This window comes from Saccopteryx bilineata, chromosome 2 (genome assembly GCF_036850765.1).
Source record: "Saccopteryx bilineata isolate mSacBil1 chromosome 2, mSacBil1_pri_phased_curated, whole genome shotgun sequence".
Taxonomy (NCBI): Eukaryota; Metazoa; Chordata; class Mammalia; order Chiroptera; family Emballonuridae; genus Saccopteryx; species Saccopteryx bilineata.
Genome location: NC_089491.1, coordinates 95,538,412 through 95,610,500, shown reverse-complemented (window position 1 = coordinate 95,610,500; position 72,089 = coordinate 95,538,412). Strand labels below are relative to the sequence as shown.

Below are 72,089 nucleotides of genomic sequence, written 5' to 3'. Positions count from 1 at the left end.
GCCTGCCTCACAGTGCTATTGTGTGGCTTAAATGATTCCCCGAGTCACTCCAAGAGTATTTATACACTGCTCCCTAAAGTCATTTAGGAGGGCTGCTCCCAGGGTGTACAGTTCCTCTGCACTTCTTGTGGGTCATAGGCAGGCTGTGGGGTTTGCTGTAGTTGGGGGGGGGGGGGCATTGGCAGGAAATGACACAGGTTCAGACACTGGTAGTTGGAAGTTGGCAAAAATGTACTGTTTCCAGAAAAACGGGCATGACCAGGAAAGCATGTAGCACACAGGATACTAGCAAATTCATGCAACTGGCACCCAGCCTGCAAAGAAACTGCTGAATGCTTCTTGAGGACAGGGATTAGATCTTTTTTTCACCTTTGACCTTGCCAAATGGTCCAGACAGGCATTCTTTTCACCTTGCTCACCACAGGGAGGAAAGAAGGAAGGAAGGGAGGGAGCAAAGGAGGGTAGAAGGAGAGGAAGGGAGAGGGAGTAAGGAAAAGGGAGGAAGCAAAACCACCAGAAACCTCCTACCAATAGAGGCCTGTTGCTTGCTTTCCAGTTCTATGAGCGAAAGCCTTTCCTTTCTTTTTGGGAATTTGTGGCAGTGTCCTAAAAGTAAAGGAAACAGAAGCCGAACCATTTCACTAGACTGCAAGTCACCCGTACACATATTTTTCTGATATGGATTTCAGACAATATTCTCAAGTCAGGTGTTGGACTTTAGAAAAAACTCCAATCACAGCATTAACAAACATTCAGCTCAAGAAAAAATTGTCAACTAACATTTTTTAAAACCACTTTTCTGGCCCTGGCCGGTTGGCTCAGCGGTAGAGCATCGGCCTAGCGTGTGGAGGACCCGGGTTCGATCCCGGCCAGGGCACATAGGAGAAGCGCCCATTTGCTTCTCCACCCCTCCGCCGCGCTTTCCTCTCTGTCTCTCTCTTCCCCTCCCGCAGCCAAGGCTCCATTGGAGCAAAGATGGCCCGGGCGCTGGGCATGGCTCTGTGGCCTCTGTCTCAGGCGCTAGAGTGGCTCTGGTCGCAATATGGCGACACCCAGGATGGGCAGAGCATCGCCCCCTGGGGGGCAGAGCACCGCCCCTGGTGGGCGTGCCGGGTGGATCCCGGTCGGGCGCATGCGGGAGTCTGTCTGACTGTCTCTCCCTGTTTCCAGCTTCAGAAAAATGAAAAAAAAAAAAAAAACCACTTTTCTCAACCTTTCTAATGAACAAAGAAAGGAAAGGACAAAGGGGAGAAAATGGTGTTGAAACCAAGTGGTAAGAAAGTCAGAGAGGACAGAGAGGACCTGGGCAGAGCCCGCCTCCTCCCGGGTCCCTGAGGGAGCCCTGAGGCCCAGCGCAGAGGACTGAGGGAAGCACCCTTAGTGTGAGCTATTGTTTAGTAACTTGAGGACTTCACAGCTTTGTCATAAGAAGAATTTTTTTTTTTTACAAGCAAAGTTTCTCTCAAGGTTTCCTAATGAAGTGAGTGAGCTCAGTTCACTGTTTCTCCCCAGAGTTAAGCTCTGTTCTGAGATGCTTTGCCATCATCTTTCACATAGAGGAGAAGGGGGGGTGGAGGTTCACTCGAGGACAATTTTAACGAGAGGGGGGAGGGAGAGAGATTAGAATTACATTTAAAGCCCAGAATCTTCTGTAAGCTTGGTCTTCCCAAGACTCAGACCTTGGAAACACAGGCCAATCTAAGTGCTCCACACAGTATGTGACAGACTCGTTAGCTTTTTCATATCTCTTGTTGTGGGAGCTATTCTTTTTCCTCTTATTTAAGTTCTTTTGGGGAAATGATTTGGAAAACCTTTAGTGTTGCCCTCAGAATTTAAGGAACCCGACTCTTTATATCAGGAAATTGAGGTCACTGTCATGGCACCAAACAAAAAAATTAGGCTCAAGGAAGCTTTGCTAAGTCAGGATGTAACTGTTTTAAAAATGACGAATCCCTCTGACTTGGTGCTTCCCTGAGATTCTGAATGGGAGAGTCTATTAACACTCAGCTCCGTTGAAAATCTCTAAGGAACAAATTATTGTGTTTCTTCTATCATTGTCTGGCTCGGTGTAGCAGCCACAGTTTTGGTCTTGGGTCCTATATGGTCAATAGCAGCCCACTCACTCCTGTCTAAGCCTCGAGTTCCTAGCCCCATCTCAATAGTCTATGAAAATAGATAGGAGGAAATTTTTTTAAATATTTTATATAAAATATTAATTATTTATATTATTTTATATTAATTTTAATTTATTGTGTTAACATAGATTCAAGTGTCCCACGCAATATAACACCCTCACCCTCATGTCCCCCATTACATCCCCTGGGGCCCCCTCCCCCTAACTCCCGCCCCCTTTCCCTCTGGAATTGCTGTCCTGTTGTCTGTATCTCTGTGTTATGTATATATAGTTTCACTAATTCCTTCACCTTCTCTGATCCCATTCCCTCATCCCCCTTCCCTCTGACAGCTTTCCCGCTGGTCCCAGTGACCCCGTCTCTGCCTCTATTTCGTTCCTCAGTTCATTTTGTTCATTAGATTCCACATATAAGTGAGATCATATGATATTTTTCTTTCTTCACCTGGCTTATTTCACTTAGCATAATGAACTCCAGGTCCATCCATGCCGTCACAGGAGGAAAACTCTTAATAAAACTCCTTGCCTAATGAAGAATGACAGCTACTCATTCTGTCATGGTTTGCAAGCTCTAAGCCAAAGGATGTCTAGTGAGAGATGGCCCCGTGAGGCTGATCCTTTCCAATCTTACTTTTGGTCGCCACATCTGTACAGTTGTTGAGGGCTCCCCTGCATACACAGACCACCATGACAGTACTGTGAGAAGTGCAAAGGAGTAAAGACAGCAAGTTGTGAAGTCAATGTTTGTGGGTCAATGCCACCACTGCCCCATGCAGTGTCTCTTTCACCCACGTGTGTGGGAAACCTTGTCCCACTGTTACCTGCTTACCATTCTCATGGCCCCTGCTCACCTCTGCCTCTCTCCACCCCACTCCATAGTGCTCCTTTATATTATGGTATAAATGACTGATAGCAGTTGAAATTCCCCTGGGAGGTGTAAAATTTCCCAGCGGTCAAGGCCTTTAGTGAATGAGGCTGCTAAAGTGGGATTTCAGCCATCACAGTCCAATGCAAGAGACATCTCGAGGGCTGGAAACTCCATTCAACACCCATAAGTCACATTACCAAAGGCTCTACTCAGGTCAATGCTGTTCAACAGAAATACAATGAGAATCACAGATGTATTTTTAAATTCACAAATAGCCACATTTAAAAAAGAGAAACAGACGGTGCTGGCTGAATAGCTCAGTTGGTTAGAGTACCATCCCATATGCCAAGGTTGAGGTTTGATCCCCTGTCAGGGCACATATAAGAATCAACTGATGAATGCATAAATAAGTGGAACAACAAATTGGTATTTCTCTCTCTTTCTAAAATAAACAAGCAAATAAAATAAAGTGAAAAGAGCAATGAAATGGAGCATTAAAAAAGAGAAACAGGGCCTTGGCCAGTTGCTCAGTGGATAGAGCATCAGCCCAGCATATGGATGTCCTGGGTTCAATTCCCAGTCAGGGCACACAGGAGAAGTGGCCATCTGCTTTTCCTCCACTTCCTCTCCCCCTATTCTTTTCCTCCCCCTCTGCAGCCAGTGGCTCAGTTGGTTCAAGCATGGCCAAGGGAGCTAAGGATAGCTCAGTTAGTTGGTCCAAACGCATCAGCCTCAGGTGCTAAAAATAGCTCAGCACTCGAGTGTCAGTCCCAGATGGGGTTGCCGGGTGGATCCTGGTTGCGATGCATGAGGGAGTCTGCCTCACTATCTCCCCTCTTCTCACCATAAAGAGAGGGAAACAAGCAAAATTCATTTTAATAATATATTTTATTAAACCAAATAGATCCAAAATATTACTTCAACATGTAATTAATATAAAAGGAAATATTAATAATATATTGTCCATTTCTTTTTTTATACTAAGACTTTGAAACTCACTGTGTTTTGAATTTGCAGCTCATGTCAGTTTGCACCTGCCACGTTTCAAGTGCGCAGTAGCTTTGTAGCCAGTGGCGATGGCATTAGACAGCAGCAGTCTATTGAATGACAGCACCCACCCTGACTAACTGTATAGCGAGTAGCCAAAATTGCTTGTTTCCCCTTTTTCCTCTGCATTCACCTGCCCTGTTGCTCTTCATAACAGCTTCCAGTCAGTGAGCACCCACAGTTTACAGAGCAGCGCATTTAAGCCTCATAACAACCCTACATGCTAGGTTCAGTTGTGGGAAAGAGACACAGGAAGAGAAAAACTCGCTAGCCATTCCCTCGCTGGGAAGTGGGGAGGCTGTATGAAGCACTAAGAAATGATCACACAGATGGGAGCCAAAAAGAAGACAAGTGCAGTGAGTAGACTGAGACACTGGAGCCATCTGAAATCAGGAATGTCACACAAACACCTGGGTCCCTTGATTGGCAGAGAGGGACTTGGAAGTGTAGCATCACAAAGCCTGTCTTTCCAACCACCAATCTGTTCTCTTCTCCCAAACAAAGTCACACAAAGGGGGATCCCAAGTCACACTGCCCTGTGTGGTTACATGCTTGCAGCAGCCCTTTTACCTATTTAGAAATACATATCGGTATGTACCACACAGAATACAGAGGAATGTAACAGACAAGCCTCCCTTCCAGAAGCTTATAATCTAGTTGGGTAGATAATGAATAAACCCCATATACCTCAGCCCGGGACATGAGTTGGGGGTGAAATTAGCAGCTGAGTGAGCTTGGACAAGCAGGTCTATCTCCTTTTGTCTGGACCTCACCTGGTGGTTATAAAAATCACATGAGACCATGAACACGCAGCCCTCACCCCGAGGTCATTATCAATACCATTAGCTATTTTCCTGGTGCTGTTAACACAAACATTTTTTTAGATGATATGTTTCAGGAGAATGTGCTTTGCATTGGTAGGATGTAGGGGAGTGTTTGCTTGTGTGTTCCTCTTTTTCTTTTTTAAATCAGAGCCCTGCTTTGAAAGAACGGGGAAGAATGACAAAGAAAACTCCGCAGACTGTTTTTGTGGCTAGACCTCCTTGAGTCTTCCCCCTTCAAAGACAGCCTCTCCTTGTCTCTTAGAAAGGCGTGGCCAATGGAGACAAAACTCAGACAATGTGCTGGTTAGCTGAGGGCTTAGGGATGCCACTCAGGGACAGACCGTGGTGGCCGCCCACGCAGGCCCCTGAGGGCGGCGGCCCAGACCTGCACTCCACTCGGTTCTGCTTGTGATCACCCTGCTGGTCAAGGGCTCTCCCTGTGTGGTCCCAGCTGCGGGTTGCAGGAGCTGCCTGCGGCCTACAACGTCTTCGTGCAAGAGAAGGGCTGTCAAGATGGCCAATTTGCCTTAAATACTAACCTGTCTTCCAAGTAAGGCATATGTTTGCTCCGAAGTTCCAACCTTGGCTTTGCTCCCCTTTTTTCTTTTTAAATTATACTCTGTCAATCTCCACAACCCTCATCTAAGATGGTTGAAAATATCCAGTGGCACCAACCAGGAAATTTTGGGCTTCCCAACATGACATGGAAATCTGGGAAACCGGACGTGGCGACCACACTCTGATTTTATGACCCCAACTTTATTGCCAGCACGGAGGCAATGAAGAGAAATGATAAACGAAACAGCATGCGCTCGGGAGACTGCAGCCAGCCGGACCAGCCCCGGCGCCCAAACTCTCTGTGCAGCAGCTTCCTCTGTGCAGGGAAGGGGAGGGCCGCGTGCCCACCTACGCAGCTTAGAGTTGACTTCAAAAAAAGAAATGTCAGTGCCGTGTCCCCGGTGAGACAGGGGACAAGTAAGCGGCATCCTGGCCAAACACGAGCAGTGGATAGACAAATGGAAACAGACAGGCTAAGTTCTCAATGCCTGACTCAGTGAACCAAATATTAAAACACATGAAATTCATGGCCAGTTATTCGGCCTATGTGTTAATGCACAGTACAACTGATCTCGGCAAACTGGATTGTCAAAAACTCAGATACTAGTATATTTAATTTAAGAATTTGTTTTCACTAAATTTTTACAGAAAAAAAGAAAAGATCTGTTAGTCTCCTCATACAAAATCCTTTGAAAAGACCATTTTGTAATTTAGATGCCCATCTCCAGTTTTCACTGGAATTATATGAATCAAAAATGATTAAACCTGACCCTGGTCAGTTGGCTCAGTGATAGAGCAACAGCCCAGCATGTGAATGTCCTGGGTTCAATTCCCAGTAAGGGCACACAGGAGACACACCCATCTGCTTCTCCATTCCTCCACCTCTTCCTTCTCTTCTCTCTCTCTCTTTTCCCCCTCTTGCAGCCATGGCTCAATTGGAGCGAGTTAGCCCCTGGTGCTGAGTATGGCTCCATGGCCTCTACCTCAGGTACTAAGAAGACCTTGGTTGCTGAGCAACAGAGCAACACTCCAGATGGGCAGAGCATTGCCCCCTAGAGGGCTTGCTGGATGGATCCCTGTTTGGGCACATGCAGGAGGCTGTCTCTGCCTCCCTTCTTCTCACTGAATAAATAAATAAATAGGAAACCCATGTTATGGTTTCACGGGGTTTTTTTATTATTTTATTTAGAAAATTAACTTTAATAGGGTGATATTGTTCAATAAGAGTACATAGGTTTCAGGTGAATATTTCTATAGCATTTGAACTGCTGATTATGTTGTATAGCCATCACCCAACATCAAATCATTTTCCATCACTTTTATTAGTCTTTCTTTAGACCCTTCCCCACACACGCTCCCCTCTACCCCCTCCCCATTCACTCAAGTCCCCATCCTTTTCCCCAACATCCCCTTCCTCCTGGTAACCACTTCACTTTTATCTATGTCCATAAGTCTGTTTTATATCCCACCTATGTGTGAAATCATACAGTTCTTAGCTTTTTCTGATTTACTTGTTTCACGCAGTATAATATTCTCAAGTATAATGCTGTCAAAAATGTCACTATATCATCATTTCTTATGGCTGAGTAGTATTTCATTGTATATATGTACCACATCTTCTTTATTCAATCCTCTATCAAGGGACACTTTGGTTGTTTCTATGTCTTGGCCACTGTGAATAATGCTGCGATGAACATGTTGGTGCATGTGTCTTTGTGTACCAATGTTTTCAAGTTTTTTGGGCTAGATACTTAATAGAAGGATTGCCCTGTTTTCTTTTCTTTTTCTCTTTCTTTCTTTCTTTCTTTCTTTCTTTCTTTCTTTCTTTATTCATTATTAAGTGAGAGGCAGGGAGGCAAAACAGACCCTTGCATGCACCCTGACTGGGATCCAACCTGCAATCCCCCTACCAGGTGATGCTATGCCTGTCTGGGATGCTCAGTTGCTTGGCAACCAAGCTATTTTAGCACCTGAGGCGAGGCCCTTAGCCATCCTCAGCATCTGGGGCCAACTTTGCTTGAACCATTCAAGCCAAGGCTGCAAGAGAAGAAGAGAGAGAGATAAAGTGACGAGAGAGGGGTGGAGAAGCAGACAGTTGCTTTTCCTGTGTGCCCTGCCTGGGAATCAAAGCCGGGTCTTCCATACCCAGGCCAGTACTCTACCGCTGAGCCTACTTGCCAGGGCCACCCTGTGCCTACATCACAGATTCACCACGTCAGACTTCTCTCCCTGCCCCAGGGCCCTGCCTTGCCCACCTGCCCCCTTTCTGCCAGCCAGCCCCTTCTCTACTTACCCATATTGCACTTGACCACTGGGCTCACGAAGGCAGTACTGTAACTGATGTCTGAACACAGGGTCAGTGCAAGATCAGAGGGAGAGGAAGTTATTCCTTTTATGGGCTTATTGGTTCTCCCAGTCATCTCCCCCTGCAGCGACTTCCTTCTGGCTGCTAGACCTTCCTGCAGAAACTTCCTTCTGTGACTTCCATTTTCTCAGGTATCTTCAGTGTCTCTCATCTCCCCTTCATTTTGCTGCCATCACTCTCTGCTTCTCCCTCCTTACTTCTCTCTGTCTCTCACAAAGAGCCACTTATTGGTGGGATAAGGGGGATAAGATGACAATGAACTCTCATTTTTCCCAATGGCGGACTCCCTTTGTGGCATGATGGGGAAGTCACGTCTACCTCCTTCTGTTCCTCTAGTTGGAAAACTGGAAGAGTGAGCAACACTTCCCTACAGACCAGAAATAGAATCAGCTCCAAGCAGAGTCTGTACTATTATAGTTGACCATAAAGATAGACCTCCCACTGCGAAAAGGAGCATCTTGCATCAATCACTGACATTAAGGGGCTGCCTCGTGCAAAGCCGGCTGATCCTCATGGAGAAGAACAGTGCCAGGAAGAAATGAGAACATGTCAGAGGGAGCAGGACCAGCTCATCGAGGGCCACGCTGAAATAGAGAGTGAGTGAGAGAGACAAGGGGAGAAGCCACAGGAGAAAAAGGAAGGACAGATGAGAGAGACTGAATAAAAATAAGAACATAGAAGTCAATAACTCAGGAAGCTGATAGGAAGACAGGGAATAAAGGCATCATGGTTCTTTCCCTTCGGCAACTGAAATGTGAAACATACCGAGCAAACCAGGCTCACACTAGCTGCTGCTGTGTAGCTCACAGAAGTGTTTCCCTGTTGTGCTCATTTATTTCATAGGGAATTTCAATCCCAAAAGGAAATATTTAAGTAAACAGAGTGAATACAGATTGCTACCAGTTACATTTTTTTAGCATAAACATGCACATTCACGTGCAAACGCACACATGGTGGGGTCCTCCTGTGTGGTGATCATCTATGGTAGGAGAGAAAAGCAGTTGGTGATGCAGGTTGGTCAGCGGGCCAAGGTAGAAGAATAACTTATTGTCCATTGTATACCCTTTTAAATATTGTATGTACTTTTTTAATAGTGTACATTTTACCTATAAAAAATAGGGATGGCAGGGCCCTGGCTGGTTGGCTCAGTGGTAGAGCATTGGCTCGTCATGTGGAAGTCCCAGGTTTGATTTCCAGTCAGGGCACACAGGAGGAGCACCCATCTGCTTCTCCACCCTTCCCCCTCTCCTTTCTCTCTGTCTCTCTCTTTTCCTCCCACAGCCAAGGCTCCATTGGAGCAAAAAGTTGGCCCGGGTGCTGAGGATGGCTCCATGGCCTCTGCCTCAGGTGCTAGAATGGCTCCAGTTGCAACAGAGCAAAGCCCCAGATGGGCAGAGCATCGCCCCCTAGTGGGCTTGCCGGGTGGATCCCAGTTGGATGCATGTAGGAGTCTATCTTCCTGCCTCCCCACTTCTCATTTCAGAAAAATGCAAAAAATAAAAAAGTAAGATAAATAAAAATAAAAATAGGGATGGGGGAATAGATAAAATGTTAAGCCTCTCAAAAAATTGTGTATATTCTCTGAGTTTCATACAAGGGTAAACATTGCGGGGGAAATCTACAGTGTAAATCTCATTAAAACCCCTGGGTCCCCAAAATCACAACAGAATAAGCCAGGAGATGAGGAATATGATTCCACTAATGGATGGATTCCAGCTTCTTTCCCTCTGATCTTCTTGGGAGCAAATCTTGACTTGTAGATGTATTACCTAAAATAAAATGATCTGCTCAAATGTGAATTTATTCAGAGTTTGAGCATGTTCTATGGGGAAAAAAATCATTCACTGACTACTAGAAGTATCTGTAGAACAGAAAACCACTTTTTTGTTTGTTTGTTTGTTTCCAAAATATCTAATGGTGGTCTCGTGTCTCAGGCATCATACAAGTGCAAATTCCCCAAACTCTGCATCTGTATAACTAAGTGGATTGTGACCCAGATGGCGGCCACTCTTTTCTCTCAATCCATCCCTCTGTCTCTATTTCTTGCTAGAGACCTCAGGGCTATCTCATGCAATGAGCATTTTCTTTTCATTCCCATCTGAACCTGGCTTTGCATGTTCCGCAGTGAAGAAAGAGTTATAAAGCCGTGAAAGCTTCTCCTCAGTTAACTGATTCAAGCTAAGGGAAAAGATGAAATAAGACATTTGCCTCCACGCTAGCCTAGAGTAGCTCGCTGCCCACCCAGATGAGTGACAAGCTGAGGACACCAAGGACAGGTGGTGCACTGAGCTGAGAAAATGAGCCGTCACAGGAAGGAACTCATGGAAGCAAAATCCAGTGTCAGTGAACAATGTGGAAACAGACTCCAAATACATGGAGGGTGGCCCACACACACACACACACTGAGCCCCAGCGGGCACAGGCTCTCTGAGTTGTCTGCTCTCCTCAAACAGGACTCTGGGGAATTTTACAGCTCTTCCTCTGGGAGAAGCTGGCTGCTTCCTGCCCTTGGCTTCTTCAAGCATATGTTCAAGACTCCAGATTACTTACCTTAAACATTGTTAATTTTACCCCACATCCCAGGCAAGGATAGCTATGAAGCCACCCCGAACCATAGATATAAAATGATCCCTTAGAATCATCTGCACTGGAAATTCCAGCCCCTAGGGGACAGCCATGGAAGGGGATGAAAAAAGAAAAGGAACAGGTAGAAGTTTCCTCCACCTCACACACAGGTGTGATGCTGACAGCATCAGCGGTGTCCCCATTTCCACAGCCCACATCGTGCTATTGGGCCCCTAGTGTTCCGCTGGACTTAGACCACCTTCCCAGCTCCCTTTCTGAACTCTCACCTGGCTTATTCTATCCCCTTTCTAACTGCCCACTGCCTTGAGCATGTCTGCATTCCAACATGTCCTGTTCATGCCCTAGAGGGCAGCTTCAGCCAGACCACCCCAGAGAGACCACTTTCCTATAAATCCTTGCCTGGCACTCAGCTGCCAAGCACAACCTTCCAGAGTCATCTCCACACCTCTCTCAACCTACCAACTTCTGAGCTGAAACTTAAATACTCAAAAAGGGTCAGTCAAGTGGAGGGCAGTAAGTGCAATCCAGACAGTGGTTACAGCATGCGCGAAGTCCCTGAGACTAGAAAGACTTTGGGCAAAAGCAAAGAACTCCAAGGGCTTGTGCTGCTGGAAGGTAGTAGAGAAAGGAGCATGTGCCACCCAGGCTCACAGGACCTCCCCCACTTCTCAGTAATCACCGAGAAATTGTACAAGCTGTCTTCTCCAACATGCTCTGGCTCCATAAGGGGATGTGAAAGAAGATTGATTCTGAAATCCCAAGTCCAGGAAGAGCCTGGTTATAATGGGAAGGGTCTGATCTCACAAACCCAAAATGGTTCCCAGTCCTCAACACAATTCTTAGGCCTCTCTGCCCACACAGTAGGAGCCGCTGCGGTGGCCAACCTGCCCAGGACCAGCCAGCAGATCCAGCCGCGGGGAAATCTGATTATCTACCCAGCAGCATCTGATAGCGACACGTGAACGTCTGGCCCCTCCTCCCCCCAAACCTCTCCACACCCACCAAGTCCTCAGAAGAGACCCTGCGTTACAATCACAAGCTAAAGCGAGAGAGGGCCCTTGGCTGAAAAGATGTGCTGAAAGCCAGCAGAGAGAGATTGATGGGCAGAGTCGGGCTGCCCGAGGCATGTGTTCGCCATCTGTCAGGCGGAGGGAGCCCTGCCAGCCCTACATGGTTATTCAGTATTAAAAGAATACTCTTGAGTTTGACTGACACCCCAGGCAGCCTCAGCCAAGACGGTTGGGCTCTGGGGTCCAGATGGGACGAAGGGGCCTCCACTCTCCAGAGGAAGATGCCTCCGGAGGGCTGGGCCACCCAGGTTACACAGGCAATTCTGTCTTGGGCCTGGGCGGAGGGTGCAGCTTGGCCAGTGCTGAGCAGGCCCAGGCCTGAGCTGGGACTTTTATATGTGGCTCATCTTCAAAGACAGGGAGGGACTGAAAGAAAATACTCTCTGCCCTGGTTGCTCCCTTGGGGAGCAGTACTGCCTGGCTTGCTGAGCACCTCCCATGGTGGAATAATCATCTTTAGGCTTTTCCTGAAAACTAGTGTCTATAGATGTGTCTATTCATTGCAGGCCAGAGACCAAGAAGGGACAGAAGGCTCCCTTTCAGTGTTACCCTCGCTGGTCCCACGGAATGCCTGGCTTGCCCTCTGTACAGTGACTCTCCTCCAGGAAGGATTTGGTATTATCATCCTGTGGAACTCAGGAATGTGCAAGTGACCCGACTGAGTCAACGAAAGGCAGGCAGAGCCAGCACGTGGTTGGCCATATCTCTTTTCCCTCCGCCTGCCCAGCAAGTGCCAGGCACGGGAGTTTCTTAAGCCTGGATCCCAGAGCAAAACTGACAAGGAGCAGAGGGGTGGCCACCCTGGAATAACGCCATGATGGGAGTGAGAAATGAGGCTTTCTTTTTAAACCACAGAGAGTCAGGGCTTGATTGTTTTTGCAGCAAATCCTGGCGTATCCTGATGTGCTCTTTAGCCCACACCACCACCACGTCCTCACACAGCCTGCAAGGTGTCAGAAGTTGCCATTGGAAGTTGGAAAAACGTCTTAGCAGCAAAAACATTTAGAAGGAAACCTGGAAGAGGGGTTAATAAAACCCATCACGTTTGGTTTGCACGACTAGGAACAGAGCCAGGCAAGGACCACAAAAGGGTTGCTTGAGAGGCACTGTGCTGGTGACAAAGATAAATAAAAGTTGGAGACCCAGACCAAACAAACCTCAAACCTCCCTGTCACCGATGCCATGGGGTAAAGGTCTCAGAGATGACAATCTAGGACAGAGAGGAGGGTTGGGCAGAAGGCACTGTGTGCCATGACACAGCTCTCTGCTTGACACACTTGTGTCCTCTCTCATCATCTGACTATAGCACTTTTTTTTGTGTCTGATCTAATTTCTCTGGAAGTTAATTAGTAAAAGTCAAAATCTTACAGTTGTGCCTACTTTACTTAATGAAAAATAAAATTCTTTTTTCTTTTCTTTGAAAAATAAAATTCTGATCCTTCTAATCACTTTCAAGTTTGTCCACAAGTCTTTCAGGAGTGAGACCTTCCTGCATGCCTCGGAGAGCTGGCGAGAACCCAGCAACCTGCCTGTGGCCAGCATGGCTTCCATTTGGTTGAGGGGACATTTCTAGTTTGGCTGCGGAAAGCCCCCATCTCCCTCGCAAGCGGCCCCAGAGGTGCCGGAGTAGGCTCCCAGAACTGAACTTCGGGGTCCCCAGTGTGTGGTCAGTTACCGGGTGGTCAATTACCAGGAGCACGCTCACGCCGTCCAGAAAAGGCTTCAAAACCCTGCATCTGAGTCTGTCTTCTGCTAAAAACTCAGAGTTCCTAGCAGGCTGACATTATGTGAATTGGGGACAGGGCTCTTCCAGTGGTGCGATGCCAGTCTGGACACCTGGGCTGTCTCTCCACCCCAAGTAACAGCATTCTGTGGCAGAGGCACGGGCGGCCCAGGTGAGTGGCAAGCAGCTGTGGAATGTGAAAATGTTTGCCTTGCCACAAAACAGTCATCTGACTGCAAAACTTTTCTTTTTCCTTTTTTTCTTCCCCTTTCTTTCATCCTATGGTGGCATCTGAGGCCATGCTGTCCCTCCGGTCCCATCCTTACCTTAGACACACGCCCCACACACCCTCCTGTCTCTGCCACTTGGAACCACCCCTGTCTTGTTATTTTTGCCCATGAACAAATTTCAATTTCATAGCAGGGGAAAAAACACACTGGTATCAAAATCTGATGCTGTCTTTGAAATTGGTTAGTAGCAACATGAAAAGCAGCCTATTGTAAAAAGAAACGAGCCAGACTCGAACGTACCTTACACCAAAGCACAAATAAGCAAAAGGACAGAAAAGGAAGTAACTTCTGAACTACCGGGGCAAGCAGGGTAATAGCGTGCAGACAGGTTTTTGAAAAGTGAAAGCCTCCCACAGGCTTGCGTATCTTCCATTAGAAGCCGACGCTGGAGCCTCCTAGGTTGTTTTTATTGAAAGGGTTCTCATCCCTGAATTCCTCCCTCTGCACCAATGGCAGTGAAAGCAGCAAGGCTTCTTGAGTTCAAGGAGGGAGTTGTCATTTCTCTATCCCCCTTCCCAGCCCCATCCTCCTTAAGGCCTTAGGTTGCTTTGCTAAGGGACATAGCCATCACTGGGGCCAGCAGAAGACCTGGTTTTGGGAGTCACTTGGATTAAGTACAATCTGTAGGCTGTGTATTAAGGCAGTGCTAGGAAACCTTCCCTTAAATTCGTCTAGACCTGCTAGTCTTGACATTCAGTCACTGGGAAGGGTCATTCCTTGGGGGCTTCTGGTTTTTATTATGCACTTAGTCCCTGGAAAAGGAAAACCTGCAATGGGTCAGAGGTCAAATGAAGGACACCCCCCACTCCCCCCGGCAGCAGGGGCAACAAGGCTCTTCTGCCTGTAATAGGACCAGGGGATGTGTTTGTCTTCTAATGTTCTGTCACCAAAGATGTTTAGCAAGAAAGCTGGAGCTCCCCCCACTCCATATGAAGACTTTCCCATTTTCAGTTCTATATCTGGCCTTTCTTTTCTCTGCAGGGCCTGGTGTCCTCTGGCCCAGTGCCGATCTGGCAGAAGGGCTCACAGATAAGCCTCTGGTCTCCTTAGGAAGAAGCAGTAGTTGCTGGCGTAAATAGGCAACTTCTTTTAGACCTATATCAACCCTTGGCTTTTGGTTCCACCTTCCATGGTACCTGGAACCTTTGAGACCTCACAGGTTCTGAGTGACAAGCCAGCTCTCTTCTCACCTGTCTCCCCTCTGCCAACACTTAGTATCAACATTTTGGGTCCTGCTCTGCGCTCCAGCAACTCTCTGTCTTTCCTAGACTTCCCCAAATCTCTCTTCTACTGAAATGTTGGCCCTTATGGGTTGGACCCTTGTATTTTCTTTATTGTCATCCTAGTGAGTTTCTTTGGAGGGACAGAGGATAAACACATGTGAGATTAATCCACCGTGTCTAATAAGAAGTCTTCTTCATTTTTTTAATCAAAATCAGGTTCCCTATTTAGCTCTTATCCATCAACTGGCCGCACTTTTTTTTTTCTTTTTCTTTTTTTTTTTTTCTTTTTTCCGAAGCTGGAAACGGGGAGGCAGTCAGACAGACTCCCACATGCGCCCGACCGGGATCCACCCGGCATGCCCACCAGGGGGCAATGCTTTGCCCCTCTGGGGCGTCGCTCTGTTGTGTCCAGAGCCATTCTAGCGCCTGAGGCAGAGGCCACAGAGCCATCCCCAGCGCCCGGGCCATCTCCGCTCCAATGGAGCTTCACTGCGGGAGGGGAAGAGAGAGAAAGAGAGGAAGGAGAGGGGGAGGGTGGAGAAGCAAATGGGCACCTCTCCTGTGTGCCCTGGCTGGGAATTGAACCCGGGACTCCTGCACGCCAGGCCGACGCTCTACCACTGAGCCAACCGGCCAGGGGCAACTGGCCCCACTTTTGTCTCCTGTATTTATTCATACGTGCCTTTAATTCTTTTTTTTTTTTTTTTTTTTTTTTACAGAGGCAGAGATAGACAGGGACAGACAGACAGGAACGAGAGAGATGAGAAGCATCAATCATCAGTTTCTCGTTGCGCGTTGCGACTTCTTAGTTGTTCATTGATTGCTTTCTCACATGTGCCTTGACCGTGGGCCTTCAGCAAACCGAGTAACCCTCTGCTGGAGCCAGCAACCATGGGTCCAAGCTGGTGAGCTCTTTGCTCAAGCCAGATGAGCCCACACTCAAGCTGGCAACCTCGGGGTCTCGAACCTGGGTCCTTTCGTATCCCAGTCTGATGCTCTATCCACTGCGCCACCACCTGGTCAGGCCGTGCCTTTAATTCTAAGCAAATGCCACACCCACTTCCAGTTTTGTTCTTTTGTTCAGATTGGTTTATTCACTTGGCATCACTCCCATGTTTATCCTGAATTCATTTGACCTCAAATATCACTGCTTCCATTAAGCATCCAATGACCTACCTGTTTAAGTCCATAATAGAATCTCTGTTAGTAGTAAAATTTTCTAACCGCCCACTGGTTCCACAGTAATGGTGATTTATAAAGTAGGGAAGTAACTTTACTTTATAAAATTTATAAAGCAGAGTTACAGCAAGTTAAAGCATATAATAATAATTACTTACCAAGTACTTTATGTCAGATTTTTGCCAAGTTTGGCAGAATAAATCTTTATAAAACAACTTACTATAGTTAAATCTATCTTTTTATTTATACTTTGGTTGCTCCGCTACCACCCACCATGAAAGCTGGAACGCCCACTAGTGGGTGGTAGGGACCAGGTTGACTACCATTGGCCTAAGTCATGACTGACAGGCCCAGCTGATCACTTTCCCAGAAGCCCTGCTTTCTGCTGAACTTCACATTCCTCCTTCACACAATGGAGATTCACTTATTTTGCCTACTCATGACTAATTTGATATTCAACTGAGTTAATATTCAAATAGTATGAAAATGGAAAAATGCAATGAATTATTAGCTTTTTATTCTCTATTATTTTTTTGAAGTCTGATTACCATTATGAGAAGTTGTACTGTCAAACCTCACATAGTTTGAAGATGTCATACCCATGTCGCACTACAAGGCCTTACAGTGAGTTGGGCTGACTTGTGTCCAGAAACACAAAGCCATCCCCACTCAGCAGATGTAAGTACCGGCAGAAATGTAGTCAGCCAGTCAGGGCATGGGGCTAGCTTCAGAGCTCTTCTAATTAGATGCCTACAACAACTCAGTGACATATGTAGGGTTACTTTCAACTAAAATAAATTATTTTTAAAATCACTCGGTAAGTAGTAGAGCACTTCCGATTCCTAAATTTTGTTTAGCATTCACCACAGTCTAAAGAATTTGCCTAACCAGGGACTATAGTGAGCAGTCAAAGAGACAGGGGAATTCTTTTTTCTTTTTTTGGTTTTATAATGTTTGTCACCAGATTTTTATTATTAATATTAAAAAGTTAATTTTTTAAAATAGTTGAACTTTAGCAGCTTTGTAAGAAAAGTTAGAGGTGTCTAGGATTGCTATCAATTTTCAGTCTTGTGTTATTGGGAAACAAGTGCTTTGCTTAGTACGTCTGTCTGGGCTCCGTTTTTATGTTTATTTTAGAAGAAAACTGTTGCACAATATATTATTTCTTGGCATCATTCAGCATAGGTGATGTGTGCAGTTTTTGTGTACACATATTCATATTTAAGTTTTTTTGCATAAAATAAATGCTTCTACATGTTGAAAGAAAGAAAAAAACAAGTGTGTAGGTGAGTTTATTCTCTTCTGTCTTTAAACTACTCGTAGTACTTCTCTGTGAAATTTCTTTGTAATAAATGAAACTCCAAGTCCATCATAGTATCCTCTAAACAACCAACCACAGCATCAAATTCTGCATCAGAAGCAGAAGAGAAAAATGTCACCAAGGATGTCCATCTTTAGCTCCACAGTCACCCCCAGCAGGGGAGCAGTCCTTTGGCCTCCTACCCCATGCAAAACCCAGGCCCAGCCTCCTTCCTGCTCCGCAGCGCCCCCGCCAGCACCTAACCACCGAGGCCAAACCAGCTCAGAGTCAGCGCCCACCCAACACTTGGGGCTCAGACTCCCTCACTGCAGCCAAGCACTGGCTACGTGTCTATGCCCAGGCCAGTGTCTGCATGCCTCAGTCTCTCCTAGGAGTTTTATGGTTTTAATTCTTACATTTAAGTCTTTAGTCCAGTTTGCATTTAATTTTGTGTGTAGTATATAAGTAGATAGTCTAGTTTCATTTTTTGCACAAACCTGTCCAGTTTTCCCAGCACCATTTATTAAAGAGACTGTTTTTATCCCATTGTCTATCCTTGCCTCCTTTGTTGTAGATTAATTTATCATATAGGCACATGGTGTTTTTTCCTTCTGGGCTTTCTATTCTGTTTCCTTGACCCAAGTATCTGTATTTATGCCAGTACCATGTTGATTTTTTTTTTATTTAGTGTGTAACATGATTTCCAGTGTCCCACTCAATATAACACCCTCTACACACCACGCCATGCCCCCCATCCTAGGACAGGGGAATTCTGAGTTTTTCATTATCTGTAGCAGACACATCCATGTGCACACAGTCACACACAAACCGTAAAAGACCCACGCTAGTCCAGTGGCTCTAGGAATGATTGCGACAGGCACCCAAACAGTAACAATAAAATAAAATCCTCCTTTCTGGGGCTGGGCTGGGCAAGTACTTTAAATCTGGTTTCAAGCTGGATAGAGAGGAAATGCTCCATTGTTAGGCAGATAAAATGTATTATGCTCACTTTGTTAAAGATGGCTCCGCTGCCCACGAGAGGCTGTCGCCCAGGTGATATTAATGTGTGTTGAGAATCCTTGTAGCCTGGGGCTTGGTTTTGGGATTAAGCCTTTCCCACCCTTTTTGATGTGGGGTGGTACAATCCAATCATGCCTCAGAGAAGTGACTTTGTATTAGAGACTTCCCTATTTCGTATATTGGATTAGAGGTTTGGATTTCTACACTATAAAATGGGGACAAAACGGGAGCTTGTGCTCTTGGTTCCTGAGATTATCATTAGAAGAGAGAGCAGACCTGACCAGGTGGTGGCGCAGTGGATAGAGCGTCGGACTGGGATGCGGAAGGACCCAGGTTCGAGACCCCGAGGTCACCAGCTTGAGCGCTGGCTCATCTGGCTTGAGCAAAGAGTTCACCAGCTTGGACCCAAGGTCGCTGGCCCCAGCAGGGGGTTACTCGGTCTGCTGAAGGCCCATGGTCAAGGCACATGTGAGAAAGCAATCAATGAACAACTAAGAAGTCGCAACGCGCAACGAGAAACTGATGATTGATGCTTCTCATCTCTCTCCGTTCCTGTCTGTCTGTCCCTGTCTATCCCTCTCTCTGACTCACTCTCTGTCTCTGTAAAATAAATAAATAAATAAAACTTATTAAAAAAAAAAAAAGAAGAGAGAGCAGAGGAGAGCAGAGAAAGGCCACGTGGAGGAGGCCAGGAGAAGCAGCCAAGATGGCGGAGTGCTGAGTGAGATGCCAGTTTGTGTAGAGTTTGTATCTGGGATAAGGAAGGAGATGGGGAACAGAGGTGAATAAGTCTGGTGAGCTAGAAACCTTTGATTCTAGGAAACTCGGATAAATCAGTGGCTTTGTGAGCATTGAATGTGAATGGGTTTTGGAGCCCAGTGTGTATTTTTGCTTGCCCGCCGAGTGCAAGCTAGAATTAAAGACTATGGCCCACCAGTTTGTGGCTCCGTTGTTTCTTTGCCGACTGTCCGAATCCAGTGCGAACCTGCACGGGCCAGGCGGCAGCTGTGATAGTGGGCCTGGCCGTGCCTGCTGGCTTTACATCCATCTTTGTGGATTGGAGGTCTTTGTGGAACACCTTGGATATAAAGGTCTGTTAGACATTGTCTCATGCCTCCAGGAAAGGAACACTGCCTTTCTTGAGCTTTGACTCAGATCCCTAGAGTATAAGTCCCTCTGCTCCCAAACAAGCCTCAGGAAGCCTCTTAGGATGAGGGAATGAGGAAAAGCAAGCTGTTTCTCCCCAGCCACCAACACCCTGAATGCCAGCCGCTCATGTTTGACCCAAACTGCTGAGGACTCCGGAGTTACTCAGCTCGGGAATACCCCGAAAGCAGCAAGACAGTGAGAGTGGGAGGCAAAATCCACTCAAAGCAAGCCAGTTTTTGTTCATAACCACTGCCCACATGCCTGATAAGGCACAAGACCCAGGGAAAAGGTGGCCGGCACGAAGGTTTCGGTGAGGAGTTGCTAAGACTTGTGGTGCGATGGCTGGATAGTGTTCAAACCCACCTCCCACTGAAAACAGCCAGAAACTGATCAATTTTTTTCACCTTTTAAAAACTTCAAAGAATTGATCCTTATCACACCAAATCTAAATGAAACCACAAACCCAAAGAGATAGCCGTGATCTGAAGCTCTTTTCCCTGGGGTTTTGCTGAACTTGGCACATTTGAGCTCATTTTAAAGCCTTGCGGAACTCTTGGGAATAAAGACGGCACCTCAGGCCCCTTCTTCCAGGTGGAACTCCAATATCACAGTGTGACCAAGGCTGCCCCACCTCCGGCAGAGAAAAGCCGGCTGGGTACGAGCAGGGGAGGGAGAATCTTCCTGTTGTTGCACCAACAAGCTGACTCTCACTGGTGTTTACAGCCAAACATACAAAACCTCAAGCTGTGAACTTAGTTAAAAGTGTTCTAGATGGACAGAGGCCTCAGGAGCAGAAGAAAGGTCAGATGCTCCCTGAAGACATGCCTCATTCGAAGACACAAATAATCCCTACAAATAAGAGACAAGTTGGTAGAGCACTGCTGTGGCACGTGAACGTCCTGGGTTCGATTCCTGGTCAGGGCACAGCAGAGAAGCGACCGTCCGCTTCTCCACCCCTCCCTATTCTCTCTCTCTCCCTCTCTCTTCCTCTCCCACAGCCACGGCTCAATTGGTTGAGTGCATTGGCACCGGGCACTGAGGCACTCCACCTAGGCACTAAAAATAGCTCATTTGCAAGTATGGCCACAGAGAGGCAGAGCTTTGGCCCCAGACAGGGCTTGCCGGGTGGGTCTCGGTTCGGGGAGCATGCGGGAGGCTGTCTATCTTTCCTTCTCTTTCTTGGAAAAGAAGAATAAATAAATAAGCGACAAGTGAGGGAGTGAAAAATTACCAAGCAGATCAGGAAAGGGCATTGTGAGTGAGAATCAGAGAAACAAATAAGGTGCCACGCTCTCGCTTACAGCTTCCAGGGTCTGTTACAGAAGAACCACCAGGGACCATAGGTGACCACACCAAGACGTGAAAACATTTTAGCAAAAAGAAAACAGAGCATTAGAACCGGGGGCTGTCCCCCAACACGCAGGAACACACTAGCCGACTGGAAGCTTAGTTCGCTGACATTGAACATGGCTGGGAAATCGAGGCTGTGCTTTGGGGTGGCTCTTCTGTCCTTTCCCTCGTTCCTCGTTGTTTTCACTCAGACCCGGATCCGAATCAGAGGAGAAGCTACCGCACTCCTTACATTTCTAACTGGGGGGCCCTCTGCTGCTCCCTGAATAATCAGCCTACTTCCCCTCATTAAGGAGCCTGCAGGACCTGGTCTTAGTGTTTCCAAATACCTGGAGAATGCCCCTAACTCATGATACCCTCAAAATTAATCTGGCTGAAGCTCATTCCATGGGAACTAGTGAATTTCCTGCTAACCTGACCAGTTTGGCTAAGGATGATCCAAAATCATCCTTGCCTGCATCAAGGTCTCTGCACTCCTTCCTGAATGACCATTTCCACTTCAGTACCAGTGCCCGTAATCCTATGAGGTCCGACTCACAGTCCTTCTATTATCCTGACTCCTATAAATTTCACCAGTACTCGAGTTAATCACCCACAGCACCACCACCCCCTGCCCTGCCAGAGCCAAGAGGGCTCCCGGTCGCCCTCTGCCAGCTGTGCGCTGCAGCCCAGTGGCCACCTGGGGCTCACTGTGGGCTCCACAGGCCTGAGCATCAGTGACTTTCCTCTCATGTCTCTATATACTGACTCCACACAGCCTGACTTCCTGGCCTGTCTCCATAACACCGGCTCTTCCAGGGGCCTCTGTACCCAGTTCTCTGACCTCTGACCTGAGACCTGAGTGCCAAGCAGCAGCAGCTGTGCATAATTGGAGGCAGGAACATTCCAGGCAGAATGGGAAGTAGGTGCACAGGTCCCGAGGTGGCTTAGCAGGTCCCAGGGACATAAAGGAGGCCAGTGCTTGATGGAGGTGACTGAGTCAGGCCAGGGTGGCAGGGGAACAGGATACAATACTAAATAAACATGCGTGTCACTACATAGCTCGGGATTGGTACTGGCATCTTCCCAGTAAAACTGTCCAATAGTATCCAAACACTCCCAAACTTCTTGCCTCAAAAGAACGGTCCAATGTGGCATGACGGCGCAGGGCTAACAGACAAGGAAAGCAATTACGCCACCCTGACCCCGTGGAAGCTGGCCGAGGGTTACAAGCAGTGCAATGGCTAGTCTGAATCACGTTTTTAAAAACTCATTTAGGCTAGTGTGTGATGAATGCACTGTCAGAGAGTGAGGTTCAAAGGAGGCTGCTGCTTAGCAAGGTGGGCCAGGACAGTGGCTTGGACCAGAACAGCAGCTCGGGCCAGGACGGTGGCCCTGGCAGCACTTGAACTAGAGAGAAATGAGCGAACAGGGATGCACGTCAAATGCACAGCTCACTGGACTTGATGATGAACGGTGTATGTCACAGTGTCCCGTCCACATGCCTGCCCCTCAGAACTCACTCTGTCCCCAAGAGCCTCAGAGGTCACTCTGCCACGTACTGGCAGCAGGCAGGAAGGTGGGGAGTTACCACATCTCAGCCATCCTCTCTAATATCCCCGAGTCAGTGACTCTCAAGTGTTACGTGTCAGTCCCCTGGCTGCCTTGCACCTTGGGTGGGCCAATTCTGAGCAGCAAGTTTCTCTGACTTTTCCCATGGGACTGTGCTCCCATCTCCCACGGCACTAACCAGCTCAGTGCTCACCTGCTATTGGCCACCTTGTCCTCTTTCCTCTCCCGTCCCTCCAGGAGGGCGGGCAGGAAGTTCCAAGCTCCCTGGTGGCATTCGTGGACACAAGGTTGGCCAAGGCCCTTCTGTAGCCCTCAAGTATGAGGGCCCATGTTTTCTGAGAGGCTGCCTTCATTCTCTTCTTCTCCACATGAAGGAAGGCTTCAGGGGGCTGAGTTCTAAGGAGCTAAAACAGGGGTCCCCAAACTTTTTTACACAGGGGGCCAGTTCACTGTCTCTCAGACCATTGGAGGGCTGGACTATAAAAAAAACTATGAACAAATTCCTATGCACACTGCACATATATTATTTTAAAGTAAAAAAGCAAAACGGGAACAAATACAATATTTAAAATAAAGAACAAGTAAATTTAAATCAACAAACTGACCAATATTTCAATGGTGACTATGCTTCTCTCACTGACCACCAATGAAAGAGGTACCCTTCCAGAAGTGCCGCGGGGGCCGGATAAATGGCCTCAGGGGGCTGCATGTGGCCCGCGGGCCGTAGTTTGGGGACCCCTGAGCTAAAAGGTTTCACCTACTCAAAACATCCCCATCCTCCCAGGGCCTGGCCTAAACATTGATTAGAATCACACCTGTGCTTCAGGCAGTGCCTACTATGCCCCCAGGGGAATGGCAGGAGGAGAGGGGATAGTGCCGGAGCCATGGTCTCTGGCTTGAGAGTATTTGCAGCCAAAGGGCACAGAGATGCCAGTGAAAGTTGGGAGAGGAAGTGTTCACTGTGAGGGGTGTTTTTCCCCCCTCCTTGACTCCACTTATGAAGTTATCTAAATGTACCAGGTGTATGAGAAATAGGATATTCACAAGATACTGACTGAACTTGAACGGGAAAGCTGTAACCTGACCTTGGAGAGACCTGGCAGACACCGTGTAACCAAGGTACAAAAGTCACTTCAGTAACAGCACAGAAGGGCATTAGTGCCTCCTGACAGGATGTCCTGTGGGATTCTGCCCAGACTAATCCTGAAAGAAGGTCCGACAAGCCCAGAGTTGGGGGATTCCTGGAGAGTAGCTGGCTTCGACTCTTCAGAAATATCTAGGTCATGAAGACAAGCCAGATAGGGAGTGGCTCCAGGTTAGAGACTGAGGACCCAACCAGGAGCCCAACGTGCGCTCCCAAAAAGAACATCGTTGGGGCAATGATGAGGGAAACATGAGCGCAGCCTGAACATAACACAGTGTCCAGAGTGACTTCCTGACCAGATCATCAGCCGGGGCCTGGTTTTATATGCAGACTGAAGCCCTGAGCACTGAAGGGGAGTCGTGCCTGCGCCTCACTCACAAATGCTATTTTTGAGCGGCTCTGCAAGAAGGGTGTGTGGGAACTCTTTGTAAGATCCTTCCACATTTCTAGAATCCAAAGTTTAAAAAGTAAAAGTGTATTAACTTCATAATAAAACAAAACTTTTCGGAAAGAAAACGAGTCCGTATTCACAGCCTGTGCTGCAAAGTCACAGGCTAAGTGTTTGCGGTCAGCTAAGTTCCCAGCAGCTGGAGAAGAGTGAGGAGCGTGAACCCAGCCCTCCCTCCAGCTGTCAGTGGCAGACACGCACAGAGGGGGCTTCCGGGGGCTGGACTGAGGGACACATGCTGATAAGGCCTTCAGGTCACCCTCCCCGCCTCCGGCCCCCCAGCTAGCAGAGAGGAAGCCAGCCCCTCTGAGCTCTGTCCCACCTCAGCCAGAACTGTGTCAGTTTCCTAGGAGTTGAAAGCAGCCCCTGGCAGGGTGCCTTCCAGCGTGGGGCACCGCTGGCCCATCCCGGGGAGACCGGGAAGGTCACAGCCAACGTCTCCTTCAGAGTGACAGGGATGGCATTCTGTTAGGATTGGTTCAGGACACCAGAATTGTGTGTGTGTGCGTGTGTGTGTGTGTGTGCGCGTGTGTGTTGGGATGGGGGAGTGGGAGGTCCTAGACTTATCAGGGGATCTCTTTGTAAATTGTATCTATGTCTGACCACTGTACAATGAAAACTAATGTAATATCAAATGTCAACTGTCATTGAAAAATTCTTTAAAATTAAAATATAAACAACATCACTCATTGAAAAGATAAGCTGCAAAACCAACCAGTGACCTAAACTAGTGTCTCTCCCAGCAAGCCCAGTGCAGAGCAGGCTGGGGAGAATGTGTCCTTTGCCAACCTCTGGGGAATGCCCACCAGGCCTGGGTAGAGGCTGCAGCCCCTTCAGTGACCACTGACCTCAGACACTGCTTCTCTGGGGACCAAACTCTCCCTAACAGCCAGGAAAGTCTTTTCCTGCCCAGATGACCACACAATGACTAGCTGTCCCAAGGAAGTGATACTTTGAAACCCTGTCCAGCCCAGGTCTGTGCCTGGTATCCTATTAAGTGGCTAGAGCTAGACCTGTGGTGGACCCTGGCCAGACAGGCCCCAGCTGAATCCACAGGAGCAGAAGCCATGTTCACAAGAGATGCAAGATGCTGCGCTTCCCCACTTTAACTGGGGGGAGGGGCGTCCTCTTTATCTAGCCCCCTGTTGTTATTGTTTTTAACTTCTGGAAGATGCACTAATGAATCAAACTCATTCTAATGCTTCACTATCACACTGAGAAAGTGGAATTGAGTGAACTGTGAGGTCTTGCGTCTGGAGCACTAGCACAGAGGCACAGTGCCCTCGTGTGGCGGCTGAGGGCGCGACATGGGGGGCGGGAGCTCCCTCTGGGGCTGCTCACTCACCACCTCTGCTTCCCCGAGGTGTGGAAGTTAAACTACAATGTGGCTCGACTGCATTGCAACTAAAGACTGGGGTGTGAGCATCTGGTGGGTCTGAGGCTGGGAAGGAGAACATTCCAAACAGCGAATTAAAACCTTAGGTTTAAGGTCGGGCTCTGGAACTCTGGCAAGGTACTGGGAATCTGTTCTCTGCAAAGGGAGGGGGAAATTTTAAAGTCGCACGGCTTTCATCACAAAGTTGTTATAAAGATTATATGAAGAAACGTGTGTGATGTGATCCAGTCGTGACCACTCCCTACACACATGGACACAGAAGGCTAGTAACTACCCGGATTCAAAGGGATTTTAAACAAAACTCTGTTTCTTCTAATGGCCTCCAACACATTGGATCCCACCCACCTCCATGAGGCTCAAGAATGGCGCGGGTGCACTGTGGGTTTTCAAAATGCAGCCTGGTGAAATCTCAGCACAGAATCGGTCCTTCATCTGGTCCGCGAGGCAGGCCTAGCCCCTGTGGGGCGTTTATGTCACTGGGTCCTGTGCCCCATCGCGGTCCTCCTGTAAGTGGCCTTCCTGCACTTGACTCAGCTCTGCTGTGCTCTTGACTTCTGCTGTGGGAAGCTGTGCCCCAGGTCAAAGCATTCTCTCCCCAGGTCAAAGCATTCTCCCCATCCACATTCACACATTCACACAACTGCCAGCAGCCTCAGGCTCCTCACTGCCCATCCCCAGGGTCCTGAAAGAGAACTCGAAATACCCTGCTCATCTTCTAGAGCCAGGCCACCGGGTCACTGAATGGACCATACCCAGGTACCAGGAAAGAGTGTGAGTTTGCATTAAAGGGCTTGTGCCTTTCCACAGGGCCATGAGCCAAACAGTGCGGTCACTTGGGCTAAAAAGAGGTGGAAGGTGGGAGGACTGAAGGCCACACCCCTTTCTTGGATGCTGAGTTCCAGGAACTAGGAAGGAATCCTGAAGCAGAGCAGAGCTTCGGGCCCGTGCAAGGTGGGGCTCGGCTACACCTCACAAAAGTTCTGTGAGCCTCTGGGCCAGACACCCTTTCCTGGACGCAGATGGCATCCTGGGGCCAGTGTTAGCATTGACAGCTGGGAGCAGGGTGGGCCAGTCCTCCGGCGCCCCCTAGTGGAGCAGGCGGGTGTATTCTCAAACAGCCAGGAAGGTGAGGACAGACTGGCGCTCTCAGCCTCTCTGAACCAGACCTGAACCCTAGGCTTCTTGCTCTTGGTATGTGCTCACTGGGGGCTCACTGTGGTATGTGCTCACCCAAGATAGAAGATTCCAATTCATCAAGAACTACTTTTCTTAAATCCCATTCTTTCCATAACTTTTTTGCTCACAGCAAAATATGAGCAAGCTCTTCTGTACATTAACAGTGGCTGACTTTTATTGGAATTTCATGTAAAAGAAACACCTAGAGCCAAGGCCACTAAGGCCATGAACTTGATAATGAATACTCCTTAAATTTTGCACCCGAGACATCTCACTTGACTCACGTGAGCCCCAGACCCGTTTTTCACCTCCTTTAAATCTCCAGCAGACTCACTGATGCTGACACCTCTTCCCTGTCGTGCTTGTCACAACGGTGATTCTACCTTTGTTTCTACGGCGAATTGGTTCTCTGTCTCCTCAGTTGGCCCATTGGCTCCAGGACAGCTCCATGGATCGCCAGTGCCTTGCACACTGCTGGTATACAGTAGATACATAATAAGTACTTGTTGGTTGAGTGGAAGGGGGTAAAAAACTCAGCAAGATGACAAAACTTCTGGAGTAGGGTCAGAGTCACCAGAGTAGGGTTCCTGAAGAGTAGAGGATTCTAACGGCCTCCCAAAAGATGTTATCCAAAATATACTAACCCAGAGAGAAAGGTCTAGATTCTAGAAGTTTCCTCTGATATATTTCTCCACCCAGCAAGTCTTTATACAGTATATGCTGTGTACACGAAGTCCTATTCAGGTAATAAAGTTGGGGCAGAGGGGCTCAGTTTCTGCCTTAAGGGGAAAAAAGCCAAGTGCATAAAATGTCTAACTACAGAGCAGGTAGTAAGGGGAGGGGGGGGGAGAAGATAATGTTCGTTGGGTGCCTCTCAAGAGCCAGATACCAGAGATCTCACCTGCCTGTGTTATTTCACAAGAACCCCAAGTGCTACATCCTTTTGTCTTCATTCTGCAGGTAAGAAACTAACTATAAGAGATTAAATAAAGGCCCTGGCCGGTTGGCTCAGCGGTAGAGCGTCGGCCTAGCGTGCGGAGGACCCGGGTTCGATTCCCGGCCAGGGCACATAGGAGAAGCGCCCATTTGCTTCTCCACCCCTCCGCCGCGCCTTCCTCTCTGTCTCTCTCTTCCCCTCCCGCAGCCAAGGCTCCATTGGAGCAAAGATGGCCCGGGCGCTGGGGATGGCTCTGTGGCCTCTACCCCAGGTGCTAGAGTGGCTCTGGTCGCAACATGGCGACACCCAGGAGGGTCGCAACATGGCGACGCCCAGGATGGGCAGAGCATCGCCCCCTGGTGGGCAGAGCGTCGCCCCCTGGTGGGCGTGCCGGGTGGATCCCGGTCGGGTGCATGCGGGAGTCTGTCTGACTGTCTCTCCCTGTTTCCAGCTTCAGAAAAATGCAAAATAAATAAATAAATAAATAAATAAATAAAAATTTAAAAAAAGAGATTAAATAGGCCCTGGCCAGTGGCTCAGTGGATAGAGCATCGGCCCAGCGAGTGGAGGTCCCAGGTTTGATTCCCGATCAGGGCACACAGGAGAAGTGACCATCTACTTCTCTCTCCCTCCCCCTCCTTCTTCTCTCTCTCTTACCCTCCTGCAGCCAGTGGCTCAACTGGTTTGAGTGATGGCCTCAGGTACTGAGGATAACTCCTTGGTCTGAGCATCAGCCTCAGGAGCTAAAAATGACTCTCAGGGCACATGCGCGAGTCCAGCTCACTATCTCCCCTCCTATCACTTAAAAAAAAAAAAAAAAGAAACCTCAGATCTCACAAAAATAATGCAGCTGGGACTCTCACATACTGTTGGTGGGAAATAAAATGGGATAACTGCTTTAGAAAACAGTTTGTTAGTTCCTTATATATAAACATATACCTATCATATGACCCAGCCACTCTACTCCTAGGTATTTGCCCAAGAGAAATGAAAATATATGTTTATACAGAGATTGAACATGAATGCTCATAATAGCTTCATTTGTAATAGCCCCAAACTGAAAACATCCAAATATCCATCCATAGATGAATGAATAAATACATTGTTGTACAGCCAACCCATGGAATACTACTCAGCAGTAAAAGAAATCATCTATATGCACAACAACATGAATAAATTTTAGAATAATTATGTTGCATGGAAAAAGCCCTACCAAAAAGGAGTACATATATACTGTATGATTCCATTTATATTAATTTTTAGAGAATGGACATTAATCTACAATGATAGAAGTCAGATCAATGGTTTCTAGGGTTTGGGATAGAGCTCAAGGAAGTTTGGGGAGCCTCCTTTGCTAGAGTGATCACAACAAAATACCACAGCCTGGGTGGCTTAAACACTTGGTGATCTCCCATTCCCATCCAGATGGCTGCCCCTAAAAAAAAGCTTTTTCTCCTCTTTAGGAATCAACTCATGCCTTAGTCAGTAACTGACACTCCTACCACTAGTCTGGACACAGTGATTCATGACCATAAGTCTTCTGGGAAACAAAACATCCTTCCTCATCTACTTGATGTTGCCACCATCAGTTTAGTCTTGCTGAACATGTGCCCATTGACCACTAGGTGGAGTACTAGCTGGATCTTTACAGATCCCTCTCAGCTACAGAAAACTTCCCGGCATGCCTTGTGTTATCGTTCTGGAGGTGTTCAGGAAAGCAGCTTCAAATTCACAACAGTGTTGTGATGGTTCTGTTCTTGGTTCTAACACGGTAGAACTTAGGCAGTCTACTTATCTTCCTTGAGCTTCAGTTTTCTTATCTATAAATGCAATACAATGAGATCTTTGGGACTGGCTGCCCTAAAATCTGATGCTGTCAGTGTAGCAGCTCCCTCTCCCTCAGCTACTCCTGTTACTTTCACACTGTTGACCTCGTCTATTGACATCTCTTGATATGCATTACTGTTCTTTTATTTTGCTACTGTGGGAGTAGTCAAGAGGTCAGGTTCGGATCATACCAATCAGGTCATTACAATCACCACCTACTTGTCAGTCACTAGGCTTAAAATAAATTGCACACATCCCATATCGTGGGCTAAAGAACAGGATTTACTTACTGGGTGTCTTAGTCTGCTTAGCTTCCATACAAAATACCACACACTGGGCGGCTTAAACAACAGAATATTTGTCACAGTTCAAGAGGCTAGGAGTCCAAGATCAAGGTGTGAGCAGGTTTGGTTTCTTCTGGGGCCTCTCTTCTTGGCCTGCAGATGGCTTCCTTTCCCCTGTTTCTTCACATGGCCTTTCCCTGTGTGTGAGCACCCTGGTGTCTCTCTGTCTTGTCCAATTTCCTCTTCTGGGAGGATACCAGTCAGATTAGATTGGGACTTACCCTAATGGCCTCATTTTCACTTAATCACCCCTTTAAAGATCTCATCTCCAAACACAGTCACATTCTCAGGTCCTGGGGGTTAGAATTTCCTAACCCATATGAAACGTGGGGAGGCACCATGGTTCCGTTCTTGGTTCTAACACTTAGGGTAGAATTTAGGCAGTGGAAAGAGAGAACTCGTTCCACTAGCAAAACTCGATAGGAAAAATCAACATTATTCTTATGAGATGGGCTCCGGGGCCAGGACTCTGTACTGGAGACATAATGTGCATTTGCATTCCAGAGGTAGGTTTCCAAACCCCATTGTTCTCTGTTGTAAGGAAAGCGCCAGAGGAACCAGGCCAGAAAAGAAATGTGCAAACCACGTGGACACAAGTCTAGATTTGGGTGCCAGCAGTTTAAGAGTTATCAGGGAAAACCAACCACCCAGCACCTAGGGGCAGTCACAGCCCTTCCCATCGGAGAAGAGGCCAAGGATCCTATAGGAGACTGAGCCTCATGCTGGGAAGAGTGAGGGGCCAGAGAGGTCATTGTCCAAGTAAAGCAGAGCAGAGTCCCAGGGTCATTTTGAACCATTCTGCAACCTGTACCAGATGGAAGAGGAGCATGGAAGATCCTGGAGATCTTGCACTTTCTTTTATTTCCCTTAATCCTCCTGGCTGGGTGGGAGTCACTGGTTGGCATTGCAAATGTCCTCATTCATCTTATAGAACAATATCCTTTAGACCTGACTGAAATAAAATAAATTAGAATGAAAAGAATAGGGTCTGTTAAGTGGAAAATAAATAAATAAATAAAACTGGCTAAGCTAGTGGTTCATACTTTAGGTTATTATTTAACAAGCAGGGAAGAATCAGGCAAACAGAAAAGAGAAAAATGTTGATGAGTTAATAGGTCTGTATTAAGCTGACTGTCTCAACTAAGAATCATCTCCAGGCTCTGGCTGGTGGCTCAGTAGATAGAGCATTGGCCAAGCATATAGACCTCCCAGATTTGATTCCCAATCAGGACACACAAAAGAAGCAACCATCAGCTTCTCTCCCCCCGCCCCTTCCTCTTCTTTCCCTTTTTCCCTCCTGCCGTTTTGTTTGATTCGAGCATTGGCCTTGGGCACTGAGGATAACTCAGTTGCCCTGTCAGCCTTAGGCACTAAGGATAGCTTGTTTGATTCGAGCATCGGCCCCAGACAGCGGTTGCCAGGTGCATGCAGGAGTCTGTTTCACTATCTCCTCTCCTCTCCCAAAGAAAACAAAAAAGAAAAGAATCATCTCCAAAAAATATACTGGTCTCATAGTTTTAGAGATAAGTTTTTTAAAATCTTTGAGGAACTAGAAAATGTCTTTGTTGTGTAAACTGTTTTGTAGAATATAAACAAATGAAAACTTCCAAGTCCATTTTACAGGATTAACACAACCCTGATGCCATGGTTGGTGGAGGGGGAACTAGCAGGTGTGTTCTGCACAGCCAGTGAGATATAAAGACACTAGGGCATGGAGTCATGAAGTCATATGAAGAAGGGATTCTAAGAAGAGTCAGTGAGTGACCAAAATAAGAGTCAAACAGTGACCTCTAGATTGGCAACATAGAATCATTGCTGACCTTAACAATCACGGTCTGAGTGAACAGGTGAGAACAGAGGCTGATGGGAGTGGGTTGAAGATAGCATGTGAAGTGAGGAGATGGAGACAGTGACAAAGAAAACTCTTTCATGGAGAAGCTCTGTGAAAGGGGACAGAGGGAGGACACAAAAGATGGAGAATGACAAAGAGACGAGGAAGAAATGTTTTTCAATGGCACATACTGGAGCTTGTTTGTATGCTGATGAGAATAATCCAGGAGTGGGAGAGGAACTGGCAGTGAAAAAAGGAGAGGAGATAAAATTACATGCAAGATGGGATGTAAGCCAGAGGACCAGCGGCCTCACATGAGAGCGGGGACCTTCCATCCAGAGCAAAAGGAGGGAAGAAGAGAGTGTGGGCATTTGGCCATATGCAGTTATGGTGTGTATAAAGCTTTTGCTATAAAAGAACATTTATTGAAACATTGTTTATAATAGGAAAAAATAAAAACAAGCAAAATGCCCAATAGAGGCATTGGCTAAATATACCAGAATATTATGCAGCCACTAAAAGTGATGTGATACACCTACAGTTAACATTTTACTAAATGGTAAAGACCTAAGACTGGGTATAAGGCACAGATTTCTGCTCTCATCATTCCTATTCAGCATAGTATTGGTAGGCTAAGCCAATGCCATAAGGCAAGAAAAGGAAATAAAAGGCATACAGACTGGAAAAAAAGAAATAAAACTGCCTTTTTTTTTTTTTTTGCAGATGACATAACTGCCTGTATAGAAAATTTCAAAGAATCTAAAAAAAATCTTACTACTAATAAGTGATTTTAGCAAAGCCATAGGATACAAGGTCAGCACAGAAAAGTTAATTATGCTTTGTATACTAGCAATGGACAATTGAAAAATGAAATTAAAAACACAGTACAATTGGGGAGGGAAGAGAAAGAAGGAGAGAAAACATTACAGAAAATATGACAGAGTCTGTATGCTAAAAACTACAAAACTTCAATGAAAGAAATCAAAGATCTAAATGGAGAGATATCACCTTCACGGATGGTTAAGACGCAACATAGTAAAAATGTCAATACTTCTCAAACTGATCTATAGGTTTTACACAATTCCTATGAAAAATCCTAGCAGGATTCTTTGCAGACATAGACAAGCTATATAGCTAATATTCATATGGAAAGGCAAAGTAATGAAATCACTAAAATGGTGTTTTTAAAGAATTACCTGATTTTAAACTTACTATAGCAACAGCAGTAAAATAATGTGCTTTGGTGGGGGAATAGACATGAATCGATGGAACAGAATAGAAGGTTCAGTAATGACCCACACCAGGATGACAGACTGACTTTTGACAAAGATATAACAGCAACTCAGTGGAAAAGGGATTGTTTTTTCATCAGATGGTATTTGGACAATTGGAAATTCATAAACAAAAGCATGAACTTCAACCTAAACTTTACACATTATACAAAAATTAACTAGCCTGACCTGTGGTGGCGCAGTAGATAAAGCATTGACCTGAAATGCTGAGGTTGCCGGTTCAAAACCCTGGGCTTACCTGGTCAAGGCACATACGGGAGTTGATGCTTCCTGCTCCTCCCCACCTTCTCTTTCTCTCTCTCTCTCTCTAAAAATGAATAAATAAAATCTAAAAAATATTTTTAAAAATTAACTAAAAATGAATCATAGATCATAATCTAAAACTTTCATAGGACCTATGATTAGGCAAAATATATATATTAGATATCACGCCAAAGGCACAACCTGTAAAAAAAATTTTTGATCATTTGAGGTTCACCAAAACTAAAATGTCTGTTCAGAAAAAGACCTGTTAAAAGGATAAAATTGCAAATCATATCAGCAAAAATCAAAGTGTTTATATGCAGAATACATAGAAAACTCTTCAGGCTCTATAATAAGAAAGTAAAATATCCAATTAAAAAATTGGTAAAAGACTGGGACAGATACTTCACCAAAGAAGATATATGGATGGCAAAAAAAAAAGTTTAGAAAAAGATATTCAATACCATTTATTTGTAATGAACAGAAGTAACTCTACACTGGGTCAAACAAACAAACCAATAAAAGAACAATGCGTTTTCTACATATTCACTGAGACACTCCCTGCAGAAGCTCTGAGTTGCCAAGTAAGGAGATTTCTCTCTATAAGAAGTCCAAAACACATGGAAAAGCTTCAGTTGACAGCCCCAAGTGAGGTCCCAGCCAGTAGCTCACATCAATTTCCAAATGTGAAATAAAGAGACCTTCAGACAATTCCAGTCCTCAGCCATGGTCACCTCCATCCATCAAGCCTTCCCCACTGAGGATCCCTGCATCTTGAAGCAGACGTAAGCCTTTTCCTCTATACCCGGTCCACATCCACCACCTGCAGAAGCCATGACCATAATAAAATAGTTGCACTAAGCTGTTAAATGTGGGAGTACTGATGAGTACTCCAATAATAGTAACCAGAGCAAACTGGCCTTCTTAGTTCTCTCTGCAAAACGAGCTGATAGCAAACCGGTAAGTGTGCTCATAAAAATCTACTACCAAGTATGAAGATCCCCATCTCTGCTACGTACTCTTCCATTTCTTCCCACCAGTTGAGTTCTGTGCTCATGAAGAGGCAGTGTGGTATTCCCAAACCTGTTTATGTCAGTTATAGTTGTTACATTTACATGATTGAACTAAAAATTATATAAATCAATACAATCTTGGTATGATTTAGAAAGTTATTATTATAAAAGATAAAGCGAATGCTTTGGAAAGAATCAATAAAGGCAAATTGATAAAAATAATTATAGCAGAATTAGATGTGGACAAGAAAACTGTAAGAAATTGTTGGGGAGGATTTTGAAAATCCAAAAAGATTCAAATTGCTTTTAAATGTCTTTAAGTTCTTATTTCTTATTCCTTTATGTTTTAAGTTAAAATAAAATATTTAATACACCTACCCTTTGACCCAGTAAATTCACTCCTGGGTATAAACCTAAGAGAAATGAAAACATATGTACACAAAAATCCTTAGGCAAAGACATTCATAGCAGCTTTTGTCATGATAACCCGAACTGGAAAACCAACTGTCCATCAAAAGGAGAATGAATAAACAAGTTGAGAGATATTCCTCCATGAAATAATACTCAACAGCAAAAAGTAATGAATGCAACAACATGAGTGAATCCCACAGATACTGAGTGAAAAGAAACATTAAAAGAACCCATACTGTATGGTTTCATTTATATAAAATTCTACCACAGGCACAACTAATCTATAGTGATAGAGCTCAGGAAATGCTCGATATGTTGATAGGATTATGGATCACACACCATCTCCATTTGTTCAAATTATACAGTTAAGACCAGTATAATGTATAAGAATTTTGCCTAAAGAAAATGGAATTTTAAGACTTCGGTAGAAGATGAGAAGAAGTTAGAGACAAAGTAAGAATGGCAAATGTTGATAACTGTGGCATAGTATTGTGATGGTACAGTATATACTTGTCTGATTGCTTTGTGTGTGTTTGATATTTTCTATATATAATAATTTGGTAAGTAAAAATGTTTGAGGCATGTGTTATCCTCTATTATTCCCAGATTGAACCAACCTTTTGTTGTTGCTGCTGTTGTTTAACCAACCTTTCTGATGAGCTGCCCAGCTCCATGCCCCCACCCCCACCCCCAGTCGGGACCTCTGACACTCAGATTCCTGCGCACTCTCTGCAGAGGGTGAAGCCACAGCTCTAGCGTGAGGTTGGCACATGAGAACTTTTAAAACCACAGCCAGGACCGGGGTTACTGCTCTTTCCCAGATATTCCAACACTTTAAAAATATCTGCCTTGCTTTATAATTGATTTAGGCATTGGCACCTCATTAAAAGTTTAAGTGAAAGGTGATATGATAGAACAATAACAAACAAACAAAAAAAAACACACATGAATTATTTTTTTATCAGACAGATCTAGGGTCAAATCCCGGGTCTGGCATTTTTAAACCATGGAAATTATGACAATTTCATGTCCCTGAACTTGTGTGTCTTATCTGTAAGAGGAGGGGGAAATGTGCAGACTACTGTCGTCTCCCCATATCTGTTCCCCCTTTTTTCAAGTAATAAAAGTCTTGAGATATGCATACGGTGTTGTGGAATCCAGCCTCCCTCACAACTAGGTGTGGCTGTGTGACTAAGTTCTCTCTGCCTATGAGATTAAAAGCATGTTTTCTGTGATAGCACCTAGAAATCTTCCTTGAAATAGGACCACATGCCGTCTTCGTTCCCCTTTTGCCGCCCTTCTCTTCCATCTGCTGCTCGACATGGAGGTGATGGCTGGAGACCCAGCCACCGTCTTGGAGACCCTAGGAGTGCAGGGCCAGCGGGCAGGAACCTGGGCGCTTCAGAACATCCCTGAGCGGAGCTGCCATTCCTGCTCTGGACCACCTGTCTGCAGACTTCAATGCCAAAGAGAAATAAATGTCCTTCTTTCTTAAGCCATCATCAAAGTGCCTATTACACAATTATGAGTTCACAAGTGAACTTAAACCTAACTATTGTATAATACGTACTTCACAGTGTGCCGTGATGGGTGAAAAGGTACTTGTGTATAACACATGTTAGGTATCAAAAATAGTAGCAAATGATTATTATCATTACATCTGTAGTGATGGTTAATGTCTTGTTGGTTTTCCATAAACCTCTCTGGGCCTAGCAATAAGTAACACATAGTAGGTCGCAACAAATACTAGTGGGAGCGAATTGAATGTCTCAAAGTCCAGTTTTTATTAATTAATGGAAGACATACTGATCCAAAGGGGAATAATTTAAAAGTGTAATGATTTGAATAGGCAGGATTTAACATAATTCTAAAACCAAGAATTAATTGATGGGTGAAAACAGTGTTATACTGAGACAGAAATCCTCATAAAAGAAAGATCAAAGTATCTCAGCATCAGCATTACTGACGTTTGGGGCCAGATGACGCCATCTGAGGCGGAGGCAGGAGCCACGCTGTGCAGTGCGGGATGTTCAGAAGCCTGGTGGCGTCTACCTACAAAAGATGCCAATTGCATCCTCCGTGTCCTGACATGGGATAACCAGAAATGTCTTCAGACATTACAAAGTGTCCCCTCAGGGATGAAATCATACCTTTGGTTGAGATCTACTGTAAAGATGGAGGTATAAATTTATGCAACTTTTCTAGAAACAATGTGGTAATAAGTACTAGGAACTCTAAAAAATGGTTTAGATATTTTCATCCAGAAATCCTACTTCAAGGAGAAAATCAGAAATGTAAAGATGTACACACATCAACAAAAATTGACAACCTCCTTTAAAAATGGGCAGACAATCTGAGTATTCATTTCTCCAAAGAAGATAGAGACACAGCCAACAGGTGCCTGAAAACATGCTGCACATCAGTGGCCATGACCGGAGAGCCGGAAGTCCACACCACAATACAAGAGCACTTCGTGTCCACTAGGATGTTGTGATCAAAAAGACAGACAAAAACAAGTTGGAAAGAAGTCGGAGCCCTCAGACACTGCTGGGAGTAACATCAAAATGGTGTAGCCACTTTGGAAAACATCTTGGCAGTTTAGACATAGAGTTACCATACAACCGAGAAACACCACTCCTAAGTGTACACCCAAGAGAAGTGAAAATATATGTGCGCACCAACTTGGACATGAATGTTCATAGCAGCATTGATCATAATAACCAGTCTACGGCCATACCACCCTGAACGCGCCCGATCTCATCTGATCTCGGAAGCTAAGCAGGGTCGGGCCCGGTTAGTACTTGGATGGGAGATCATAATAACCAAAATAAATGGAAACAACCTAAACCTCCATGAACAAATGAACTGATAAAGGTGGCCTAGCCAAACAATAGAATATTATTCAGCAATACAAAAGAAGGAAGTACAATACTTATACTTCAATATGGGTGAACCTTAAAAACGTTATGCTAAGTGAAAAGAAGCCAATAACAAAAATCCACATCTTACATGTTTCCAGTTATATTAAAGGTCCAGAACAGGTAACTCTATTGAGACATAAAGTCAGTTAGTGGTTGCCTGAGGCTCGGGAGGGGGAGGTAGAATGGGGCGTGATGCCATTGGATATAAGGTTCCCACGTGGGGTGATGAAATGCTCTAAAATTGTTCTAAAATTGATTGTGGCAGGGATTGCACAGTTTCATGGATATAATAAAAATAAAGTGGACACTTTAAGTGGGTGAATTGTATAGTATATGAATTAGTAAGACCACTATAGAAATACTCAAAACAACAACAAAATGATGCACATGCAGTGATGGAGACTGTTGTATGTTATTTATAGGATTTTAAAAATCAGAAAATAGCCAAATGCAAAGCAAAAGGGATGGTAAAATAAATTACATTCAGTCATATGACTAAGTATTAACTAACCATTGTAAGTCATCTTTTAAATACTTATGAACACAAGGCTGTCTCATGCTCTAAGATAACAGGAAAATATATAACAAAATCTGCATTGAGGCACACATGCTCATACACAGAAAATTTATAAAAGAAAATTTGCAGCCGCCTGACTAAGCAGTGGCGCAGTGGATAAAGCATCAGACTGGGATGTGGAGGACCCAGGTTCGAGACCTCGAGGTCACCAGCTTGAGCGCGGGCTCATCTGGTTTGAGCAAAGCTTACCAGCTTGGACCCAAGGTCGCTGGCTCGAGCAAGGGGTCACTCGGTCTGCTGAAGGCCCATGGTCAAGGCACATATGAGAAAGCAATCAATGAACAACTAAGCTGTTGCAATGAAAAACTGATAATTGATGCTTCTCATCTCTCTCCGTTCCTGTCTGTGTGTCCCTATCTATCCCTCTCTCTGACTCTCTCTGTCTCTGTAAAAAAAAAATTTTTTTTCTAAAGAAAATTTGCAGCCAATGAAGAATGGTTAATATTGGATGGTTGGACAAAAGGTGATATTTATTTTCTGCTCTTTCTTTGACAGGTATTATATGTCCTACTGCATTTATGTTTATAATCAATAAATTACTTTTTACAGATTAAGAAAGTTTATTTCCAAAACTTACTTAAAATGAATAGACTATAAGAGCTGAATAGAAAATTACACACTGTGTAGTCAAACTTTTTAATTTTACTGATGAAGTAACCGGAATCCAAAAAGGCTAAGTGCCCTGGACCACTGTCAGCGCTCCCGTCAGAGAATGTGAAACTCAAACTATTCCGTTCCTCTTCCATTCCTCTTCTCTCCTCCTTTCCTTCCTTCCTTGCTGAGCCCCCCCCACCCCGCGCACATACACACACACACATTCAAAGGTACCTCCAAAAATTGAGAGATGGACTTTGAGGGCATTATGCTAAGACAAATAAGTAAGTCAGAACAAAGAAAGACAGATATCGTGTGATCTTACCTATATGTGGAACCTAAAAACAATGACAAGACGGAGAACAGGTTGGTTGTTCCCAGAGGTGGAGGGGGCCGGGGGACATGACAGAGAAAAGGGTGAAGGTGCTCAAAAGATACAAACATCAGTATAAAATAATAAGTCCTGGGGATGTAACATGCAGCGTACTGACTGTGGGTAATAATGCTTTGTTATATATTTGAAAATTGCTGAGAGTAGATCTTTAAAGTTTTCATCACAAGAATAAAAAATTGGCCTGACCGGGCAGTGGAGCAGTGGATAGAGTGTCGGACTGGGATGCGGAAGACCCAGGTTTGAGACCCCAAGGTCGCCAGCTTGAGTGAGGTCTCATCTGGTTTGAGCAAAAGCCCACCAGCTTGAGCCCAAGGTCGCTGGCTCGAGCAAGGGGTTACTTGGTCTGCTGAAGGCCCACGGTCAAGGCATATATGAGAAAGCAATCAATGAACAATTAAGGTGTTGCAACGTGCAACGAAAAACTAATGATTGATGCTTCTCATCTCTCTGTTCCTATCTGTCTGTCCCTGTCTATCCCTCTCTCTCTGACTCTCTCTCTCTGTCTCTGTTAAAAAAAAAAAAAGGAATAAAAAATTGCAACCATGTGTGGTGATGGATATTAACTAGACTTGTGGTGGTTACATTGCAATATGTACTTACATCTAACCATTATGTTACACACCTGAAACTAATATAATGTTATACATCAATTACATATCAATGTTTAAAAAAACTAAAGTTTTTTAAGGGATCTCTTTTCCCAAATTGAATTCTGTTCTAAAATTCCTGCAAGATCAGCTAGAAAGATCCTACAGTCTCTCTCCCAGATCATCAGAGAGCCTAGCAAGGCAAGCCAGGCTGAGCTCTAAGCACGGTGGATAAGCTACAGTGAGGATAATCATCATTTTTATTTTTGGCATCCGAAGCAGACATAGATGATTAAAACAAGGCTGAGCCTGGAACGATTGTCTTCAGCTTCTCGGCTAAAGGAGTCTTTTTGAAGTAAGGCATTCTGGTTCCCATCCCACAAGAACCAGAAATGAATGACTCACCAGGAAGCAGCCCCAGCAACAGCCCCCAACATTTCTCAGGGCAGCAGCCCATAATCACCTTATTTCCCTTTTCCAAGTGTTGTCAGAGGGACCCTCTGGCCTTCAGCATGCTGGGAGGCGGCACAGATGGAAGGCTGGAAGAACACAGAGTGAATGCTTCTACCAAAATGATCGGCTGCCAATTCTGTTCTTTGGGGTCTCACACCCTCCAAACAGAAAGAAGAAACTCCAGGAAGAAACAAGAGCCTGGCACTCCTCAGCGGAAACAAGAGTTCAGTGAAATCTGGCAAGCCTCCCCGTTCTCAAATGATTCTGACAATGGTAAATTGGGAAAGTGGTCAGTGTTGAGTGGAGACAGGTGGTCTTGGCTCTTATAACATGTGAAAGGGAAATACACGGAGTTGGGGGGAATAGGATTCACCCACTTCCATTCAGTCCAATTAATGTCCCTTATCCCAGACAGGTAGGGCCATACTACAGTGCTTTGGTCTATGTATGCTGTAAGATGACCTATGTTCAAATCCCAGTTCAGGTGAACCTGTGCAAATTAGTTTTTCTGTGCCTCAGTTTCCTCATCTGTATAATGAAGATAATAATAATAATAGTTTCTACTTCCTAAGATCTTATAAAGATTTACATATTCCCTGATACATTATTAGTGCTCAACAAATGTTAGCTATTATCTTGTGCTAGAGGTGATGGGTATAAAAATCTTAAAATACAAAGTTTTTGTACCCTTGTTTCATAAGCGAGTCCAACATCTTGCAGCCTTTATTTTGAAGAAATTCTCTCTTACTTTAAAAAATTAAGAAAGCTTGTAGACAATCAACCATTCAAATCAACCCAACATTAATATATTGGGAAAACCCCTATACACATAAGCTAAAAGTTATTTCTAAAATCTGCTCCAGGCTGTATAAACTAAGGTATATGTCTTTTCTCACTTAAGCTGCTGGTTGTAGTTCTTCCCCAAAGGCAAATTTACTAAGGTTTGATGTGAAGGTTTAGAAACAATGTCTACACTTTTGTAAGTTGCTCCATCAGTACTTGAAATGCTAAGTAATGCTAGTAATTCCCCATAATCGGTATATGCTAGGACAAATACTTATAGTAAGATTAATTAGTGTGGCTCATTGTATTTTCCAAAGATGGTCACAACAGTTTTTCCTGTTACACAGGGAACAAAGGAGGATCAGAATGTTTTTGCTGTTTCTTAAGTAACTTTAATTCAAAATAAGTAATGTGTCAAAGTGACATATTTTGGGTGGCCTACCCTGAATCCCAACAGAATAAGCTCATGGAGTTTTGTATGAGTAAACTAGGTGTGTGAAAGTGCACTCTAGGATGTGCACACAATGCTTTCCTGTGCTTTGTCTGCTCAGGAAATTTTTAATGCCAGTCTCCTGTCCTTGATTTTAACATGAGCAAAATGGCACAAAAGTTGTATTCTGGGTGCTGTATCTGTGCCGTGGCCCTCCAGCTTCGGGGGGCAATTAGTGACAGTCTGATCCTTGGTCCTCTGTGGCCTGTGCAGAACTCAGTGACTGGCATGATGCTGGGCGGCCCCTCGGCCCCCTGGACTATCCAATGTTGGCATTCTGCTTGAGGTAGGTGGTGTAACGAGTCAGGAGTAGCTTCCTAAATGCATCGCTGTAGATAATGCACAATGGGATCAGAAAGCTTGCCTTACATAGACAACAATGTGAGTGTCGAGGTAGACAAAGACCAAGGAAGTTACCACTAAAACATCTGTTTATAGTCATCATTTTAAAAAATATTTTTTCTGACTACTGAAGTCCCAAAATCTTTTAGCACAGTCATGTGTCACTTAACAAGGGGGATACTTTCTAAGAAGTGCTTCATTAGATCTCTTTGTCATTGTGTGCACATCCTAGAGTGCACTTACACACACCTAGATGGTGTCTCCCACTACACCCCTAGGCTGTGTGGGACAGCCTATTGCTCCTAGGCAACAAGCCTGCACAGCATGTTACTGCATTGAACACTGCAGACTTTTAAACACAGTGGTAAGTATTTATGTACCTAAACATATCTGAACATAGAAAAAGTACATTTAAATATTTTAAAGCCCTGGCCAGGTGGTTCAGTGGATAACGCATTGTCCTGGTGTGCCAAGGTCACAATACCCATCACTGATCTTCCACCTCAGTGGTCCTTAATCACTGCTCATTCATGGTCGGGTCAATCACTCAACATGGCTTCCTACTGGCAACATTAACAGTGGGCTCTGTACCCTTAGGGGCCACAGTGAATAAGACAACACATGGTTCAATCAAGCACTCACTCAAGAGACAAGATGTATGAGGCTGTCGCCACTGTCACGCGGCACACTGTCTACGGCAGACTTTCCATAAGTAGAAAGAGTACAGAACAGTAAATACATAAACCAGTAACACAGTACTTATTATCATCTCAAGAGATACGCTGTACAGATAACTGCACGTGCTGTGCTTGTATACAACCGGCAGCGCAGTAGCTCTGTGCACACCTGCGTCTCCACAGACACGTGAGTGATACGGTGCACTGCAACGCCATATGGCGATGAGTCACCAGGCAATAGGAACTTTGCTCCATGGTCATCTATGCCACCATCCTATGTGCGGTCTGTTGTTGACAGAAGTGTAGTTATACGTGCATGAATGTCATTGCTAAAATTTAAGGGGTTTGTGATCCTTTCCTAGTAAACAGGTTTTCCCAGAAACAAAAGCAGTCACTTGTAGGATCAGCCCTGAGGAAATCAAACTGGAGAGAAGTGTCCGTGGAAAAGCGCCACCCTCGCCCTCCCTCCCGGTGAGCACGTCCTCTTCCTGGTGCCCCTCTCCCTCCCTCCCGGTGAGCACGTCCTCTTCCTGGTGCCCCTCTCCCTCCCTCCCGGTGAGCACGTCCTCTTCCTGGTGTCCCTCTCCCAGTGTCTCCGTGTTCTTTCTACCAAGGGCCCGTGAAAATGAGACGGCAGCAAAAACCAGATCTGCCTAAAATTCCAGGTGATGCTAGAAGTAAAAAACCACACTAAAACTGTGTTTGTTTTCACTAGTAGCAAGCAGTATTCCCATCTACCGTTTCATTGTTTCATGTTTCTATTTGTGTCCAAAAGCAGCCTGGGCATGGTAAGAACTCCCGGTGCCATTGAACCTTATTTCCATATTTGATGGAGTCTGTGGTGAGCAGGAACCAGCTTGCACTGCTCACAACAGCCACCTGTGCGCACTTCTAGGTTCACGCACAGTGTCAACACGCAGGAAGCTGAAAATCGACCATGGTGGTAGGGGGAGGGGAGACTTAAATAATGAGAGTCAGTAAATGCTGCTTATCAGGTGTTTGTTTTACTTTTTTCCTGGATAGCCAGACAGTTAAGTATTTACTAACACAGAAAAGATCAAAGGTGCCAGCAGCCACACAGAGAAGCTCCCGGTGTCTTGGTCTGCTCTTCCCAGGAGCTCTGGGAGCAACCTGACCTTCTGAGGGGACAGGTGAGGCAGATGGGGTGAGATCTGCCACTTGGGGGTTGCCTATGGGCCGAGCACCCAGGCCACCAACAGCCTGCACCCCTGTCCTCACTTGCTCCCAGAAAGGCGAAGTTATCATTTACCCAGATTTCATGGAGAAGGCAGCCACAGGTTTCCTCCCCGATCCTGACATAATGTAGCGACTCTTTCACAAACTCATCCGCAGTCTTGGTTATCAGGCTGGAACTGAAATGTTTTGTCATCGGGGTTGAGACCACATGGGGTCAGCACCTACAATGGGAGATAAAGCCGTAACACAGGAAGTCCGCCTGGCCTGAGAAGTGAGCCCCCACATCAGCACCCCTTCATTCCCCAGCTCTGTTCTTCCTGTGGAAAGCTTCAGGGTCCGCAATGATAAGGGGGCGCTGACAAAGCGGAGAACTGGCCCAGAGCCGGGACCAGGCTCCGCGTTTCACTTTGCCACTGACTCAGGACGAGGCCTTAGCCACATGCCACCAGGTGGCCAAGCGCACACAGGGTAATGAGGACATGAGCCATCTCTCCGAACATGGCAGCCAGCCTTTGAAAATAAAAATGCAGGACTCAGACTCAGTTAAATTGAATCCAGAAAAGCAACACCTACAAATTTATTATAATTATGTCCCAAGTAGTCCACAGGATATATGCACATTGAAACATGTATTTGTTATTTATTTGAAATGCAAATTTAATTGGAAGGCCTGTATTTTATCTGGCAACCTTACCTCAGAAGTTTCTTTCTAACGTGTATAGCCAAAGTTGGGGCAATTTAACACACCTGGGTCCCCACTTTCACACTTCAGTTAGGAGCCAGGAATGGCACAAAGCTCATGATCTTTCCTGTTGTGGTAAGAAAATAAACAACCACACATTGCACCCTCCCAGTCCGACACCATGTTCCCACCCATGGCATCACCAGCTGGGGGCCTGGCATGAGGCTCCACGACGGGGCTCCTTACTCGATTCCCAGACATAGAGACCCAGGCATCCTCAGAGAGGAAAAAGGTCCACGCTTGTTTTCTTGGTTTCATTTTTCTTTACATCACATTTGCAATTTTCATCATATCATTTTCTTCACATAACACTTGATATGTCATTGTTCATAATTGAGTCTAATTATGAATCAATCAATCCAATTGAATGCTGTCATTAATTTGCATAACACTTTTCTACAAAGATCTCTATAGAAACATCTATTTCCAACCCCAGTTTCGAAGTCAAGAAATAAGTATTTTCATTTCTACAGTGAAATTTGATTGACAAAACACCTTATTGTAGAACATAGAAACTCAATAAATAGTGGTGAAACTTGCATACTTGTTTATTCATAGATCTTTGTAATAACCTAGAGAAGTGAGCAGGTATTGTAAACCCCTTTCTACAGATGGGGGAACTGGGGCTCATGGAGTTTAAACAGGTTTTCCAGGATCACACAGATGATAAACTCAAGTCTACAGTACATACGTCCCTGTCCATTTAACAGATACTTATTGAGCTCTAATCACATAGTGTTGGGAGAGGGCAGTGGTGATGAAAGGTCAGGGAGTCTTCTCACCTTCCCAAACTTGCTGGGAGAGCAGCTCCACGGCTTTGACATCAGGAAGGATTCGCCTCCCTAACTGCCTCCTCCCAACCCTGCTGCCCCTCAGAGCCACTAACTGGGTAGCCACAGCATCTCTGGACCACAAGTACCAAGATCAAGATGATGCTGAGACTGTCACATGGCAAGTAACCAAGTAGCTCTGGTAATCATTAGTGTTGCCCACCAAATATTTCTAGTTCCTGTTTCCTCTAGACACGTGACAGAACCGCACTTCCTGGACCCTTGCGTTTGGGTGGGACCATGTGACCAGATCTGGCCAGTGAGCATGAGCAAAAGTGACATGTGTCTTTTCTGAGCCAGAGCCCTTAATTAGCAAAGCAAGATCCTCTATATCTCCTACCACTTTTTCTCTAGTACGTCACCTGACGTATCCGAGATGGCAGCTGCTCCGTCAGCCTGGGTCCCTGTGTCACTACAGTGAGCGAGTTCCCTCTGGCAGCTCATAGTGAACACGCATCATGAGTGAGAAATAAATCTCCATGGTGTTACGTCAGTGAGATTTTAAGGGTTATTTTTTACTGCAGCGAACAGCTTATATGGGGTAGCACCTCTGCAAAAGGAATCTGTCTTCAGCTGGGAGTTGGAAGGTGGATAGGGAGGAAAAATATCTGGTAGGTGAGATTTAGTTCGAGGGGCAAAGAACAGCACTGTGGTCTAGCGACATGGCTATTACAGTTACTCACTGTGGGGGGAAGTCAATGTTATTTCCAAAGGTCTCACCAATAACTCACATCTGCCTTTGACTAAGCTTTGTCCTATAGCTGCTTAATTGATAAGAACAGTCACCTGCGATGGTATTGCCTGAGTATTTTAATTGAAAATCAGAATGCACACTGACAATTTTAAAGATATCACTGTGAGTGTGCCTTTTCCATTTCTAATGGTGTGTCATACAACCTCTTCTCAAACAACATCAACAAGAAAAATCCCTGTAAACTTTTAATTCCAGGTTCTAGAAACCACTTAACTCTGCTGCTGAGCCAACCATGTGCATATCGCTGACATCTCAGGGTGTCACATTGCTCAGCCTACAGAAGCAGTGACAACCCGATCTGATTACAGTTAGGACGAGGTGGCCTCCACGGCGGGTCTGCCGGGGTTGGTGAAAGGGGAAGCAGAGCTCCTCCCCCCGACTGCTCAGGAACCAGGGTGTGAGGGTCTCTGTGGCCCCTCACAGACGAGCAGCTGCAAGGGCAGCACCCCCACTGCCCCAGCAGGGACGAGAGCCCAGTGCTGTCTTGCTCCCTCTCCACCATCCCTCCCTCCTGAGCCTCCTCCTGTACCTGCACTGGAGAGTCGAGGACAGTCAACAAGATCCCAGTCTCTGTTGTGATGCAGCATCAGGTAGCAAGAGGGTCGACAGCGTTCCTGGGCACTCACCCCCGTGCCCTATTTCCTGCCCTCGTACCCAGGACCTGGGCCAGGGTGGCAGCAGACAGAACCGTGGTGGCACAGCCGCCACCACACTGGCCGCAGGAACTCTCACAGTGTCATCCAGACCACCTGCCCGGTCTGCACACAGCCTCCAGTCCTGCAGGGGGCAGTGGCCCCGGCTCCGTGCGGATCTCGGGTTCCTATTGGGAGGGGGGGGCTCAGAACTATTCACCTCACCTGGATGGTGATCCCTCTCGCTTGGTATTCTGCACGCAGAGCCTTGGAGAACGTGCACACGAAAGCCTGGACAGGAAGGAGAACAAACACCTCAGGACCCAGCGCTGGCTTCTCCAGCAGAACCAACCACTCAGATTGCAACGGGCACCACGAGGGGGCTACCACTTTATCTTAAAGTGCAGAGGCTTGTCTTGATGAAAGCTAGGTCTTCATTTCTTGGACTGGAAGATCCCCTTCAATCAGTGGGAACATACAGTTTGGGATAAATACACCTCGGGCCACTGCACATAAGTGACCCAACCCAGGAGGACCCGTCCCCTGTGAAGAGCACCCCTCCCCCGAGAGTTTGCTGTGAAGACCAGGGCCTGGGGACACCTGTGGGGCCTCCAGGGCAGGAAGGAAACTGTGTGTTACTTGCTGGCCGGAAGGCAGCAGGGTGCCCAGGCGGGGAGGTGAGTGAGGGCTGGAGGCGGGGCTGCGCCTGCCCTGCGGTGCCGCTGCAGGACCCCGTTAGCCTTTGTCTAACTGGCTCTGACCCATCCATAGAAGAGTGCCTCCTGGCAGCCTGTCCACCGACTGGCCAGATGACCAAAGGAAAATGCCAACTGGGAGAAACCAGAGGGAGAAGGAGACTCGAGCCACGTGCTGTCACTCACCTTGGAAGCCGAGTACAGGGAGTACAGAGGCCAGGGGCAGAGGGCCACCCCAGAGGAAATGTTCAAGATGAGCCCTTTCCGCCTAAAAGGCAGAAGCACAAAGTCGTCAGTTGCTTTGCCACCCGACTGCACCTTGGGAAGGAAGACGACAAAGAGGCTCCCGTGAACGCGGAACCCCATCCTCCCTCGCCCCGCGTGCTCGCAGTCCTGTGACTGGGAATCAGTTCTGTGGCAGCGAAGGTTCCCCCACAGAATGCAGGAACCAGGCCTGACCTGTGGTGGCGCAGTGGGATAAAGCATCGACCTGGAACACTGAGGTTGCCGGTTCGAAACCTTGGGCTTGCCTAGTCAAGGCACATATGGGAGTTGATGCTTCCTGCTCCTCCCCCTTCTCTCTCTCTCTCACTCCCCTCTCTCTAAAAATCAATAAATAAAATATTAAAAAGAAAAAGAATGCAGGAACCAGCTGAGCTCAGACAAGACGGGGAAGAGACCTGCTCTCTCAGCTGTGGCCACAGGAGCGCCAGGTCCCCTCTGACTCTTAAAGATGACCCACCAGACAGATGTGTGTCCTGAGTGGAATCCCACAACCCGTCATCTGCTCACACGGACACCCCACACCAGCCTTTAGGGCCTTTATTATCCTTTTGAAATTTAATCTCTTTAATCCATTCCTGTGAGTCAGTTTAATTCAGGAAAACCAAGAAACTACACGTTAGAATACAAGACCAAGCCCCTCTTCCTCTAGAGAAGATAAAACTATCGGGCATTTGCTTTTAATGAACAGCATCTGAAAGAAAACAGCCCCCAAATGGGTGTTGTAATAGGGTGATACAGACATGGAATAAATGGAGGCGCTCTCGGTGGTGATTTTCACCAGATATTGGAGTATTTGTTCTGACAAGAGCTGAAACTCATTATAACAAAGAGATGGTATTGGTCTCAGGCCAACTTCTGAAGTTTCTTTTATGCTCAACAGAAGTTAGTATTTGTAATACAATGTGTGCTGAGTCTGCTGTTCTCTCCTCCCTCAAGTGTACACTACATTTGACCTTCAAATATGCTTCTCAGTTTGCAAAGCCGGCGGGGCCCAGAATGTTGTTTTTCTCCTGGAACCTCCATGTCCTTTCATCATAGTTTTATCATTTGTTCAAGCAGCAGCCAGCTGAGCCCTGGGCCCCCCAGTCTCCAAGTCCACTGACTGCCCGGCCAGGGAAACCACGTGGCTCCACGCTTTTTCAAAGAAAGGCTTTACCTTGATTCCATGTGTTGCAGAATTAGCTGTGTCATCTGTAAGAGAAGGGCAGAGTTAAGCCTCGACAAAGGAACCGGACAACGATGGACAGTGTGACGGGGAAGCGGGCGCGGGAGGTGCGGGAGGTGCGGGAGGAAGCGGAGAATGGCTGCAGCCGCTCAGGCGGCCGTGGGACCCACTGACACCTGTTGGAGGTGATCCTGGCAACACTGGGTCTGGCTGGAACCCACAGGAGGCAGCCTGGATAAAGTGCTCAGAAGCCTCTGGTTTCTCCTGCATAAAGCTAAGGTCTTTCTGCAACATGAGGGCAGTGAAAACCTGTGGGAATGGGCTTCTGGCCGTGGGATCAACACTGAGGCTCCCAGCATGCTTCACTCTGGGAGATAGACAACAGTGCTCATCATAAACCCTGGCCCTGAGCTAGGATCGGGGGCCATCAGGAAACCACACAAGTATCTGTAGGTATCTCAAGTACACCTAGCAACACCCACCCCCCTACAGATGCCTGTTCTCTATGAGTCTGTTTCCATTTTGCCATGTTAGTTCAGTTTGTTCACTAGATTCCACATACGAGTGAAATCATATGATACTTGTCTTTCTCTGCCTGGTATATTTCACTTAACATAATGCTCTCCGGGTCCATCCATGCTGTCGCAAAGAGTAAGATTTCCTTCTTTTTTACAACTGAATAGTATTCCATTGTGTAAATGTACCACAGCTTTTTTATCCACCCATCTACTGTTGAACTCTTGAGCTGCTTCCAGATCTTGGCTATTGCAAACTATGCTGCAATGAATATATGAGTGCATACATTCTTTTAAAATTGGTGTTTTGGTTTCATTGGATAAATTCCCAAGTGGAATCACTGGGTCATAGACAGGTCTATATTTAATTTTTTGAGGAAACTCCATACTGCTTCTACCATGGCTGTGCCAATCTGCATCCATAACAACAATGCACGAGGCTTCCTTTTTCTCCACATCAATATGGATGAGGGAGTAGAAATCATTTTCTAAAATTATTTTTAATTTTACTGCATCATATTCAGTGAATGTATTGTTATGTTTTTGCTATTTGTAACTCATCACAATTTTCTTTGTAGTTTAGTAAGCAGACAACTTTTATAAACGTTCCATACCCCTCCTTAAGGAATGTGCACTTGATCTTTGTTGGCTACCCAGTTTCATGTACTGTTGTCTCTTCTAAACTTGAGGCTTCCCTCAATACCCTATAATGGCTTACCAAATATTAGTTAAACCAGTATGAAAGAATATTTAAATTTCTCATACCTTTAATTGTTCTTGATTACTGTAATAAGATGTTAAGTTAGAAATTTTAACAGAAGTGCAGATTCAAAAGATAATCAGATCACAAAATGATTTCAAAGAAAAAAAAATGTTCAAGTTAATATCTAAGAACTGATCAGGTGATTCTTGGGCCCTTCCCTGATGGACCCTTCACTCATACAAAATATAAAACAAGTAGAGAGGCAATTAAGAAGAATTTATCAAGAGGATTCCTTTGGTTCTTCCTGCTCCCCAACTATGACTCCCATCCCCAAGGGCAGCCTGAAGGAACAGCATTACGGACTTCTTACCTCAAGTCAACGGAGAAGAGTAGCATCCCATCTTACTGTATTTTTTATATGCATTGTGCTTTCTTGTTCTTTGCCCCTGCTCTTCCTCACCTTTCTCATGAATTAGTTAATACAGCATCAGCAATGCTATGATAACAAGTTAACACTAAAAACACCAGTATTTTAATATAACAAAAGCTTATTTTTTATTCATTATGCTTAAAATTGTACACTCATCTTGGGCGAAGTTCTGCCCAAATCGTAGCTTATTGGAGCATTCTGCTGACGCCATTCAGTCTGAGTATTTCTGCTTGATCCGTCGTGGGAGAGACCTGGTATGGGCTTAGATTTCACCCACAACGTTTGTCTCAAGGGCAAAGAGACTTCCACAGAAGCACAGCTGGAGGGATAGTGTGAGCCTGGATGCAGGATTAGGGCTTGTCCAGGGCCAAGGGGAGAGGCACTCACTGTGGTGGGGAACTCAGAAAATTACTCCCTACGTGGTATCAGTGTAAACATCACCAGGCCCAGAGAGCCAGATGCCCTCCTTGCGGGTACCAAGCACCTGAGACCCTTAGGGTCCCACCTCCTTCTCTCCGCCCACCCTCCCTGAGTCCCCAGTTCTTCAAACCCTCACAGGGGCAGACATCCCAGCTGGCAACCAGGAGGAGGAGAAATGTCAGGCCAGGAAAGAGAGACCAGACCACAGCACTGTGCCCAGTCCCACTGGCCGTGGTCTCTGAAGCAGGTCCTGGCTTAGGGGAACTGCAGGAGACTGGACACTGTTGACCACAGAATTAAAACCATTCTGCATCTGGAAGTGGCCAGGGCACCTGTATTATTGCAGAGGGATCAGCGAAGCACTAGACCCAGAGGCAGAGAAAGAACACAGCTGTGGAGCAGGTTCACAGAGGTGAAGGGAGACAGAGTGATTGTGAGTGTGCCTTGTGAACTCCATCAGGCCTGCTTATGGTAAAAACTGGTGACCAACAGCCCAACCAAACCACCAGCTGCCAGAGGAGTAGAGAGAAGAGGAGAGGGAAAGGGAGAGAAGCACAATTTCCAGAGAGCTTATACTTTCTATATTGTTTTCCTCAGTTCACTTCATTTCACTGAGAAGTGTGTTCACAGAGCTCCTCACCCACTTTCATGGACTTTTAACATTACGCTCCAGGTAAGCAGTCAAGCAGTCGCAGGATGTGAAGAATAAAGTTCTGTACAGTGACACTGAGGATCCATGTCTCTGTTCTGATCCTTGAATGAGGAGGATACAGGTGTGACACCTAGTAGCCTTTCCCAGTCCTTCTCTCCTTCTTTCTCTCCCTCCCTCCCTCTCCCTCTCTCTCTCCCTCTTCTCAGCCTCTCTCCCTCTCCCTCCCTACATGTCTCTCTCCCTCACTCTCCCTCTCCTTCTCTTCCTCCCTCTCCTTCCTTACCTCCCTCTTCCTCCCTTCCTCCCTCCCTCTCCCTCTCTCCTTTACTCTCTCTCCCTCCTTTCCTCTCCCTCCCTTCCTCTCCCTCTCTCTATTCCTCTCTCTCCCTCCCTTCCTCTCCCTCTCTCCCTCCCTACCTCTCCCTCCCTCCCTCTTCTTCCCTCTTCCTCCCTCCCTCCCTCTCCCTCTCTCCCCTTCCAGCTGCAGACAGCTGACCACCACTGGCTGGAGGACACCCCCTCCCACATGACAGATGCAAAAACGTGCCACCCGGGCTCATCTACACCGATCCAGACAGTAGACCTCCGCTGGCACTAAGGCCAAAGTGGAGCACTTTCTGAGAAAACAGAGTAATCTGGAATTTTCTCTTTCCCTCTGAGGCAGGTTCTCCCTTTGCCCAGTGTTGTAGCCACTGTGGCAGTCTCCGGATGGCTATAGCTCTTCTCTGAATAATTTTTAAATGCATAAAATAAAATATAGCCCTGGCCGGTTGGCTCAGCGGTAGAGCATCAGCCTGGCATGCAGGGGACCTGGGTTCGATTCCCAGCCAGGGCACATAGGAGAAGCGCCCATTTGCTTCTCCACCACCCCCCTCCTTCCTCTCTGTCTCTCTCTTCCCCTCCCACAGCCAAGACTCCATTGGAGCAAAGATAGCCCGGGCCCTGGGGATGGCTCCTTGGCCTCTGCCCCAGGCGCTAGAGTGGCTCTGGTCGCGGTAGAGTGACGCCCCAGAGGGGCAGAGCATCGCCCGTGGTGGGCATACCGGGTGGATCCCGGTCGGGCGCATGCGGGAGTCTGTCTGACTGTCTCTCCCCGTTTCCAGCTTCAGAAAAATACAAAAAAAAAAAAATATATATATATATATAAAATTATAAACGAAACCAATTATAAAATTGTTATAATATTTTAATAAGATGTATTACAATATGTTTCTCTATGAACATATTAAACAACAAGAACTGCTGTAGTGTCTAATAACTACCAAATACTGATCAGAGCATAAATGATTTTTCTTTAAAAATTATAAGGTGATGTAAAACTAACTTCTGTTAATAACAAGGTCACAGTACAGCTAATATTACTGTGGGTTTTCCCTATATTCAAATTAATATAAATGCCAAATTTCGGCTAGGGAAAACAAGATGTACTGTTTCCCCACCCAAGTTTACCAGACCCTTAAATTTGGTGAAACCAGGTTAAGAAACCTTGGCACTTAATATATGGTCTACACCAGCGATTTTCAAATGCTGTGCTATAAGGATTTTTAAAACGTGCAATACCTGACTATTTATTCAGGGACACTGAACTTCTTTCTCGTAGATTAGAAAATTTAAAAATGGCAACAGTCAACACAACCACAGCAGTCCAATGTGAAGAAATCAAAATTATACCATCTGTATTTCCCCATGTATAAGACGCTCCCATATATAAAATGCACCTTAATTTTGGAGCCCAAAATTTGAAAAAAAAAATGTATAACATAAAGTTATTGGACTCAAGTTTTATTCATCATAAAATTCAGACAACTCATCACTGTCAGACTCCCCTCCATTAGCTTGTCCTCATCTGTGTCTGATGACAAATCACTATCTTTAACAATGAGCACAAAAACAAGCGTGAAAAAGTGGGAAATGCAAGTTTAAAAAACTATAACCACTGTATAAGATGCACACAGTTTTTAGACCCCACATATTTCGAAAAAGAGTGCATCTTAGACATGGGGAAATACGATATTTGTTGTCAGATCAGCAAAAAATAATTTTTTTGGTGTGCCACAGAATTTTAGTAATTAGTTTATGTGCCATGAAATAAAATAAGTTGAAAACCACTGGTCTAGACCAGGGGTCCCCAAATTTTTTATACAGGGGGCCAGTTCACTGTCCCTCAGACCATTGGAGGGCCGGACTATAAAAAAATCTATGAACAAATCCCTGTGCACACTGCACATATCTTATTTTAAAGTAAAAAAACAAAATGGGAACAAATACAATATTTAAAATAAAGAACAAGTAAATTTAAATCAACAAACCAACCAGTATTTCAATGGGAACTATAGGCCTGCTTTTGGCTAATGAGATGGTCAAGGTCCGGTTCCATATTTGTTACTGCTAGCCGTAACAAGTGATATGACGTGCTTTCGGAGCCATGACACGTGCGTCCCTCGTCACCAGAAGTAGTACTGTACGTGAGCGACACCATGCTTTGCGGCACCACCACATACAGTACTCCAGGAGCACAGGATGCATTTGAAGAGCACAGGATCCTCTCACTGATTACCAGTGAAAGAGGTGCCCCTTCTGGAAGTGCAGCGGGGACTGGATAAATGGCCTCAGGGGGCCGCATGTGTAGCACCCACCAGGTATGAGAACAAAGGTCGGAGACTTTCAGGAGTTAAGATGTTACTTTATTGGCCAGTTTAACCTGCGCAGGGGCGAACTCCCAAGATGTCCGGAGACACCGTGCCCACAAGGAGCTGCAAACGGAAGCCGCGCCTGGAGCTTACAGCCAGGCCCTTATATATCCTAAGTGAGCAAGCATAGACAGAAGCAGATGTGGCAGTTTAGCTATTGGCTAGGGAGGTCACACGCAGCATAGCAACAGGGGCCGGCATAGCAACAGGGGCCGGTTTTAGCTTAGTGGCAAATTTCAAACCTAAACTTCTGATAAGGGTCTCTGACCTTCTTTGTTCCCAACCTCACAGGAGCCATATCAACACTTACTGTTCCTTCAATAGTTACACTCTTTGGCAGCCCCAGTACTCCCTGAATCTAACAGCATGCAGCCCACAGGCTGTAGTTTGGGGACCCCTGGTCTACCAATAGCCTGGGATCGCGCTTCTGAAATCATCTGGTTGAAGCACAGACTCTGAGTCAGTGCTGCACCCTGATCGCCTGCAGTTCTAACAGGCTCCCCGGGACGCTGAGGGTCCCGCCCAGGAGCCCACCCAGGGGAAGAGACTCCGAGGCTCACTCAGGGGCTTCAACCTGGAGTAAAGGTGAGAGTCAGAAGTCACACAGAGAGCACCGCCTCACCTGGGAGTCCCCAGAAATGGCCTGGGACCTCACCCCCTTCCTCCTAAAGGGCATGCTCCCTTTTTCCATGTGCTTCACCTTCTGGTGACAGAAAGGGGTGTGGAGTTTCTGAGTTGTCAGGCACCCTACGTTCCAGAAAACTACCGAGGAGTCACAACTGCTGGTCAGCTAAGTCGCTGCCCTTGGCAAGTCTCAGCACAAGGACACATATCCATTGACAGGACACAAAAATGACTAGTCATAAAAATAACTCACTAGGGCTTAAAAGTTGAAGTGACCATGCAAAGGGAAAAAAGTAACTCAATATTCTGAAATTAGTGACATATGTACCTTCATCATTTTTCTGAGGGCACAGAAAATGAATATAAAGAAAATATATACAGGCCCTGGCCAGTTGGCTCAGTGGTAGAGTATCGGCCCAGCGTCTGGATGTTCCAGGTTTGATTTCCAGCCAGGGCACACAGGAGAAGTGCCTATCTGCTTCTCCATTCTTCCCCCTCTCCTTTATCTCTCTCTTCCCCTTCTGCAGCCAAGGCTCCATTAGAGCAAAGTTAGCCCAGGTGCTGAGGATGGCTCCATGGCCTCCACCTCAGGCGCTATAATGACTCTAGTACAACAGAGCAATGCCCCAGAGGGGCAGAGCATAGTCCCCTAGTGGGCTTGCCTGGTGGATCCTGGTCGAGCACATACAGGAGTCTGTCTCTGCCTCCCTGCTTCTCAATTCAGAAAAAAAGAAAATATATACAATAAAAATATGTAATATATAGTTATATATAATATATAATATATATACTATATAAAATATACAATATATATAAACCTAGTCTCTACACTAGGTTCTATTATTAAAGAGAATTCGGTGGTCACGAAACTCCAGTGCCCCTATAATTGAGATAAACTTAATATATAAAAAAAAAATATTAAAACAGCAGAAAAAATCAAGTTAACAAATAAGTTGCTGTTGTTAGCTGTACAGTAGCAAGAAGTGAGCAAGATATCATGGATAGTTTTATTTGTATAATCCATAGTGGTTTCTAGACTTTTTAGTAAGAAAAAAGAAATCTGGAGACCTAAGACATTGGGTTACTTTTCTTCTCCAGCTTCCTTGGAGCTCACAGATCCTTCTGCACCCTCTCCACATCCCACATCCTCAACTGACCTTGACTCAAAAGCCGATTGGAGCTGCCAGCAACCTCACCCTAGGGAATCTGTTTTTTTAACAGTAGAGCAGAAATTACAAGTTTCAACCCAGCTACAAGGGCTGCTGGGCTGCTCTTGGAGTGCCCTCTGCTGGCCACAGATGGAAGCAGGCATAGAAGTCTTTTCACACCGATAAAAAGAAAGGGTCTTGTAAAAATTGGACAGTTACACGCAAAAAAATGAAACTAGAACACTAACTTATACCACTCACAAAAATAAACTCAAAATGGATAAAATATTTAAGTGTAAGTTGTGAAACCATAAAAGTCCTTGAAGAAACATGCAGTAGACTCAGACATCTCTCATAGGGTTCTTTTTGCAGCTATACCTTCATGGGCAAGTGAAATAAAACAAAAACCAAAACAAATGGAACTATATAAAACTAAAAAGCTGTTGCACAGCAAAAAACACTATTAACAAAATAAAAAGACAACCCACTCAATGAAAGAACATATTTGCAAATATGTCTAATAAGAGGTTAATAACAAAATTTATAAAGAACTTCTAAAACTCAATGCCAGGAAGCTAAACAATCCAATTTAAAAAATGGGCAAAGGACTGGAATAGACATTTTCCAAAGAGGACATACAGACCGCCAATAAGTGTATGAAATAAAGGCTCAGGCTTGGTCAGTGGCTGAGTGGATAGGCCCGGCATATGGATGTCCTGGGTTTAATTCCAGGTCAAGGCACACAGGATAAGTGACCATCTGCTTCTCTACCCCTCCCCCTATCTCTTCATTCTCTCCCTCCCTCCCCAAAGCCATGGCTCAATGGAGTGCATTGGCTCCAGGCGGTGAGGATGGTTCCTTGAAGCCTCTGCCTCAGGCACTAAAAAAACAGTTCAGTTGTGAACATGGCCCCAGATGGGAGTTGCCAGGTGGATCCCAGTCAGGGCACATGCGGAAGTCTGCCTCACTATCTCCCTTCCTCTCACCAAACAAACAAATAAATAAATAAATTTTTAAAAAGCAGGGGCAGGGGGAAAGAATCAACGTTTATATAGCTCAGGACTCCAAACAACAATAAAACACATCAGCCTCTATAGACCTACAAGTGAAAATGTGAAAGACAGCACTTCATGACATCAAGCAGCTATTCATTCGGATGCACAATATTTTCTTCAGACCTTGAGCTTTTAGGTACCCCAGTTCAAATCCTTGACATTATCATCTTCCATTTTTTCCATATTTTTCTCCCCATAATCCAAATCATAACCTCTTGATGATTCTTTAAAATCTCTCCAACTCCTACTTCCCACTGCAAGTTCCCCTGGTCACCTGGAAGCCCCTCTACCTAGAACAGGGGTCAGAAACCTATGGCTCATGAGCCAGATGTGGCTCTTTTTTTTTTTTTTTTTTTTTCATTTTTTTTTTTTTTTTCATTTTTCTGAAGCTGGAAACAGGGAGAGACAGTCAGACAGACTCCCGCATGCGCCCGACCGGGATCCACCCGGCCCGCCCACCAGGGGCGGTGCTCTGCCCCCCAGGGGGCGATGCTCTGCCCATCCTGGGGGTCGCCATATTGCGACCAGAGAGATGTGGCTCTTTTGATGACTGCATCTGGCTTGCAGACAAATCTTTAATAAAAAATAATAACGTTAAAAATATAAAACATTCTCATGTATTACAATCCATTCATTTCCTACCACTCATGTTCATGGTTGCAGGTGGCTAGAGCCAATCACAGCTGTCCTCCAGGACAACACCAAATTTTTATTGGATAATGCATAATGTACACGGGTTGTTGTGAGGTCAGGAAGTAAATTTCCCGCCTTTTAATCAAGTAGTCAGCTAGTTAATTGCAGAAATCCTTTTGATGAAGAAGATAGCTAAAAGAAAAAAAGATGATGAGTATCATATTTTTCAGCAGGAATGGAAAGAGGAATTCACCTTTGTGGAGAGAGCAGGTTCTGCAGTGTGTCTAATATGCAATGATAAAATTGTATCGATGAAACAGTCAAATATAAAGCGGCACTTCAACACACTCCATACTACATTTGCATCAAAATACCCAGCGGGGACAGCAGGAAGAAAGCATGTCAAGAGCTACTGTGCATGGCCCTGGCCAGTTGGCTCAGCAGTAGAGCGTCGGCCTGGCGTGCGGGGGACCCGGGTTCAATTCCCAGCCAGGGCACATAGGAGAAGCGCACATTTGCTTCTCCACCCCTCCCCCTCCTTCCTCTCTGTCTCTCTCTTCCCCTCCCGCAGCCAAGTTGTACCAAGCATATTTTCTGATCATAAAACCTTGAAACTAGAATTCAACTGCAAAAAATAGGAAAAAAAAACCATAAAAATGTGGAAACTAAACAACATACTTTTAAAAAATGAATGGGACAAAGAAGAAATTAGCGCAGAGATCAAAAGATATATACAGTCAAATGAAAATGACAATACACCATATCAGAATCTATGGGATGCAGCACAAGCAGTTATAAGAGGTAAGTTCATATCACTTCAGGCCTTTATGCACAAACAAGAAAGAGCCCAAGTGAACCACTTAACTTCACACCTTAAGGAACTGGAAAAAGAAGAACAAAGACAACCCAAAACCAGCCAAAGAAAGGAGATAATAAAAATCAGAAAAGAAATAAATGAAATAAAGAACAGAAAAACTATAGAAAAAATTAATAGAACAAGGACCTGGTTCTTTGAATAGATCAACAAAATTGACAAACCCTTGGCAAGACTTACCAAGGAAAAAAAAGAAAGGACTCATATAAACAAAATCCAAAATGAAAGAGGAGAAATCACCACAGATATCATAGATATACAAAGAATTATTGTAGAATACTATGAAAAAATTTATGCCACTAAATTCAACAATCTAGAAGAAATGGATAAATTCCTAGAACAATACAACCTTCCTAGACTGAATCAAGAAGAAGCAGAAAGCCTAAACAGACCAATTAGTAGGGAAGAAAGAGAAAAAACTATTAAAAACCTCCCCAAATATAAAAGTCCATGTCCAGACGGTTATACTAGTGAATTCTATCAAACATTCAAAGAAGACTTGGTTCCTATTCTACTCAAAGTCTTCCAAAAAATTGAAGAAGAAGCAATACTTCCAAACACATTTTATGAGGCCAACATAACCCTCATACCGAAATCGGGCAAGGACAGCACAAAAAAAGAGAACTACTGACCAATATATTTAATGAATACAGATGCTAAAATACTAAACAAAATACTACCAAATCAAATACAACATATTAAAAAAATAATACATCATGATCAAGTGGGATTCATCCCAGAATCTCAAGGATGGTTCAACATACGTAAAACGGTTCATGTAATGCACCATATCAACAAAACAAAGAACAAAAAACACATGATCTTATCAATAGATGCAGAAAAGGCATTTGATAAAATACAACACAATTTTATGTTTAAGACTCTAAACAAAATGGGTATAGAAGGAAAATATCTCAACATCATAAAGGCCATATATGATAAACCATCAGCTAACATCATATTAAATGACACAAAACTGAAGGCTTTCCCCCTTAAATCAGGAACAAGACAGGGTTGTCCACTCTCTCCACTCTTATTTAATGTGGTGCTAGAGGTTCTAGCCAGAGCAATCAGACAAGACAAAGAAATAAAAGGCATCCATATTGGAAAAGAAGAAGTAAAGGTATCACTTTTTGCAGATGACATGATCCTATATATTGAAAACCCCAAAGAATCTACAAAAAGACTACTAGAAAGAATAAACCAATACAGTAAGGTCACAGGATACAAAATTAACATACAAAAGTGCATAGCCTTTCTATATGCCAACAATGAAACATTTGAGAACAAACTCAAAAAAATAATACCCTTCACGATTGCAACAACAAAAAATAAAATAAAATACCTAGGAATAAACATAATAAAGAATGTAAAGGACTTATATAAAGAAAACTACAAAGCATTGTTAAGGGAAATCGAAAAAGATACAATGAGATGGAAGAATATTCCTTGTTCTTGGATAGGAAGAATAAATATAATCAAGATGGCCATATTACCCAAAGCAATATACAAATTTAATGCAATTCCCATCAAAATTCCAATGACTTTTTTTAAAGAAATGGAACAGGCCCTGGCCAGTTGGCTCAGTGGTAGAGCGTCGGCCTGGCGTGCAGAAGTCCCAGGTTCGATTCCCAGCCAGGGCACACAGGAGAAGCACCCATCTGCTTCTCCATCCCTCCCCCTCTCCTTCCTCTCTGTCTCTCTCTTCCCCTCCTGCAGCCGAGGCTCCACTGGAGCAAAGATGGCCTGGGCGCCGGGGATGGCTACATGGCCTCTGCCCCAGACACTAGAGTGGCTCTGGTCGCAACAGGGTGACACCCCGGAAGGGCAGAGTATCGCCCCCTGGTGGGTGTGCCGGGTGGATCCCGGTCGGGCGCATGCAGGAGTCTGTCTGACTGCCTCCCTGTTTCTAGCTTCAGAAAAATACAAAAAAAAAAAAAAAAAAAGGAAATGGAACAAAAAATCATCAGATTTATATGGAACTATAAAAAATACCGAATAGCCAAAGCAATCCTAAAGAAAAAGAATGAAGCTGGGGGCATTACAATACCTAACTTCAAACTATATTATACGGCCACGACAATCAAAAACAGCATGGTATTGGCAGAAAAATAGACACTCAGACCAATGGAACAGAAGAGAAAGTCCAGAAATAAAACCACATATATATGGTCAAATAATATTTGATAAAGGGGCCAACAACCCACAATGGAGAAAAGAAAGCCTCTTCAACAAATGGTGCTGGGAAAACTGGAAAGCTGCATGCAAAAGAATGAAACTGGACTACAGTTTGTCCCCGTGTACTAAAATTAATTCAAAATGGATCAAAGACCCAAATATAAGACCTGAAACAATAACGTACATAGAAGAAGACATAGGTTCTAAACTCATGGACCTGGGTTTTAAAGAGCATTTTATGAATTTGACTCCAAAGGCAAGGGAAGTGAAGGCAAAAATAAATGAATGGGACTACATCAAACTAAGAAGTTTCTGCTCAGCAAGAGAACAAAATAAACAGACAGCCAACTAAATGGGAAATGATATTGTCAAACAACAGCTCAGATAAGGGCCTAATATCCAAAATATACAAAGAACTCATAAAACTCAACAACAAACAAACAATCCAATAAAAAATGGGAAGAGGACATGAACAGACATTTCTCCCAGGAAGAAATACAAATGGCCAACAGATATATGAAAAGATGCTCACCTTCACTAGTTATTAGAGAAATGCAAATCAAAACTGCAATGAGATACCACCTCACACCTGTTAGATTAGCTATTATTAACAAGACAGGTAATACCAAATGTTGGAGAGGCTGTGGAGAAAAAGGAACCCTCATTCACTGTTGGTGGGAATGTAAAGTAGTAGAATCATTATGGAAGAAAGTATGGTGGTTCCTCAAAAAACTGAAAATAGAACTACCTTATGACCCAGCAATCCCTCTCCTAGGTATATACCCAAAAAACTCAGAAACATTGATACGTAAAGACACATGCAGCCCCATGTTCATTGCAGCATTGTTCACAGTGGCCAAGACATGGAAACAACCAAAAAGCCCTTCAATAGAAGACTGGATAAAGAAGATGTGGCATAAACACAATATGGAATACTACTCAGCCATAAGAAATGATGACATCGGATCATTTACAACAAAATGGTGGGATCTTGATAACATTATACAGAGTGAAATAAGTAAATCAGAAAAAACCAAGAGGCCCTGGCCGGTTGGCTCAGTGGTAGAACGTCGGCCTGGCGTGCAGAAGTCCTGGGTTCGATTCCCGGCCAGGGCACACAGGAGAAGCGCCCACTGCTTCTCCACCCCTCCCCTTCTCCTTCCTCTCTGTCTCTCTCTTTCCCTCCCGCAGCCGAGGCTCCATTGGAGCAAAGATGGCCCGGGCGCTGGGGATGGTTCCTTGGCCTCTGCCCCAGGCGCTAGAGTGGCTCTGGTCGCGACAGAGCGATGCCCCAGAGGGGCAGAGCATCGCCCCCAGATGGGCAGAACATCGCCCCCTGGTGGGCATGCCGGGTGGATCCCGGTCGGGCGCATGTGGGAGTCTGTCTGTCCCCGTTTCCAGCTTCAGAAAAATACGAAAAAAACAAAACAAAACAAGAACTGCATTATTCCATACATAGGTGGGACATAAAAACAAGACTAAGAGACATTGACAAGAGTCTGGTGGTTACGGGGGCGGGGGGGGGGGGGGGCCACAAAGAAAACTAGATAGATGGTGACGGAGGACAATCTGACTTTGGGTGATGGGTATGCAAAATAATTGATTGACAAGATAATCTGGTCATGTTTTCTTTGAACATATGTACCCTGATTTATTGATGTCACCCATTAAAATTAATAAAAGTTTATAAAAAAAAAAAAAAAGGCCTGGCCTGTGGTGGCGCAGTGGATGGAGTGTTGATCTGGAAATGCTGAAGTCGCCGGTTCGAAACCCTAGGCTTGCCTGATCAGGGCACATGTGGGAGTTGATGCTTCCAGCTCCTCCCCCGTCTCTCTCTCCTCTCTCTCCCCCCCCCCCTCTCTCTCCTCTCTAAAATGAATAAATTTTTTAAAAATAAAAAAATTTTTCAAAAAAAAAAGAAAAGAGACCCATCCTATGTTTTCACTGCATCCTACATCAGGAGGAGCTTTGTGCTCAGATGCACACAGCAGCTTGGTGAGGTGATGTCACTGGTCATTCGGGTGGTCAACTTTATTGTTGCCCGACCTTTAAATGATCGCCAGTTTAAAATACTGCTGGATGAAGTTAGGAATAATTATCCTGGTCTGCTTCTGCACAGCAGTGTGTGTTGGTTGTCAAGAGGGAAGGTGCTCAGCCGTTTCGCAGCTTGTCTGAGTGAAATCTGGACTTTTCTTGAAATGAAAAATGTCAAGTATCCTGAGTTAGCTAACACTGAGTGCCTCCTGAAGTTCTAGTATCTCATGGACATGACTAAACATCTGAACCAGATCAATGTGAAAATGCAAGGTGTTGGAAATACAGTCTTATCCCTTCAACAAGCAGTGTTTGCATTTGAAAACAAGCTGAAACTCTTCATAGCCGACATTGAAACAGGTCGTTTACTACACTTTGAAAAACTGGGAGAGTTTAAAGATGCATGCACAGCAAGTGACCCTGCTCAACATCTTGATCTCCAGCAGCTAGCGGGCTTCACATCTAACCTCCTGCAGTCATTCAAAGTGCACTTTGGATAATTTCATGAGCGCACTTGTCTTTTTAAGTTCATCCCCCATCCACACGAGTGTGCAGTAAACAGCGCTGACCTGAGTTACATCCCCAGTGTCTCCATCAGAGATTTTGAGCTACAAGCTGCTGACCTGAAGGCCTCAGACATGTGGGTGAATAAGTTCAAGTCACTGAATGAAGATTTGGAAAGACTTGCATGACAGCAAGCAGAGTTGGCGAGCAAACAGAAGTGGGGAGAAATGAAAAAACTTCAACCCACGGACCAACTGATTGTCAAAACTTGGAACACGCTTCCAGTCACATACCACACATTGCAGAGTGTGAGTATTGCTGTACTGACAATGTTTGGCTCTACGTATGCATGTGAGCAGTCTTTCTCACATCTAAAGAACGTTAAGACCAACCTACGATCATGTTTAACGGATGGAAGTCTCAATGCTTGCATGAAGCTTAACCTCACCACGTATCAACCAGATACAAGGCCATCAGCACCATGCAGCACCAGAAGTCGCATTAAAGGTAAGAAGTACTTTATTCATCATTGGTTAGCAACAGCGTAACAACATTATTTAAAAGAATTCAGCAACTTATTGTATTTTAAAAGTGTTGGTCTTACATAAAATGTACACATTTACTTGTATTTACTATTAAACATATTGTACGGCTCTCACAGAATTACATTTTAAAATATGTGGCATTCATGGTTCTCTCAGCCAAAAAGGTTCCCAACCCCTGACCTAGAACAAAGCCTTGCTGCCCTCTAGTCTATCCACCTGCACAGCACTTCTAAGTAGCCAGCACAGAAAACTTGCTTTTGTCATACCCCAAACTGACTACACCCCAAAACTGACTACACTCCCTGGACAAATAAAAATTTTCTTCTGACTTCTATTGGTCCCTATGAACAGCCATGTAGCAACTGAGTTAGGGGGCAGGGTTTATCTTCACCCGGAGATCTGTTAAAGCCAAGAAGCAGTTCCTCATCTTGTCTACTCCTTGCAAATCCTATCTTCTCTGCCCATGCAAATCTCCTCAATCCCCTAGGCTGTCTGTGAAACTCTTCCTCCTTCCAATTGATGGAGCTCTGTATCCTCTCACTTAGTATCCTGCATTGTTCATGTACCATGGTATTCCTCGTATACAAACATGCATAATACCTTGTATTCCATTTCAATTCCTATACTCAACACAGTGCTGGGCTGGACAAAGTGCTCAAAAGAATTGCTCAATCATAATTAAATGTATTATTCCTTGGAAAGTATTCTTTGATCAGTTTGAGGGAGGAGTGAGCAAGGCTTGGCCGGGGGCAGATTGATCTATGCAGATCTGAAGAGGAGTAGGGACAGGCAGGAAGAAATCTATCAGATTGGACCTCAAAAGTCTAGAACAGACCGCTCTGGGGGGCCATCAGGCACCTAACACCCGCTGGAGGTCCCAGGCGCTAGGAGGTCATGAAGGGGTTGGCCAGTTTTGAGGCCCCGCCCCTTGACCTTTGATGACGCTCTTCCCAAATGCACCATTCGGGTTGTCGTTTCCACCGAGACATCAGAAGCTCCTCGCTGATGTACTTCAGTGCGTGCTAGAGCTCCAGAGGAGTAGGAAGCAAAGGAGAATCTCTCCCAGCTTCCTCTCTACTTGTGGGTTCGCTTGGCACACAACTGGTTCGAGATGGGCCTTTGGCTTTCGAAGATTTTTCTGTCATTCCGCCGCCCCCGTCCCTTGCGTTCCTTGCCTGGTGGCCATCGCCCAGTGGCTTTCCGCCGCCACAGTGATGATGCTCTGCCTGGCCGGGTCCACCCTGCTGTTCCTGCGCACGCCGTGAGCCCTCGTCCCAGGCTCTTCCACCAGCGTCGTGCACCTCTACCATGTAGCTTTTACATCAAGCCTAGAAGACACTATCCTCACTCGCAGACTTCGCGCTTCCCTCTGGGGGTCCGCCCCTTGGTGAACTGGGAAGACCCTTCAAAGAAGCCTGTGCAGCCTCCTCGCATTACCCCGAAGTTTCGAAGGTCGACAACCGTCTTTATCCCTCCTCCAGCGCGGGCATTTTCTCTGCCGAGTCTACCCCTTAAGCCGGTAGTCAAGGATGTAAAGCTGGTCCCATCCGGTCCCACCTCACAGCCTTGCCCACAGCAGATGGAAGTGAAGACCCCAGAAGAGCTCCCCAAAGTGATCGCAAAGAATGAAGAGGATCGGGAAGAGAGTAACAGACATCAGGATCAGAACAGCCTGCCTAGCAGTGATCTGCCACTGACAACAAAGACCGAGGGAGTCGTCACCTCCCCCAACGGCAGCCCTGGGCCTCCGGGCCTGAATCACCCACAAGACAGCTTGAGTGGGAACGCCCAGCTGTCTCCCGTGTCCTCCTCGCCCGAAGGCCAGGCCGGCACAAGCTCATACAGCCCTTCGGGAGCCGTCCTGCCTCCGCTGATGCCAGCTTCAGAAGCAGCGGTGCCCTCGGACCCAGCTCCATGCTGCTCGCAGCTGCTGGAGAAATCCACTCAAGTGCTGGAGAAATCCACTCAAGTGCTGGAGAAATCCACTCAAGTGCTGCGTGAAGACCAGCCGCCCAGCTCTCCAGGCTTACTAACATCGTGTAAGGAGATGGATGCTGAAAAGCCGTGTGGGAGCAATACTGCCCTGGCCTGTGCCCGCAAACGCAAGAGGCCCAGGCCACCACTGTGGGGGGATCGAGGTAAGCAGCCCCCACCTCCTAATCGGCCTTTGCTTGCTGATGACAAAAATCTGGGCACCTTGGAGGACACAAGGGGTCAGGGCAGAAAGACCCAGGAGGACAAAGCAGAGGCCCTGGCTGCCTGCACTGCGGCTCAGCCTGCCCCTTCTTTCTCTCCACCTGCCTGGGCAAGGGCAGACACTCTGCCCCCAGCCTCTCAAACTGGGCAGGGCCCTGCTCCCATTACAGCCACGGTAGCTACACACTTAAGTTCTCAGCCTACTTTAGACACTGAAGATGTTGAAATGGACACCACTTCCCCTCACTGTGCTTCCCCTCCAGACTCTGATACAAGATTCCTGCCAGTTTACCAAATCCAATACAGTGTGCAGCACAGGAGCCCTGCGGACCCCCCACGGGACCAGCAGCATTGAAGGACCACTGCCTACCTCAAACCTCACCTCAGCTCACCTTAGGGACCGCTCCCTGATGGCCAGCAGAAGGGAACCTCTCTTCCCAGTGCTCCTGTTAGCACCTGACACCGGGGACAATAGCTCATTGTGGTTATGAGCCTTGCAGCTTCCATGGATAGTGGGAGCTATGGGGTCAGTATGGCCACTCATTCATAGGAATCCAGAGCATCAACTTTAGAGATGGACGTTGGAAGACACACAGAACTGCTTCTATATCTCACTGTGGCCGTATGGCCGGGGATCTGTCTGGCTGCAGCACGGCTGCCGCAGGAGGAGGAGCATGCTCCCCCAGTGCTTGGATACACCGCTGGTTCCACCCTTAATCCCATCACCTGGAGCCCTCCTGTCCATAGTACAGGTGTGTGGTGATGGGAGAGTATAACACCATTCCCATGATTAGAGGTGCTAGTGCTCACACCTGTCATCAGTGTACCTGCAACTGTTGGTCAAATAACTTTGTAAATATGATATATATGCTTGCTCACTTATAGTTTGCATGGGGTGTGGGGGACAGGCTGTAGGCAGGCAAGGTCGTTATAGCCTAAGGCTTGGTTTTAAGACTAAGCCTTTCCCACCCTAAGTGACTTTGTATCAGAGACTTCTTTGTTTGTATATTGGATTAAAGGTTTTGATTTCTACACTATAAAATGGGGCAGAGGAGCCCATGCTGGAGGAGAGCAGAAAAGGGCCACGTGGAGCAGAGGAGAGGCAGCGAAGATGGTGGAGTGCTGAAGGAGAAGCCAGTTTGTGCAGACTTTGTGCAGAGAGAAGGAGATGGGGAACAGAGGTGAAAAAGGCTGGTGAGGTAGAAATCTTTGATTCTAAGAAACTCAGATGAGTCAGTGGCTTTGGGAGCCCTGAATGGAAAGGGAAGTGTTTTCCCACTGTGTGTATTTCTTGCCTGCCGGGTGCAAGCTAGGATTAAAGCTAATGGCCCACCAGTTCTTGGCTCCATTGTTTTATTACCGACTGTCTGAATCAAATCTGAACCTGCACGGGCCAGGCGGATGTGATGGTGGCCGTGGCTACTGGCTTTACAGCGACCCAGCTGGACACGAACCTTCTACACTTCCAACATTAACCGCCAGGGAGAATAACGGTATTTCATGAGAACTGTCTATCTCCCAGGGGCTCTCCTGGCTACAGCACATTCGTGATAGATGCAAGTCCCAGCACCATCTCTGTGTTTAGACGTACTTGTAATTACACTTTATTACCAAGAACCTGGATTCCACTGTGCAGCATCCAGGAGGTGCTAGGGGAGGGTACAACATCCCTCAGTGATGGGAAGTACGTGTTATTCCCACTTCCCATCAGTACAACTGGGGCCTGCCCGGCCAGAGCACAGGCAGTGCATTCACAGGAGGAAAGGTCTCACTTGCGATGGGAGGCCACTGTGTCAGATCACTTGCTGCCCAACTATCCAGACCACAGGATGATGATGGGGTCAGCACAAAACCTGCAGTGACTGAATATGTTTATATTCCTCCATTCATACACAGCACCTGGGTGCCTGTTGGGCAGATAAAATATATTATGCTCACTTTGTTAAAGATGGCGTTGCCCAGGTGAAATTAATGTGTGTCTCTGGGCAGGCAGGATCTTTGTAGCCTGGGGCTTGGTTTTGGGATTAAGCCTTTCCCACCCTTTTTGATGTGGGGTGGTGCAATCCAATCATGCCTCAGAGAAGTGACTTTGTATTAGAGACTTCCCTATTTTGTATATTGGATTAGAGGTTGTGAAGCTACACTATAAAATGGGGACGGAGCGGGAGTTTGTGCTCTTGGTTCCTGGAATCATTAGAGGAGACAGCAGAGCAGAGAGCAGAGGGAGGCCACATGGAGTAGGCCAGGAGAAGCACCTAAGATGGCGCAGTGCTGAGTGAGATGCCAGTTTGTGTAGAGTTCGTATCTGGGATAATGAAGGAGATGGGGGATAGAGGTGAATAAGTCTGGTGAGCTAGAAACCTTTGGTTCTAGGAAACTCGGATAAGTCAGTGGCTTTGTGAGCACTGAATGTGAGTGGGTTGTGGAGCCCAGTGTGTGTTTACTTGCCCACCGGGTGCAAGCTAGAATTAAAGACTATGGCCCACCAGTTTTTGGCTCCATGGTTTCTTTACCAACTGTCCGAATCCAATGCGAACCTGCATGTGAATGGCCACAATGCCGGCTCCTGGCTTTACAGTGCCCCTGACCAAAACAGTGCTATGGGGGACAGTCCCAGACAATTTAGAGGGAAATGTTTACTCTCAAACACCTGTCTCCATCCCCTAGCTACCGCATCCCTCTCACTTTGGAGGAAACATGACTGTCTGGAGGCTCCTGCTCAGAGAAACTGTGCCTGTGCTCTGTGCATGGCAAATAGTAGCCTTGCATTTGGGCACCTGCCCGGGGATCCGTAAGAGCCACCAACCAATTCTATTACAGATCTCAACAAATTAGGAGCAGATCTTCCTCTACAAACTGCGTGACCATGAATGGACTTTGCTCCACTAAAAAAAAGGCTTTCTTAGTCCCTTTAAGTGAAACTTAATCTGTTGATGGTCCTACCTCAGGTAGGGGGACCATGCCTCAGGGGGTTGTGGGAGAAAGGGGCAAGTGAGCGCAGTTGAGAAATACCTGCAACATAAATCCTTTCACTGGTGTACCAGAAAAAGTTCAAACCTCTTGTCCTGCCACTTAAAACCACAAAATCTGGCCCTGGCTGGTTGGCTCAGCGGTAGAGCGTCGGCCTGGCGTGCGGGGTACCCGGGTTCGATTTTCGGCCAGGGCACATAGGAGAAGCGCCCATTTGCTTCTCCACCCCCCCCCCTCTTTCCTCTCTGTCTCTCTCTTCCTCTCCCGCAGCCAAGGCTCCATTGGAGCAAAGATGGCAGGGTGCTGGGGATGGCTCCTTGGCCTCTGCCCCAGACGCTAGAGTGGCTCTGGTCGCGGCAGAGCGACGCCCTGGATGGGCAGAGCATCGCCCCCTGGTGGGCAGAGCATCACCCCTGGTGGGCGTGCCGGGTGGATCCAGGTCGGGCGCATGCAGGAGTCTGTCTGACTGTCTCTCCCCGTTTCCAGCTTAATAAAAAAATAGAAAAAAAAACCCACAAAATCTGCTCACCTCTACCCATTCCTCTCATCTCCCTACCTTGCTTTTTATGTATCAGCACATAGAACTAACATCCTGCTGTTTTTCCCAAAGAACCATTCTGTGCTCATGCTGTTCTCTCCATCTAGACACCTTCAGCCCTGACTTCCCCACCTTCAATTTGATAACCCTTGCTCCTCATTTAAGACTTTTCTCAGGTATCTTGTCAGTCAACAGACTCCTTTGTCTCTCATCCCATCTGCATTAGGTAGGACGGTTTGATGTCCCTGGAATAATCCATACATATCTCTGCTATCCCCCTTATTACATTATTTTATCATTCTCAGTTGATATTATATTATCTTGAGTTCTCACTAAAACATGAGTCTTGATGGTGGATGGTGTTTCATTCATCTTTGAGTCTTTTGCAACAGACATTCTTTCTCACACTAGGCACTTCATTAAATATTTGATGAATGCATGAACAAATGAATAAATGGAAGCTGAATTCATTGGAATTAAGCTTTGATGAGATCTAGAGAAAATAGAAAATTCCCATCTGAGGCAATGGACTTACGATATTTGCCACAGCTTCTCCCTTAGTCCTTGCTTTTGAGTAGTAGCATGCATGTAGGAGGTACGATTTAAGAATGAATCCTGTCTGACCGGGCAGTGGCGCAGTGGATAGAAGGTCAGACTGGGATGTGGAGGACCCAGGTTCGAGACCCCGAGTTCGCCAGTTTAAGCGCGGGTTCATCTGGTTTGAGTAAGGCTCACCAGCTTGAGCCCAAAGTCGCTGGCTTGAGCAAGGGGTCACTCAGTCTGCTATAGCCCCCCGGACAAGGCACATATGAGAAATCAATCAATGAACAACTAAGGAGCCACAATGAAAAATTGATGTTTTTCATCTCTCTCTCTTCCTATCTGTCCCTATCTGTCCCTCTCTCTGACTCTGTCTCTGACACACACACAAAAAAAATGAATCTCATAATAAGTGTAACAGAAAGGAGGAAGTGATGGTTCTATACAGGAATTAAACCAAAATCTTTGGTCTTGTATGCAGAATGCTCTTTAACCAAAGCAATACTGGAGAAAATTTTATCTGAAGTCCTATCACAAACAGGAAGATAGAAAGTGGTATCTGTGTCTCAGATTTCAACTCTGAAACAATGATCCTTTTACCAAAAGTAGGAAACAGCCCAGAGTCACATCCCACATCAATAATAAGTACGGGGACAGTAAGCCTTGGGGACAGACATGGTAGTGATGCTCCCATCAGAAGGCCTACGTTCTCTACTCTGCCATCACTTCCTGGCTGTAAGAGCTCGGCTCATCTGTTTTGGAGAAGAGGACAGTTGATAACCACAGGGGAGTTTACAGTGACTGTAAGCCACTTTCTGAGCTATTCTACAGGAAGCGTTTTCATTCCCCAAACCAAGGAGTAATTCCCAGGGCTTTATTTGTTCCCTATTTGCTGTATCATCAGGGAAAGCCAGCCTGCAGCAACCAAGTAAAGAAATCCCCTCAGTTTCTCTCTCATCATTGCACAGGGAGTTTGCTTGCCTTTCACTGAGGTTAGTTGGTTAACAGCAAATACTACAGAGGAGTCCTGCACTTAATCAGCCCGCATTGCCTTTACTATGAACCCTGAATATTCAAACACAGTGGACTCATTTGGAGTGTCGCAAATATAACAAGGGTCATAACACTAATCACAGAGCTACCTAATCCCTGAGCCTTTTCTTCCCTTTTAGAAGTGTTAGCTTGTCAGGGTAGGTGGGTAGAGCAATGAGAACTCTTTGTGGTTTCATTAGCTTGTTCAATTTCAGCAGTGGCTTTCCGATGTTGATTAGGGAAATATTTGGTACCAGGCTACAGCAAGAGAGACACTGCGGCATTGGGCTTCGTCTCTATCGAGCTGCCATTCTATAGCTTAAAATGAAAGATGGGAGAACATGCTATGGTATAACTATTTAATAGCTTGTTTAAAATTTTACCTTTCTTGCCTGACCTGTGGTGGTGCAGTGGGATAAAGCGTCGACCTGGAACACTGAGGTTGCCAGTTCAAAACCCTGGGCTTGCCTGGTCAAGGCACATATGGGAGTTGATGCTTCCTGCTCCTCCCCTTTCAATCTCTCTCTCTCCCCTCTCTCTAAAAATCAATAAATAAAATATTTAAAAATTTTTTTACCTTTCTCTTCCTATAGCAGGGGTGAGATAGGGGCAGTGGGGAACAGGAGCATCTATAATGACATTAACTGGTGTGACATTAAATCACTTCTTGACTGTTAATCAGCACTTTTAGAGTTCAGTTTCTCATCTTTGAGGAAGGCCCCCTTTCTCAAGCATCTGTGGGCTGCATCTGAAAAGTGTCTACTTCAGTGTAGCAAAATAGTTCCATTTTGCTGGAGTTCTAAATTTTCTGCTCAATTTCATTGACAATACCACTGATTCATTACATTTTTTATAACTGAATAAACTGAAATTTGAATCCAAGTCATTCACTGCTAATAGCTTTATACTATACAAAGTAACTTTTTAATTTTGGCTTTTGGTATCTTTGCTACCATATGTAAAGCAAATCCACAGTAATTTATAAACTGTGATTTATAGTGTATGCAATCTGGGAGTATATTCAAGACAATTAGTAATGGATGCTATCTATAATTTTTACTACAGCCTTACCTCAATATATCATTTATATATATTCTTTTAACATTTTACACATAAATATATAGAAATGGAAATGTTTCCTCATTTCCAAACTAGAAAAGAAATTCATTAAGATTAAAAGTAGTATATATATATTTTTAACAATATCTTGGTATTTGAAGAATCAGTTCTATCAACTGTTAATCAAATCTTGTTAAGTAATAGCAATTTATGGTAACTTCAGAAGAAAACATATTGAAATTCTTATCAAAGTCCCATGAATTTTCAATGGCTTTCACAGAATAACTTACACAATATTATAATTAATTTATCCATTTTTCTGATATTCGAAAAGA

At 45.5% G+C, this 72,089-nt stretch overlaps 1 pseudogene; it reads right to left on the bottom strand.

The window, feature by feature from the left end:
• Positions 1–21,963: 21,963 nt before the first annotated feature.
• LOC136322275 (very-long-chain 3-oxoacyl-CoA reductase-like) lies at positions 21,964–55,594 on the bottom strand (annotated as a pseudogene).
• Positions 55,595–72,089: the final 16,495 nt, after the last annotated feature.